The sequence below is a fragment of the Alosa pseudoharengus genome, unplaced genomic scaffold (assembly GCF_046254945.1).
Source record: "Alosa pseudoharengus isolate Yale_2024_CS ecotype anadromous, Long Island Sound unplaced genomic scaffold, YU_APseudo_1.1 YU_APseudo_1.1_scf_15, whole genome shotgun sequence".
Classification (NCBI taxonomy): Eukaryota; Metazoa; Chordata; class Actinopteri; order Clupeiformes; family Clupeidae; genus Alosa; species Alosa pseudoharengus.
In genome coordinates, this window is record NW_027468620.1 from 18,397,664 (window position 1) to 18,469,570 (window position 71,907).

Below are 71,907 nucleotides of genomic sequence, written 5' to 3' on the forward strand. Positions count from 1 at the left end.
ATACTACTAGTGATCCGATCCTACTCACACCCCTAATCAATTTCTCACTGATGATTTAATGGCCATGATTTACCTAAATTTTGTAGCCTATTCGTCTTTACTTTGTCCCTGCCAGTCAGGCTCATGCTTATGAACCACTGGTATGTCATAAAGAACATGTTTGGCCTTATCAATGTAAAAGAAAATGCAGTTAAAACCCATTCTCCCCTAAGCTCAACTTTGCTGGACTCCCTCTTATGAGGTCATCACTGTGTCTGGAATGTTCATAAATTCAGTTATAAAAAGAACTGTAAATATTGTTCTATTGTATTTAAAGTTGATTTTTCAAGAAAAATCCCTACTTACTACTATCTTGCTTCATGTCCCTTAATTTGTCAAAAAATGTTTTTAACCTGACATACGCACTTTAATGGCAACTTCCTGTAGGCAACGTTGTGGCAATGTTGCCACAACGTTGCCAGAAAGTAATGTCGCCATGACCAAATGGCAACTTATAGGCAACGTTGCCATTTGGTCGTGTGTTAGCTGGTATATATATATACCATATATTATATATATATAATGTTACAAACTGAAATGTTTAAAAAAAACAAAATAAATAAACATTTTGGAGCTGAGTTGTATCTTATGATTTGAGAGGAGCCATGCTTTGTTCCCACCATGTGTTCCCACCATGAGTATGTGGTATTGAGAAAGCACAAGGTATCTGTGGTTCCATGTCATGTTTCTTACTACAATTAATATTTCTGATTACTGCGGCACAACTTGTGTTATCTGAAGAAGCTGTGACTTCGCAGTATTCTATCAGCATTGACACTGCAATGTTCATCTCAACATCTCACAGTCAGCACATGCCTCAAGCAGTATAACACAATAATGTTGACGTTTCATGTAAACTTAAACTGTCAAGTTGTGTTTTACACCAGGCCATGAGTGAATTTTGTAAACTGGAGGAAAAATTTTGCATTGATATAACACATTTTGTTACATTTTGTTTATGTGCCACCACATAACACAAGACATGCCATATAGTGGATTAATTTATTAGTGATGTATAATGATTGAGCATTTCATAAATACTTGAGTGCAAGTGCAGAAAAGACCGTTGATTGATCTGTAAAAATTGATTTCACACGGATTACACATCTGACATTATATTATGTAATTTAGAGAAGTAAACAATTACTTAAAGGATAAATAAATTATGTGAGCATTTTAAATTAAAATACACAATTCAGCAATCTAAAAGATAAATGGAAGAAAAAGTAGCATGAATACAAATTAAGTAATACACAATAGAGTTTAAATTAAGCTATTGTTACTGCGCACATGCCCATATAGGTTCATGGTCAATGCAGCATCAGGAGCGATATGAGCAACACACACATCCTCAGGGCCAAGGAGTTCTGGTGAGACACATCTCCTCTATTAGTGGAAGGGTCAACTGGGAACACAAAGCAATACACAATAGCACATTAACAACAACAAAAACAGAAAGTAGAACCAACAGCAACAACAGTGATGTAATGGTGTGTTGCTGCTTGAGAACCAGAGCCTAAAATAAGTGAACTGATGCTGTAATGTTTAAAATAAAATATAATGTTTAAAGTGTATAAATGTATATTGTTCTGAATGGGTCAGTGTGGACAGACCCTGCATTCTGTGTATCTTGATAAAATATGCTAATTTACTCGAATTCCTGTCGTGCTAACTAGCATCTAGAGCAGATTGGAACATATCATAGTATTGTAAAACAACAGTCCAGTTTAGCTGTGCAGATAAGGGAAAGTGGACAGATTGGGAGTCAGAGTTCAAACAGAGTACAAACATCTGAATAAAAATGTGTGAGTAGGAACATAAATGTATGGTCCATTCATTGGATCCTACCTGTTGTGGTGGCGGTGGTGGTGGTGGTGTTGGTGTTACTGGCATCGTTTGTAGCATTGGCCAAAGGTGTGGCAGTAACAGTGGCAACAGAGGCTTTCCCTCCCGTCAAACCAAGACCCAGCTTGTCGAGCTCCGACTGAAGCTGCTCAGTGATCCATGCCTGGATAATGGAGTTGTTCTCAAAGGTCTTCAGGTCGTTAATGTTGATTGAGCCGAGGAGTCCAAGAACTTCGCTCACGCTTAGATTCTGAAAATTTTGAGAGAAAAAAACAAAATAATAAATAATATATCATCAATATCATGTTTCAGGCATATTCTTGAAACAACAACAAAAATCAACTTGAGAATGGAAAAAGCATGTAATAATATTACTTTCTTGTATTAAGTCCTATCATGATTATAGGTTTGAGGCTACAGTAATAATGAATTGGATTGGAAAAAAATCATCTGAGGCTACAATAATAATGACTAATAAAAAATGACAATGCATATTCATGTATATTCATGTTCATTGCTATTCTCTTGACATTTACTGTACAGATAGGTTGTTGAATTTTAGTGGTCTGTGTTCTCCCAGAGATTTGAAACCATGACACATTGCTCAGCCACAGAAGGGTTATTACTGATGTCAATCCAATCGGATACCATAAATCATGCTAATACACAGGCTGGTGGTTACCTTAATGACATCAAGATTGAGGGTAAGGAATGTGGTGATGTCCATGCTAACGTTCTCTGCTGCCAGGCTACGGATGTCAGCCAGGGGAGCACCGCCTGAGGGAGAGTCAATAAGTCTGTCCTTAGTGTCACATAACTATAATAACCATACTATTTATTCATATAGCACATGTAAATCACATACTATATGTGCTTTATATAATACAATGGTAACAAGGTTATGAGTTTGATACAGTGTAGCTTCTTTCTCTACTTTGGAGCCATGAGAGCTGATGAGCCTTGGTGTTGCTAGCACCTGGTTGACACTACACAGGCACACATGCTTACCCAGGTACTGGCTGATGAGTTGGTAATACGAGGTGGAGGCTCTGGTGCTCCTTTGCTGTCTAACTGAGATGAAGGAGACCTTGGCAGTGGTGTAGAGGGCAGTCTTCTGCTGGCCGGAGCAGGAGCTCAGGTCCACAGTCTCTGCGTCCCTGTAAAGGGAGAGAGAGATAGAGAGAGAGAAAGGGCACATTAAGGGCTACTTTGGGGCACTGGGTGGACTAGTGTTAAAATAGGGAGAAAAGCAGCAGGTGGGAGATTAGGGTCAGTGGTGAGGTACTATTTTAGGTGGGTGTTCTAGGAATAAAATGGTGACAGGAAGTGGGGATTCCATGCTTACATGTCACATTGTAACCCCTGAGTAGGAAAATGCAAATGTTTTTTTGGTTTGTAAGAGCTCTGGGTCGTACAAATTCAAAAGGTAGTGTTGGAAATCCCAGTCACTTTCCTGTCACTCTACTGGGAGACATGCCCACTTCCTGAAGCTTCCTCCACCTGAGGATAATTACCAATCAACCTCACTAGTGTGTGTCTCTCTGTGCTGACTGCTTGCTCCTCTGCCTGCTGCATGGGTTTGCTGCGTCTATGACTTTGTACGTTTATTTAATCATTTGTAATTGACATTAATTTGATAACTGTTAAATGTTTCACTTGGTTAAAGATTTCCTTTGTGGTTATGTGAATGTACAGTATTATTATTATAATGATCTGTATCAGTAAAGCTGGCTTTGTTTGATTGTAGATACCAGCAATATGCATCAATTGTAAACCAACATTGAGAAAGCAAACAACAAGGAAAGAAGCAAATGGCAATAAAGATCAATTGTGAAGTAATTCCTGAACTCATTCCTGTGTTCTAATCGACACACCATTCTGGTAGCACTCATCCTGAACCAGCCAAACACCAGATATTTTACAGGTATTAATGTAATTTTAGCAAGGGATATACGGTAGTAAACATCAGTGAGTTAAGTACTTTGCTAGCCTATTCACTCTGCCTTATCAAAAAGACAAATATTCTGGTGGATCTTGCCATTTGTTGCAATTTGTTTGTGTCTTTGCAGTGATCTAATATCCAACAATTGGTGGATATCAGAAATAGTTTGTGGGGCAGCATACATTGGCCTTCAGGGATAATGTGTGCACTCACTTTAAGCTGGCTGATGTAATGTTACTCAGCACACTGGTGTCCAGACCGCAGAGATTGGAGCCAATGGTGTTGATCTCGTTGCTGCCAAGTGTGTTCTTGGCTGTGCTCAGGTACTTCATAATGACTGCTTTACTCTGAAAACCAACACAGGGTAGAGAAATAGTGAGTGTGTGTGAGAATGAGATGGTTGTGGGCCCTTTATGTTGCCTACCAAAAAGATTTGAGGAGAAAAATTCCAAGACAAACCAGCCGTCTCATTCTCATATTCGTGACCTCTCAGACTCTGAGACAAAACAGTTCTTAAGAGGATGTTAGTGATTGATTGTAGTTATGAATACTAAAGATAGCATTGCATAGGCTAATAAAAATAAGCTTCAATGAGTCCAAAATAGGTACTAAAATATCTATAGAAATTATGGTTATAGGAACCACAATTGACCCCACCTTCCCACGCAAAAAAGGTGGAGTTCCTCAAAATGTTCATCTGATGTGAATCGACCATCTCTCCATTATCTTTTCCCTACTTCTTGACAGTCAGTAGGCAGACATCGTTCCATCTCTTCCCAGACTCACCATTGTGGTGTTCCACTCTCCATCGTCTGTGTTCATTAGTGCTGCCAGCGTGTCGATCAGGGTGATGTTCCACTTACTGATGTCATCTGTGGTGGCCACACGGGCTGTGGAACCCAGGAGCTGGAGCTCTGAGTCCTTTAGGCCCTCTGGGTATGCCTGATAGAATGCAGCACAAGACAAATGGAATATAATAATTTGTGACATAGCTCAATGTACATGTAGGACATTAGAATATTAATGTTGGCATGTGTGTAGTCTATGCTTGATTTCATACTGCATATAAACATTTATGCCAGACGTATGTGTGGTGGAAAACCCACGCCAGCCGTCCACTAAAAGACCAATTAGCACTCTGGAGAAAACTCGACCCAAAGAAGACAGTCCGAGACCAGAGCTGCCGTTGACCATGTGCAAAATCTGTAGATGAAGCTGCTGTGCTCCGACTTTTATGCTAGAAGCGGGGTCCAAGGACCTCCTGTTTCCTATACATACTGTAACACGTCCAATCAGGATTTGGGGTTCGTCCCCTCAGCAGGTGACTGACTTTTTGGCAAACCAATTAGGGTTTTTAGAAGGAAACCGATTAATCATATTGCTGGAAAGGTCCGCCATCATTTCCATAAAATAACATATGACATCAGTTTAGCCTTATGTCATATGTGCTGATTGTTCTGAATAAAGCGTCTATCATTTGTGCTGACTGTTCTGTATAAAGCGTCCTTGGGTTTTGGGTTAGGCTTGGGTCTGTGGACATTAGGTGCTGACCTAGGGGATTTTGTACTGGGCAAGTTCCAACAGGTGCTTACCTGAGTCAGGTTAACTAGCAATGGCTTCTGTTGCATAGTTGGTACATAGGCTTTTCTGGATAATTACTACATATGCCAAACATTTCTTGCCAGATTAGAAATTAGAAAGTGATTAGGGTTATTCAACTGGCTGCTACAATGACAGTTTTTGTGAAACAAAGAATAATTGCTCTATTTCCAGAACTGTAAGTGACACTAATGGAGATACCTGGTTTAACTTGGCCAGGACAATGGTCTGGAAGTCTTCATCGTCCACCCTTTCAGTTACTGTGGCCAGGTTGTTCTTGAGGATGTCCAAGTCCAGACAGAGGTCGAACTGCGTTGCATCGTAACCGAATGGGAAGGACGGATCATTGACGGTCGACTCAGTGATGTTCCCAAGCACACATCCTGGAGTAAGAGTTAAAAAGTATTAGTAAAGCTATAGTGATGCTAAAGTAAGCTTCTACAAGTGGTTCCATGTCTTCTTCTTTTTTCATCTCATACTCTTATTCTACATTTATATTTTCACCAATTCTTCAGTCATGGCTGGCATGTAATATGGAATATAAAATATAAATATATTTACATTTTGAATATAGATACACACATAAAGATGTATGTATTCTTGCAGCATATGATGAATTATGTATAAATTATGTGTGGACCAAGAGCCCTAAAATGGGATTTTCAGTATCACTTGGGCTTGACTTTTGACCCAATGACATTGAATACCAGTCCATCTGACCTTCTTAGTGATTAAGTGTTTGATGAAGATCCTTGTGTAAGACAATGTGTAAGATAAGTGAAAAACTCATTTTGAGTTGGAGATCTACTACCTCTTAGGCAATGAAATCACACCATCCGATTCAAAATGAGTTACCAGATCCAACTTGCAGCATTACATTCCAGACATGCATACCTTTCAGAGAAATATACTGAAAATTTGACCCCCTGAAGTGCTAGTGGTGACTTCAGCTCATGCACTAAATGACAGGAGTGTAGAAGGATGTATTGTGTGGTAAGATGATGGAGTATGATTAAGTACTGTGCAGTGTGGGACAGTATGGTGGAGTATGATTAAGCATTGTGCAGTGTGGGACAGTATGGTGGAGTTTGATTAAGTATTGTGCAGTGTGGGACAGTATGGTGGAGTATGATTAAGTATTGTGCAGTGTGGGACAGTATGGTGGAGTATGATTAAGTGTGCAGTGTGTGGGACAGTATGGTGGAGTATGATTAAGTACTGTGCAGTGTGGGACAGTATGGTGGAGTATGATTAAGCATTGTGCAGTGTGGGACAGTATGGTGGAGTATGATTAAGCATTGTGCAGTGTGGGACAGTATGGTGGAGTATGATTAAGTATTGTGCAGTGTGGGACAGTATGGTGGAGTATGATTAAGCATTGTGCAGTGTGGGACAGTATGGTGGAGTATGATTAAGTATGCAGTGTGTGGGACAGTATGGTGGAGTATGATTAAGCATTGTGCAGTGTGGGACAGTATGGTGGAGTATGATTAAGCATTGTGCAGTGTGGGACAGTATGGTGGAGTATGATTAAGTATTGTGCAGTGTGTGGGACAGTATGGTGGAGTATGATTAAGTGTGCAGTGTGGGACAGTATGGTGGAGTATGATTAAGTGTGCAGTGTGGGACAGTATGGTGGAGTATGATTAAGTGTGCAGTGTGGGACAGTATGGTGGAGTATGATTAAGCATTGTGCAGTGTGGGACAGTATGGTGGAGCACAGTGATTGACGCAGCATTGTTTCCCGACCTGCTCCGCGTAAGAACCGGCGTCTGAACTGGCTGTTGCACCGCCTGAAGAGCCTCCGCAGTTTCCTCTTCTGGACCTTCTGGCTCCTCAGTGACGGCAGGAAGGACCTGAGGAAGGCTCTTTTCTCCGACTGTCAGCAGATGAAGACACAATGCCAATGCGGGTTAACATTGGTGGTTTCATTAAGACACACATAGGTGAAGAATAAGGCTGAAAAGGAACGAGGAGGCTGCATAGAGCTTGCATTGCAACCATGTTGGGGAACCTCACCGTGCTGAAATTGTCCCAGAAGGTCTGTGTGAGGTACAGGGGGAGGATGCCCAGATCCTGCAGAGTCTGCTGATTCCATGTGGATGAGTTTCTGAAGAGAATAAACACATAAGAAATGTATCAGATGCATGCTGAATGTTACTACAGAATAACGATTCTAAATCAATGCTGAAACAATGATTAACCTGAATGTTCATTTTAATGCATACTAGAGACTAAACTCATTGTTTAGTTGATGTTAATTTCTGGGACCTTATGAATTAAAAAATAGTTATACATGGTTGACGTACCCATATGTTGTGTTTCTTGTGAATAGGAGGGTCTCTATGGCTGAGACCTGGGCATCTGTGAAGTCTGGGCAGTTCTTTAGTTTCTCCAGAATGGCCGGGTCAGAGTTCTGGATGTAGGTGCCATCCAGGGTGCACATCATGTTGCCCAGGATACCCACGTCCTCAGAGCTGAGGTTGAAACCAGTGATACCCTATGGTGCGCCAGGGACACAGAGAAAACATTCTCAAATTAAATATTTCTTTACTGAACCATAATGAAACAATGGATTGAACTGCTTTGGTTTGGCAAATGTAAAAAAAAAAAACATTGGTTTGGCAAATGTAAAAACTATTTTTGGGGGGACACAGAATGAACAAACAAAAATATGAATAAACCCAATGGTAGTAGTACGCCTTTTTGATAATCTGTAAATGTATGTACAGTAAAGCTAGGCCTACGTCCTGACTGCCAGTGTGGTTTATTATCAGTTTGTAAAGTTTAGGTGAAGAAACGGTAGGAAGAAACGTGTCAGTCATTTTAGTGTCTAGTTTTAAAATGGTAAAGGTATCTTAGTCAAGTCTTAAGCTAAAGGTATCTTAGTCAAGTTTTAGTCAAAACATTTTGACTTTTTTTTTACGTAATAACAAATTATTTCTGATTACCATTTCAGTCAAATAGTGTTTCACACATCTCAAAATATTGTGTGTCTACAGGGCTACTTATCTGTTATAATTACTCATTCTGATTTTTTGTCAGTATGTTTACATGCACAGGTAATTCGAGTTATAGCTTGGCTTTGATTTGACCACAGTAAAAGACTTGACTGGACCACTGTCATGATCTTCGTAGACCAAGTAGGCTATTAATGTTTTACAGATTTTATCTTAGTTTTTATTTTATGCAAAACATTTTAGTCTCGTCTTTTTTCGTCAACAATAATGCATCTTAAGGTAGTCCCCAACCTTTTATGTACATTGGACCGGTTTGATTCCTATTTTTTTTTCACTGACGGGCGGGGGGGGGTTCGGGGGTTCCATGTTCCATATGTGTTGTGCATGCATTACTTGAAAAGAACTAGCTCCAGTTATGTATGAACAGTGAAGGTAACGAACTCTTGTGAAAAACGTGAACTTGAAGAAGTGAAAATTGAACAATATGAACTATGAATATTGAACAACTTGAAGCTACATCTATAAGTGTGAACATGCTTAACAAAATATGAACAAAACATGGGAACTAAACGTGCATTACGAATATAATCAGTGGGAGCCCTGCTTGTTTCCCTGCAACAAGAAGCTTCCATCTGGGGGTGATGGAAGACAGTGACACCCTCAGTGTGTTTGAAATGTCCAGTCGATTGCGCAATTTGGTCTTAGTTGCAGTCATTGCCAAAAACCCGGCCTCGCTAGATACGTGGTGGGAAACGTTTTCAGCGCTTTTACGGCTATCTCGGGATATTCTGCTTTGGTTTTGATCCAAAAACCCGCCAGAGAGGTTTCCTTATAGCCTACACACTCTTAAAACCATCGTCATTTGCAATTTCGATCAACTGCTCTTCCTCCTGCGCTGACAAGTAAGGACTATTCGGGATATTGACAAATGGGTTGCGGATCCACTCATTGGTTTGCCGTGGATCTTGGAGGATGGGAAGTAAGCTAACGCTCAAACTCATTTGAAAGTGCAACAAGGTGATCGCGCACCAGCTGCGAGAGAAAGGGCCCTGCCTCAGTCTCTCCCAAAAACCCCACTACTGTTTGGAACATATAAAATAGGCCTACACCCCGGTCCACTCGTCGTCCCCACAAATCAAGCTTGGCTTTAAATGTAGCGACTTTATCTGCCAGTTTAAAGACAGTCGTCGTTCTCCCCTGGAGTGACAGGTTGAGGTCATTAAGCAACCCGAATATGTCACACAGGTAAGCGAGTTTTGACACCCAGTCCTCATCACTAAAATGTGCAGCTAACGGTGACTTTTTTTCTGTAAGAAATCTCTGCAGCGGCTCTCGCAACCAGGCACGTGCAGAGAAGGGGGGCAACAGGGGCTCTAGCACCTGCCCTTTTGCCCCTTTGATGTCCAACTGCCCTTTTGACAAGATCCGTTTTTTACTTTTTAAAATTTGTAATACTTCCGCTAGTTCCAACGTGAATATTCGCTAAAATGTCTCATTAATAGTTTGTGAAATTAGAAATTTACAAAAATAAAAATGTTCTGTGTTGAAATTGAAATGCCTTGCGGCCACCAATCCGTGACGTCATACATTCAGTGAACTCTCAAAAGGTGCACGCAGGCACAGTGCTGCAGGAGACGGAGCACGGTACTTGGCATTTAGCCTATCTGAACATGCAATAGTATTCAGCTTAGAGATAGAGAATAAAATGTTTTAAGTTGTTTCATGTTTAATGAAGTAGGCTATCAAACCCGTTTTAACCATGTCATGGTCCATCCATTTCAGTAACCTGGCAGCTTTGAAAATCTAACATATTCTGTTTAGGTTACTATGTTATAGTAGCTTAGGTTAGTAGACCTAGTTCATAAAACAGAGTAGGCAAACCTTTTCTAAATCGTCATAAGCCGACGACATAGGCTACTGTAGTTGTTTAACTAACCTAACTCCACACGTCGTTCTCTGTTTACAGTAGGCTACATTAGGCCTACGCGTAATTTCACTCAGTGGCCACACGCACAGCACGTGAATCTGCAAGACACCAGCTTGCTAATAGTGGTAGTTAACTGTGATAAACATTAAAATTATAGCCTGACAAGCCAGACTAGGCAATAACATATTTGCTGCCGCTAGGGTGCGTCTGATTCTAGGCTATTAAAATTAGCTTTGAATTTAATCAATAAGATGTAGCCTTATAGCCTCTCTGTGTAGACAATAGCCTAATGAAAACTGAAAAGACCTATCTATCTGTGCCCTGGCTACAGTAGGCCTACAGTACATGCACTCCTATTGAATTTTCAGAACCAAGGAGAGAAATTAGAAAAATGTGTTACAGCTCTGTCATGTAGCCTATGTATTCTCTATTGGGTTGTAATCAAAGTTAAGTTTTAAATAAAGTTAACACGTTTTCTGAAAATTTTGTTCCATGTGCCCTTTTTTTTTAATTTGAGCCCCTGCCCCTTCAAAGGTCTCTGCACGCCCCTGCTCGCAACTCAAACACTCTGGCCAGTGACCTGCTAAAGATGCTTGTTTTTTGTTGCTCATTCTAACAGTTTAGCTAACTTCGTGTGACACTACCGTTCGCCAAGAACTGATCAAGTGAAGTGAGCTGACCTGAGGCTGCGCAGCGCTGAAGGCAATATGTAAAAGTGTTGAAGGCGGGACAGACAGACGTAAGAAAATAGACCTTGCAAAATGCAAACATGAGGCAATCAAACAACTGCATATAGGCCTATGCCATGTAAAAACGTGACATTATTGCGAATTAAATTTAGTTTAGTTTGCATGCATTTTTTTTAAACTCATGTCGTAGGCTACCGCCCGGTTAGGAATGTCCTGCGGCCCGGTGGTTGGGGACCGCTGGTCTAGGCAGCCTCATCATCGTCTCGTCTTAGTCATGGAAAAAAAGGTCGTTGACGAACATATTTCCTCTCATCTCCTCTGACGAAATCTAAATGCTAGGAATCCCTGATCAATGTGATTGGTTTGGCTGGACCCGTTTGACCCATTTCAATGTTAGGGACTGTTATTTATTGAAGGGGCCACCGGAGGGATTTTAAAGCAACACCAAAGAACTTTTCCTCTGTCGCACGCAAGCTATTTGTTTATCCAGCAACGGCTTTGCAAATAACAATGTCCATAGACAAGGTAGAATATGTTGCATGATTTTATATGAAAGTGGGCAATTCCATGCAAAGGTCATCCTTACCATGGAAAAAAAAAAGTTGTGCATACGCAAACAGAACTGTTGTTAAAATCTTCATTTAGGTCTATATTTTATTGTTTGTAACTGATCTGATTGAATTTGATGGAGAATTACACTCTTTTTACATCATAAATATGGTGTGCAACCATACAGAAACAATATTTTTCACATGGTAATATTATACATATTTAAAAAGTGGATAAATGGACCCAAGATTCAAACAAATTGTGTCATTTGACAAATTCCAGATTGACAAAGGAATGGTAGAGCAATGTCTATGCTCAGCTTGCCTTTAAGAGCACAACTCCTTACATTTGTAAGGCTTTTGTCAGCAAGTTCCATGGCCATGTCACATCCATAACGTTTTATAGGAAAAGTTTATGCTACACATACTGTACAGTGTTGATGCGACAATGTCCATAGTGTCTGTGCAAAGCTGATTTATATCAATGTAAAGTATGATTACCAAATTGTGCCTCTTTCTTACTTTTAAAACCTTTAATGGTGCGTTATGGATGTGACGTTATGGATGTTACATAATGTGAATTTTCAAGACTGAAGACTTTATTATAACTCAAAGCCGATAAAACGCCTGTTCAATGGGGTATACTACGAAGCACGTTAGACATATCTAGGCTATGTAGACATATCGAGGGGCTTGACAAAGCCTTGACTCAGGGGTATACGTTAAGTGATACTACGATAGCAGTTATGTGATATATTTGTCAAACTAGGCTTTCAGCTCAGATCTGTGCGCGTTCTCGGTGTTGGGATGACGTTGGCCAATCGTGAAACGTGGAGACACACAAGACCGCCTCTATTTAAAAACAATTACTTCCGCATTCATGAGCGATAGCTTAATCTACACTGCGGTAATTTTTTGTGTCTAACCTATAACATCAAATAAATCAATTGTCATCAGTTGTTGTATGGTATGCACGTCCACAGTGGGATATTTGCACGCACAGCACTATTAAAGCGCATTCGAGATCCAAAATGTTAGTAGAGGCGGAGCTCCACCTGTAAGATATATTACAGAATTCTACACAAGAATCCTATAAGTGATCAGATTCCAAACATAATTCCGTGGAAAAGCATGGATTCCAGTTTCTTAGCAGCAACTGGAATCCATGCATTTCCACAGAATTATTTTTGGAATCTGATCCCTTATCATACATGTTCATTCATACTCGTCGCTGGACTTATCGACTTATCGTGACTAAATTTAAGATGGCTGCAAACGCTAAACTCTGTGAAGATACTGTCTGTATAAATCGTCTTGTAAGTAAACTACCAGTCAGGCCCGGGGTGGGTAATCGGGAGAATCGGGAGAATTCCCGGTGGGCCGCTTCACTTTTGGGCCGGTCGAGGAAAAAAATATTGACATTTGTCACGTTAGTCTAACTTCTCTTAAAGTAGGCTACACGTTCCTCATTCTGTGCATGGCACCGTTGCCTCTGCATGGGTTGTAGCCTACCGTGTGAGGGAGTTCTCCCCTCCCAAAAAGAGTTGGTTGGGTCCATTTAGCCCGTCTTTTCCAAAAAAGTTTTCTCAGATACGGATAGCCGGGCCGGCCCTACAGTACAGTAGCCATAAGCGTCAGGGATGGTAGAAAGAGGCCAGGAGGGACTGAAACGGCCAGGTAGATGCTGCTAAATGTGCCAAGCTTCTAGATTAGGCCTACAGACAAAAGGTAAAGAGAGATAGCTATAGGCAATGATTATTAGCAGTTATTGGGCTAATATTGGACGTTTGTAACGTTGTCAAGCTATTTGCAAGCAACATATTACATTTCTTAAAATATTAGCCTTTTGTATCCGATTCATAGACTTTGCAGTATGCAAATATTAATAACAAAACTGAAGTTTGATCTGTGTAGGCCTATGCGGTAAAAATTGTAGCCTCTGAGCAGCAGATCAACCAGTCGACCACTGAAAATGATGAGCCCGAAATTAGTGATAAGGAGGCCATGACTACAGGGACAAGTAGAGAGGATAAATTAAATTTATTTAATGTAAGAAAGAGCCAAATATGTATGCTACATGATGAACCTATATGCCTTGTTTGCTTAAAAGAGGGTGTAGTAAAGGAGTAGGCTAAATCACCAAACAACAGTATAGCCTACCCATGCAAAAAACATGTAGCCTAAACATTAGTTCAATATGCGTCTTTGTGGAAGCGTGGGATAGGCTACATTTCAAAGGCTTTCTTTCTTTCTGTCTTTCTTTCTGTTTTTGTTAACTTGTGGAATAGTGGAATATTTTTTTTAACTTCTCAGTTGAAGTGAATTAATATAACCTTTACACATTTGTTGAACCATGGTACTAATAAAAACTACAGGATAAGAGCTGAAATGTTGCTTCATTTATCCAATTTCCACCACTATGGAAAACGTGGGCCGGTCTTGGGCCTGAAACTCCCGGGCTGAAAAGTGGCCCCACTCCGGCCCTGCTACCAGTGCTTTTTCAAAGTTCTCAATGTCTCGTTTTAAATGTCAAGGCCCTCGGAAGTCTACCAATGAAGTATGGAGCTACTTTGAGCCTCGTAAATGGTGTAAAACAGTGATTTATTTGCATGGCTAGGCCGATGCCCGAGGCACCCCCATCGAAAAACTGTTTGTAGCATCGGCTAACTAGTGCCAGATTTCTGAGTGCAGGGGACAAGCCGAGATGAGCTATTAGACATACGTTCACACTCGGTATCATGTTTCAACACACTTTAGGTCAATATCACACCGGAATTCTCCTTTAAGAACGTTATCACAGTGTGTCTTCATGGCGCAAAGCAGCGCGGGCGGAAGACAGCGACAATTGGCAGGAGAGGGTCATGTCTTTTTTGACAATTCTGTCGGAGGGTTATTGAAATTTTTCAGGCAAGGGAGGGTCATGCAACTTTTGACTGAAGCACTTAAATCAATCTCTCCCGGGAGCTTGCATGCTGCAGTCCTTCCTTTTCAAATGTGTTGCACCTGTTTGCACAATTTCACAAATAATCATATGTGATTAATAATGTGACAAATAATCCCTGTTCACAGGGACCGAAACATGCATGCCAACTTTTTCCATGTTTATCACGTAGTTTAACTTTCCCCCGCTGTCTTGCCGTTTTAATATTTTCCCGTAGAATATCCCATATTGTAATACAGTAGCCTACTCTCATAACATTAGCCCTGCCATCGGGCCTGTCTCTGTGTTGCCCTGTTGCTACCCCCTTGCCCTTCCAACGAAACAGATGTCTTAAAATAATCGTTTTCCTTGCTTGAAGGCGAACTTAGAGTGATGTTAACCTATTTCAGTTTAACGGCGTGATTGTCGTGAGAGCACTATTCATTTGGCGCTTGCATAGTGTTCGGCTGTATGTCTACGTGCGCACCTGCCTACCATCAGGCTACTCAGCTACTAGAGAAAGAATTTCCCCTGTTTGTATGTTCACTCCAAGTTGGCCCACCATAACTTACCAACTCTGTACTGTAGACCATAAACTGGCTATTTATATTTTTCGGTGAAATAACCAAATGTATTTGTTCAACTTTATGAAGCAGAATTACGCATTAGGCTACTTGGAACGTAACACATTTTTGTTTGCGCAGGAGAGAATGACAGCGATTAACAAATTGCACTTGTTGCTGGTTACCAATAAATACTATATATTTTTGCAAACAACAAAAACAGAAAGGATGGAGACAGCAAAGCTAGAGATTGGGCAGGAACAAGGTCAATTGGTAGATATGCTTGTCAAAACGTTAGGAGCTGGATGTGGATGAATGAAGCACAAGTCTGCTTTACTAATGTTAAGCATGCACGCTGTTTAACGTTACACGGTATACTATAAGTAAGCCAAAGGTAAATGTAGCCTTTTTAGGGCTGTGTAAAGTTGACCAAATTACTTTACAGTTTTTTCTGAATGCTTAAACACAACCGTGATTCTTATAACACAATTTCTAAAACTATTCATTCTTATAGCAAAACCACTCACTGAGTTCGCAAAACTAAAAGCACAAACACTGCTTTGCACTCAGTTTGCAATTGTGTAACACACACTTTGCACAACTGGAGGCACAATCCACTGCACAGCACTCTTTTTGCGGAACTGTAAACACAACTCACTGCTTTACACTCAATTTCCAAATGATCAACACACTCCTAGCAAATCTATACACATTATTTACACTATTTACACTATTTTGCCAACTCTCTGGCACACTCTCTGGAAGAGTGGGAAGAGTAAGAATTAGAGGGGGCCGAAGAATAGGACGTGGAGGTGAAGAAGTAGGAGGACGAAGAGGAGGAAAAGGACGCAGAGGTGAAGAAGTGAGAGGGAGAGGATGACAAGGACAAGGAGGTGAAGTTAGACGAAGAGGACAAGAAGGGGCAAGAGGAGGACAAGGAGGGGGAAGAGGAAGGGTAAGAAGAGAAAGAAATAGCCCTTTTACAGGCAAAAAAATCAGTCTACATGTGGGGTTATTGTCATGTCAGGCCTGGATACGGCATTCCAGAATATATTTTCCCTGGTGCCTTGGACTAGGACATTGCATGTGATGTAGACAAAATTTTGAGAGAGACGACACAATGTAGACTGATTTTTTTTGTCTCAGTGAAATTGCTATTTTGTGTTTTGACTTGGAAAAACACACTTCTGTTTGTTTTGATGTGTGTAAACAAACACCAATACTTGAAGTTTGGATCCCTGTATGTTTACAGAACTATGACAAAAGTATGACCTCAAACTGACATAGTCTACCTTGTGCACAGAGAAAGGAAAAGCCAGATGTGTTTTTTATTCATACCATTAGTGTGTAGTTGGCACATTGTGTGCTTATTATTTTGACGGCCTGTGTTTACTGTTTGATACGAAAACACCATTTTTATGAAGGTGTGAAGAGTTAAGCAAGGTGTGTTGACTTTTGCAAGAGAACTGGAATGTTTTGCTGATTGGGTGAAAGGTTTTACTATTTGTGTGTAGAGTTTTGCAAAAAAAGCCATAGTTACAAAAAATGTGCTTAAGCAATCAGAAAAAACGGTAATATAGGCTGTTAGGCGTGAATAAAGTAGGCTACTTTGTTGCTACAACTGCAACCCTTCCGACGTTAATGGGGAAGAATGTTGACATTTCCCTGTATTTTGGGTGAGAAACCCGGGGCCTCTCCCTTATTTTCAATGTTCAATGTTGACAGCTATGGAACGAAAGAGAACGTAATATAGCGCCAGAAATCACATTCCCTCTAGAACCTTTGCTAGTGCCTAGATTTCCCTCAGTCTCCATTGAGTCTCTACGAAAGCCACAGCGCGAGGCCTTTATCTTGCTACTCTGCAAGAAAGAAGGAAATGAGGGGTAAACGTGGTGTGCAGAGAGGGGTGCCTGAAGTGTGAAGACTGATACTGAGAGCTACATGGAAAAATATGCACCAAACAGGCCACTTTGAAATGTTGCTGTTTTCATGAATACAAAAGTTGGGTGACCCCCCCTCCTAGACTAAAAAAAGTTGGGTGACCCTCCCCTCAACAAAGAATAAAAAGACATGACCCTCCCCTATTTTCCTCCGGTGGTCCATTCCATAAATACCGAACGGTCCCTTAGCGCAAAGTCTGGGCTCATTACGATGCTAGAGTTGTGTTTCTCAATCATGAGAGACTCACAAAATGAAACAAAGTACTGGTATTACCAAGCTAGGTGTTTCCACCGTTCACAAATCTCTTCACAAATGAATGTTGCACTATCATTTAAAACTCACCAAACAGCTCTTGGCATTGTTCCACAGTGTTGTTTTAATGCTTAGACCACTGGAAATGACAGAGAAGTCTGCAGAACTGAGGGCTTGGAAGTAGGACTTGCAGTTGGCCTTGTCTACCTGGTCATAACTAAAACACAAGCAACATTGCAGAAATAAGAAAAAGATACAAATAAATGGACAGACACATTATTCCACAATGATATCAGGCGTCTTCTACATTATGTCTACTTTCTTATTTTCTTCTTGTTGTCATCTAAAACATTTTCCTTGAGCAAGGACTTATATTCAATTTTGTTAATACCTGTTAATGGCCTTGTGGTCAGTCTACTTACCTGAAGTACAGCAGCATATCTGTGGGGTACTCTGTGAAGTTCTGTGAGGCTATACTTTTCTCATAGTTGTACATGCAAGTCAGCTGTGAAGTATAACATGTGAGACATCTTTATTTTTCATTTTCTTCTCTCAAAACACAGCCTCTGTTATTATATCTAACAATCCAGTCTATCCAGAGAAACATCTGCACAGAAAAAGAAAGAAGTACAGACTAAGAGGCACAGGCCAAGTTTGCCCCTTTGAATTAAACCCAGGGTTAGTTCTGGTTGTTCAGCTCACCTGAGACTCTCCCAGTACCACCTTAGGGCGACCAAGACGTGGCCTGCAGGCCCGGATGAGGCGTTGCACTTTCATCTTCGATATTGTCTGCACTGAGCTACAGGAAAACCCTTGTAACACAGATTGGGACAGCCTGCACAGAACAATACAGAATAGTTTGAGCTGTCATGGAGGACAACAACAAAATTGAGTTATGTGGAACAATAGAGAACACAGTTTGAGTCATGTGGAATAATTGGCACGCGTGAGAGTGGCGCTGGTAAAAGACATCACCACAGCTTTGCATTTAAGAAGAATTTTCTGTACACAGTGTTTCTAGTGATGACATTAATGAGACAAACTGCTTTATAGCGGATCACAAAAGTAATGTTGATTGTCAGGTGTAATTCAGTGTATTGTCATCTCCGTGTCATCTCATTGTCACATTCACACTACAGTGTATGTGTAACTTACTCTTCTGTTTCATCTACAGCAGATGCGACCGTGTCAAAGAACATCACAGCCTGCACAAGAGAAAGACCATTGAATTAGTCTTTTGAATTCAATTCATTTTTTAGACTTTCAATTAGATTTAAATATTTGCACACCTATGAAATTGTTCCAACTTTTTATCATACTTTCAATTGACCATGACCAAGAATCTCACAAATGCATGGAACAATAGTCTGTGGGGTTTTTGTGTCTGGCCAGAGCCTACTTTAATTTTACAAAAGTTGCCTCAAATCTCAGTCTGCTAGCTGCTAGCTCGCAATAACACATACGGAACTAACATCCTAGCTTTTGACCGGCAGGAATGCATTGAAAATTCATTCAGGTTAATCATTAGTTCAGCATTGATTTAGAATCGTTATTGTGCTTTTGCCAAAAGAAAAGAAGCAGTTGTGTAAATAGGGATGAAAAATGTGTGACAGCCATGGATAATAGTAGAATAGAAAACAATGCACTTGTAATCAAAGCATTACCAACTCACCATGCATTATTTTCTGCTAACCGAATGCTGTAACATCCATTATCCCTTACTTGAACATACATATGTAAATGTATAGGTCACATACTGATACTTATTCTATTTACTGTATACTGTATGCATTATACAGCTAGACTGAGCAATTGATCTCTTTCCTAAATCCAAATCATGAACAAAATGCAACATTACCACACAAAGCAATTGAGGGTACCTGTTGTGGCTTCCATGTCTTCTGGTTGAGCTGTGATACGATGGTCAAGTTGGAAGAGGTCAGCAGAACTCGGGGAATGAAGCCAGCCAGTGCATTAGGCACATTTACCATCAGCTGCGTTATGCTTTGATCTATGGAGATTATCTGGTGAAGAATGGAAACCACACATACACACAGACAGAGAGAGAGGAGGGGGGGGCAAGAAACACAGAGAAAGAGAGAGGAGAAAGAGAGAAACAGAAAGATCGGAGATTAGTTACAATATTGATCTCATTGACTAAAAACATGCTTCTTAAAGACAGAATAACATTCAGTCAGTAACTGCAAATGTAAACTAGAAAAGCATTTCCTGAAGGAAATACAGTGCATGAAAATGCAAAAATATGATGTAAAATATCATACAGAGTAAAAACAAACTATATTGGTTGCTAGGTAGATGAGGTTTAATATAGTTGGAATGAATGAACAGTTAAATAGGTGGATAGTTTAAATGGTTAAATTATTTAGGTAGATAATTGACGATAACTGACAGTTGGAATGGCTCTAATGTTTGCTAGCAGTTATGCTAACTATGTTATCAAAGATAATAATGTTAACCAAGTTACTTAACTTAGTTAACTTAGCTAATGTTTTCATTTTTAGTAGTTATGCTAACTAGCATGTTAGCAATGCTAACATTGTAACTATGCTAACCATGTTACTTAGCTAACCTAGCTAATCCTTTTCAGTAGCTATGCTAGCTATGCTAACTAGCATGCTAACAATGTTAATATGCTAACTATGTTAGCTAATCATTTTTAACAGTTTTGTTAAAAATGCTAACTAGCATGTTAACATGCTAGCATGCTAACTATGCTAACCATGTTACTTAGCTAACTTAGCTAATCATTTTTAGCAGTTTTGTAAAAAAATGCTAACTAGCATGCTAACATGCTAGCATGCTAACTATGCTAACCATGTTACTTAGCTACCTTAGCTAATCATTTTTAGCAGTTTTGCTAAAAATGCTAATAATGTTAGCAATGCTAACTATGCTAACCATGCTAACTAGCTACAGTGGGTAGGAGTCATAGTTGATGACAAGTAACAGTTACAATGGCTGAACAGTTAAAAAGTTCAGTAGTTTAAAGGGTTAAATTGTTTAACAGTAAAATATTGTAGTGAGGACTTTTATTTTGAAACAGTTTTTGGCAGAGGAAGCAGTTGAACAGGATGTGTAGTCTTAATAGGGCCAGTTTGTATGCTTAAAGCCTGAGACTGGCAGTTGATCCAGGTGGCCTGAACACCTGCCATAGGATTCTAATTGCTATGATGTCATAATGGGCAATGTTAAGTCAATGGGGAAATTTTGATAGTTTTTAATTAATAGTTTAAAAAGTATAAAAGTTACAAAGATTAAAAATTGCCCAGATGTCCTAAATAAGACCTACGTAACATAGTTTGAATGAAGTTTCTACGTTAAACGGTTGAAGCTGCATTAATTGCGTTAGAAGAAGAATAATCAGAAGAAAAAGCCTTGGAAGAACAGTACAGTACATTTTCATGCACTGTAATAAGAAGCCTAGGAAGAACAGTATAGTGCATTTTCATGCACTATAATAATCAGAAGAAAAAGCCTTGGAAGAACAGTACAGTGCATTTTCATGCACTGTAATTCATTGGCAACCTTCTTGATGTAGGTCTGCTGCACAGTGGTGGGTGCGGTTAGCATGTTGTTGATGAACACAGTGTTAGAGATTGTGGTCAGAAGCTGCGTAGAGGTGATGCTGGATATCGTCGTTGTGGGAACACCCTGGATGAGGGTTCCCAGAGAGACTAAGGTGGCTGCCGTGGTAATCTAGGAATCAAAGAAATGGCCAGAAACATGAATTACCTTCAAGACACTGCATAGCACCAGTATCATGGATGAGAATGGATGAATAATTAGCATGGATGGATGATTTGTCATTTTTGAAGTCACTAAGGTCATTTGAAAGGACAACATGAAAGCTTTATTGCCTAATTGCCATCGCTTAGCACCTCATAAACATTGATCAACTACCTGCATGGTTTGTGTGATGGACTGGATGATGGCGTTGACCTGTCCCTGGTTCCAACCACTGACCACACTGAGCGTGCTCAGTGAGGAAACAAGCACACTAGATGAGGTCTGGCTGATCTGGCCCACTGTCAAGCTGGTGCTCTCATTGCCTAGAGACTTGATGGTATCGGCAGAGAGCTGGGGCAGATTGGCCACCAGGGCGGCAGAAATCTGAACATGACAAATGAGAGATGGGAATGAAAGGGACAAGGGTGTCATTTCAGAAATGCATGATTCCCATTAACCGGCTATACTCAAAATGATAGAATGCTACCTCAGGTTCAGTCCCATTGCAGATCAGCTTCAGGCTGTCCAGCATGGTGAGGCTGTCATTCTTGCCCAAGTCCTCGTAGGCAGACACGGGTGCAAGACACAGCAAGTTACCTGGGAGACTAAAGAATAGAAAAGAACAGAATGGAAGTGGGAAGAGAATACCACAGTTGCTCTGCCATATCAGATTTGCAAAGTTTTCAGAAAAGGCTGTCTGATAACTATCTTGAAGCAGCCTAACATTTCCTTTCTCCAAATTGAATATTGTACCACAGAAAAGTAGCTTAAAGATCAAAGAGCTCTTTGAGAATCAAGCTTTTTCTATGGACTGACACTCAAGGCATCAAGCGTGAAGCTAACATACTATTTTGTTTGTCATGTCATTCACAGTAAACACTAGAATTTAAATAATAATAAGATTGGCCAATTTTGGGAGTGCATTAGGTTACATTTAGCCTGTGGTAGAAAGGGGGAACACCCAGAAGCAAACAAAGACAGGCACTCACCTGACTGGGCTGAAAGTGGGATTGAGGGTGTAGAGTTGTGTTATGAAGTAGGAAGCGACAGTGGAGGAGACGGTGGAGTTGCCAAAGAGCTGAAGGTTTGCAGGATTCTCCAGGAAGACACCCAGCTAGAGAGAGAGAGAGAGAGGGGGGGGGCAGTTTAAATGATGCATTATTATGTGCAATGACAGTAAAGCACTTGAATTTGAATGACTGGTTTAGATATATCACCTGGCTGGAAGAGCAGAAGGACTGAAGGTCACTGACTGAGGCGTAACTGATGAATGGGCCAATGTAGTCCACAAACCAGGCTGTGGAGTTCAGCTCTGAGACGGTGGCATTGTAGCAGCGAGGTGTGCCATCTTTTAAGATACATCACAAGATCAACCAGCAGCCATCAAACAAAAATCCTGCATTCTTTTCATATGCTCAATAATAGATCATTAAATCAAGGTTTCAGGATGAAAATATGAGTGCACTGATTTTTAACACATTGACAGTTTATAATGATAAAAACAAAGTGAGATACTATGTATAATAATAACTACTATCAGAAGATGCTATTTCATTTACTGTGTGTCTCTCATAGTCATTAGTACACAATATGTATCCAGTAGGAATCCACTCAAAGACTGTTGCACAAAACATACCCTGGGTAAGGTAGGCCTTGATGGAGGCGTAAACATCAGACTGTGTGAAATTAGCGGTGCTGTAGTTGAAGCTGCTGCCCATGATGGAGACTCTGAACAAATATGAAAAAATTACAAAGAAGCAAAACAGTAAGGCTCTTTGTGACATTCGGAATACCGTCAGAAGAGTAATATGAACAAGAAGGGAAGACAAATGAAGCTGAAATTGTCAATCATGATGACCGTGATGATTACAATAAGTAGGAGAAACATAATGAGATAGCAAAATAAACCCCAGAAGAGAGGAGAAGAAAATGACACCACTGCCATCACCAGTCACAACAAACAGCTTACAGTTTTCTGTGGGACAGGCAGGAGGCCTTTTGGATAAAAGACACACTGATGAGGTCCTTTGTGAGGAAGTTCAGATAGTTCTTCAGGGCAACATCAAACCAACGCTCGGCCTCATCAGGTGTTGCGGCACTCAACGCCAGAGACCACACACAGGGAAGGATCTGCTGCTGCAACTGAGGATCCGTTACCTGCACAGAGTGTCCAGGAACATTAAAGAACATCAGCAGCAGAGGTGATGACGTAAGAACAGAAAACCATGGAGGAGAACATCTGAGAACATTGGGGAAGTAACTATCAGTGAAAGTTGAGAACATTCTAAATAGAGCTCCAAATATTTGCCAGCTGCTCACCAGTTCCAGGTAATCAAGGGTTTTATTGTAGTTGCTAAGGACGATGCAGAGGTCTGAAGAGTTGGTGATGACGGATGGCTGACTGAGGTAAGCATTCAGTTCAGATGGCTTGATGGAGTTCAGTATCTGGAGAGCCCACACAATTATGAGTTACCACTTATCATGCTGACCAATTTTCCATTCAATTCAATGTTAATTTGTTTGTTGGTGTGTATGAAGAATAATTTTGACCCGAGCACCATAGGTGCGAAGCCCTATTGTTTCTGTAGCCATTATTAGGCCTCAAGCACTGGAGAACACTGGGCCTGTACTTGAGTGGAGTGCGCTGGGCCCGTTTTTGCCTAAGAATATATTTCAGAGCAATACTAGAGTAGCAATACAAGTAAAATAAGTACTTATTTCTACCTCAATAGGCATAACACAACTGTATGTATGTGTTTGTGATATGTGTGCTGATTTTCACCTCAGGTTGGCGGTCGGAGGGTATCAGAGAGAGGAAGTTTGACAAATCAGGGAATCCGAAGTTAAGGAAGGTACTTTTCAGGAAGATGTAGAAGCTTCCACCACTATAGCAGCGGACTGGGGTTGGCCCTGTAAAATTCCAACATATTTTTTTAATGATGATAATGAATAAGTATCACATTTGTAAGATCAATAATTTGAGAGTGAAAAAGTGTTTTTTCAGTGTCACAGTACATTTTTTGTATTTTGTAATGACCTATGGTGTTTTTGCATTTTTTCAGATGTCAAGGTAAAGCTAAATGTACTCAACCTAATAATAATTATCGAACATAACACTATATTATGGTTACTTGATTGTGAAACTACCACTTAGCCTTGGTTATAAAACTGCCCTAACACATTTATTTGCCATATGAGAAGAATCATACCTTTCAATAGTAGCTGGATGTTGTGTTCGATCTCCTTCTGAATCTCACTTGTCAGCGAAGAATGACTGGAATCTAGTGCGTTAATACTACCAGGGAACAAAGAGAAAGAACAACATGTCCTAAGATGAGATATTGGGTGGGTTAGTACAATTATTTACACAGTAAATACAACAAAATGAAAGTGATCATTTGGGCACTGATCTGAGAAGAATGAGAAGATCTCATCTTTGACCTTAAAGATTTAACAGGAACCATGATTTGAGCCTTGCAATGTGTTCTTGCTGTGTTCATCTGATCAAAGTGGAGGTAAACAGTACAATAGATAGATAGATAGATAGATACTTTATTGATCCCCAGGGGAAATTCAAGAATAATCAGTCTAGAGCTGAATCTCACCCCTCTTGACTGATGTTGCAGGATCGGTCTTTGATGATACTGAAGTATGGAGCAACTTGGGCTATGGACAAACTGTTTAGGAGGGGACGTAGGAGAACATTCACCCAGATTACAATCTCTAAGTCTGGGACCGATGGCGATGAAAGGTTTCCTCGGTCAAAGATTGCCTGAAGAAACACAGCTTTCACCTCCACAGTGTAGTTGTCCTGAAGTTTCTGAGATGGAATAGTTAAGCAAATGTGATGGAGACATTACATAATGTCATTACTTGACAAGGCCCAGGGGTTGGAAAATTAATGTCAACAAAGCTTGACATTTAGGTGTACATAGAGAGCATGAACAAATAGAAAAATAAAAATACAAAATGACAAAAGGAATGAATGAGAAAATGAATGAATAAGTGGACACCTGCATATGAAAACAACATTTCCTTTGCTTTAAAGTCAGACTCATATGCTGTGTAATACCTCAATGGCAGGAGATACAACGTTGAAGAATGCTGCAAAGTTGGTTGGTGTGATTTCTGCCATGACCTTTTGCACATCTTCCGGGCTCTTCAGCTGGCCTGGGATGGAAGCCAGCTCAGACAGCTGGGTCTCTGTGAGGACCTCCCTAGCCTCCACCTGTGAGTTAAAAGCACCAGTAAAATGTTTTGATCTTCCTGTGAAATGTTTTCTGGCATGTTTGAAGGATTTCTAAGGCCACGACCACACGAAACCAGCGGCTATATTTTTTCACACCTTTAATGACACAGGTAAAAAAAAGAGACACACAGGTGACACCGACTGAAAGCGCTGTAATGCATTTGCCAGGCTAGTCGATGACGCTGTTACGGTGAGGCTTCACATTATAGCACAAATAAAAGACGATAACTATCCAAAACAACTTGCGTGAAATAAGCAGACTACAGAAAATTCAGTTTTTCAATTAAACTGTTAAACTAATAAAGTTCATTTTCAAGGTATGTAACTGCTATATATGTGGAAATGCTTTTACAATTTGCATTAGGTCTGGTATAGAGCAAGTTTTACTGGAGAAATTACCATGCGTTAGTCATAGGTTGTAGTAAGCTAATGTTTAACTAAGTTAAGCTAACGGTGTGCTTCTAACTTAGCCACAAAAGGCTGATATTGCGTGCACAGAAATCATGATGGGGAAAAGAAAAACATTTTAATTATAACAAACAAATGATTTGGTTTGGTTTGTTCTTATAAGTAGAGTGTCAGGTCGAGTGCGGTGGCTGAGTTGAGGTGTGGGGCTATGTCGTCATCGTTTTGTTGTCCACATGGCAAAAGTTAACCGGCGGATTAAAAATCTTCTCTGGAACCCGATATAAAAAAAGATCGGTTATGGCCTCCTAAAATGCCGGGGTCGTGTGGATGCAAGGCCTAACCGATAAAAAATGGTTTAAAAAAAAAAATGTGTTGTGTGGATGGGGCCTTTAAATGTCTTTTCAAATTTAAGTTTCAAACTTAAACATGCTGTAGCTGAAATACTTCAGGTATATTTAGTGTTACAAATAATTATTCATTTACCCCATTAAAATCGCTCTTCAGCAACAATAAGTCTGTATATGGGGCAAAAATACTGAACTGCCCAAAGTTTTTAAGGATCCAATCCTTGTCACTGCCAACAGACTGGACACAGGACAGACCTGTGGACACATTAAAAGAGAATTACATATATGGACAGGCTTGTTTTATTCATACCATAACACACTCACTCACACACACAAACACACGCACACACACACACACACACACACACACACACACACACACACACACAAACACACACACACACACACACACACGCACACACACACACACACAATATGACAGCAGTCACCTGTTGATTGGCCCATCATGTATTGTTTGTTGAAGCTGAAGATGTTTTCTGACTGTACAACTGACAGCTGAGCAAAAACACTGTTAAATCCTTTCACTCTGCAAAGCAATCAAAAGATGTGTGAGCTTACAACACAGCTCCAGCCCTCTCATACAGTATACATTGTATTTATACTTACCACACACATATATGCACATACATCCTATATGTTAAACTTGCAGAGGAAACAATTAAACTCAAAAGACATCCTTTCCACTTATGCTATTCCTTAAAGAGAAACTTGGCAAGATTTCCCCCTCTGCTGGAGAAATTGTGCATTATGCTATTTCAAACTGTGGAAAAGGGTAACGATAAAGCACATGGATTTGTTTACAAGCTAGCAAAACGGTCTCTTTCCGGGACGGTAGTGTCAATGTTGCAAGGTTGGTTTTCCGCCTGGGGACGCTAGGGGCAGTTGGAAAAGTCACCATTTTCACCGGAACAGGTCATTTAACCATCCAAATGATTTTTAAACGGGTTTATTACGTTGAAAAAGTTGCCCTTTCCTTAAAGCAACGCTATGCAGCAATTACACTTTGCAACCACTTTTTGCGGTCATGCAACACGTTTTGATATCATCTTCAAATTCATTTTGATATATGGTCATGAGAAAGACATGCCTTTCCCACCAGCCATCCAGGACATTCAAAATATATTTCACAGAAGAACACTGATGACTATATTGCCAAAAGACACGCGTTAGTATGTTAGAACGTTTCTAGCAGTGGCAACAAATCTGGTGGTGTTTGCAAGATTTTTCAACACTTTGTAGTGTTGCTTTAATATCTATGCTAATTGTGATGGATGTTTCAGTTGGGGTTTAAACATTTACATTATACAGAACATTCATTGTAATGTCCATCACAGAGTAAATATTACAGTAATAGAGAGGCAGGCTCACATTTCACGGTAGGAGTCACAGCTGATGTTTGTTGGAATTACGGCAAGGCCCGTAGGATCGATGCTGGGTAGGAAAAGAACAAGATAGTTCTGGAACCACAGAGCGAAATTCTCTGGACTGAAGTAGTGGAACTTGGGAGCAAGTCCAGTCAGGGTCAGGTTTAAAACAATGTCCCGCACACCTGTAGGGATGGCTGTCAAGTTTTTCTGAAAACACAAAATTAGGAATGAGGGGTTAATAGATACAGGTTTGAGTAAAATAGTTTTCACCAAATAATGTTGATGTAGAAAATGGACAAATTAGAAAAAAGCAATGTATACGGTAGAATATAGGATGCCTTTTGGTAGAATGTGTAAAGCACAAACAAAGCCACATGAATGCTTCCACCAGGGCTCACCTCAACTGCAATGTTATTGACTGAAGTGAAAAAACCTGTGAGTTGACTCTCATCATTAGACTCTAGCAGGCTAGTAACAATATTCCCAACGAGAGATTCATCCTGGGTTGCACCATTGCTGGAGTCCAGTATGAACTCTGCTTTCTGCCCTGCGGTGAAAGATGAGATCACTGATGCCTGAAGAAAAAAAAGAAAAAAAGATTGCACCACAAAAAAGATTGCACAACAATTTCTCATCTGACTGTTAAAAAACTGAGACTCACACATACCTAAAACTTGTGAGAAGAAAGGAGGATGAGAATTTGAAAGTACAAATAAGGTGTCTCTTACTCCTGTAATGTTCAGCTCCTTCAAAGCAGAGTAGTCTACTTCTTTGGCGAAAGGACCCAGGTTGACCTCTAGCCATTGGGCATCATTCTGGATGTCAAGTCTGCAGGCTACAAAATAAACCAAACCTTGGTCAAAGCCTGAGGTAAGTGCTACCATTTCTGGAATTTTGAGCAAGACTAAGAAAATGGCAAGCTCCAACAAGGCTCGGGAAACCTTTCGTCAAAACCCAGGTTAAGTACGATAGTGTGGTCAAATACCTATCTCGCTGAACGTGGCGGAAAATTGCTTGAGGTGTTGGACGAGGACGTTGGCGATTCCTTTTCTTCTGGTCAGCGGCATCTTTTCGAAGACGATGCCCATTCCTTTCACACTACGAGAGAAGAATTGTTCACATATCAAAAGTTAGGAAGCTTGCTAGCCCACATCAGGCATTTCTACTGCCGTGGCAACTGGCATCATTCAGGTCTGGTGATGTAGAGCCATCAGAGAGATTGCACCGTGCTTACATGACTTGGTAGTTGGTGCAGTTTGCCTGTGCAGTTGTTTGAGTGAGCATCACTGTAGTGAAACTGGGGAGGATAGGAATGAGTTTCACTTGGAACCAGGAGATCCAGGCTGATACATCAAAGTGCAAGAAATTGACACTGATGACTTGGAAGGTGCTGTTCATGACAAAGTCTCTCACGGGAGGGGCAATATCTGGAATCTGTGGAAACAGGACATACAGTACATCAGCGCTCATATCCCTTATGAAGCGCACCAGTGTGGTGTGCTGGAAATCTTTGTCGTCTTAACTTGATGGTGTGAATTACCTCAGGAGCCGCGCTCAGCGTCGTCAGAAACGCGTCAACATTTTCGAGAGCATCTCCCACCAACAGGACTTGAAAGATGGCCGTGATTTTGGTGGTGTCATTCAGTGCTCCGGACGTCAGAGTCAGCTGCGCTGCCTGGGATGGTGTCAGCAGTTCCAGAGACTCAAACTGCAATGGGCAACGCAAAAGCAGTTAGAGCCCTGCTGGGCCGGGAAGCTAACAGGATATTTTGTGTGCACAATCAGGAAAAAGTACAAGCCACTTACGCTGGAGAAGTTGACATTGAGTTTTTGTAGATCTTCCAGAGGCGCATACACCGAAAATTGGCCAAAGTTCGTCTGAAGCCAGTCTTTGCTGCCCATGGTGCCAGTAATGCAGCCAGGATCTGAAACAAATGCAGCAAAGAAAGACTATAGCCACGCAGGTTCTCTGACTGTTGAGAGACATTACCATGTCAAGTATGAACCTTTTGTCAAAGCCTAGAAGTCTTTTCCCAAGCACAAACCTGATGAGTCTCCTCTTGATAGGAACGGATACAGGAAGCGAGTGAAGATGGCTTTCTTTTGCTCCTCATTCATGGCTGTTGACCGGTTGCTGAGAGCTGCCACCCTGAATGGAGAAAGACAGAAGAATACATAAGATCACCTTGCTCGTGAGGAACATTGAAGCGGCGTTAAGTATTGAGTGTCTGTAGAGTGTCTGTACGTACACAGCCTGGAAGGTCTCACAACTGAAACTCTGGTTGGTTAGGCATGTCAGGAACTTTGGGGTCACAGATGGTAAAAATGGCCCCAGCCTGATGTTAAACCACTGGCTGATGAATGCTTTGTCTTTCAACTGTGCTTCAGTTAAGTTGTTGAGTTTGACTTCTCGTATCACTTCGAGGACCGTGGGCACGGACAGAGTGAGGTTTTGGACCTGTAAAGGGGGGGGGGGGGGGGACATTGTTCATGTCTACGTCCGCTTATGATGCTGAAGAGTTGGGTAAGACTGGAGAACCACACCTACCTTGCCAGAATATTGGAGAAGGGCTTCATCAAGGATGCCGGCCACTTTGACAAAGAAGGCCTTCCAGGTTTCTTTGGGATAACTGTTGCTGTTGGGAAGCTTGCACTCCAGCAGTGTGGCCAAGCCGTCCGCAGATAGAGATTCCAGCTTAAGGAAGACAAGAAAAGTGTGATTAATGACAACGGGACCAAGCCTAACTTTAGCTGTTGGATGCCAAAACACCAAATGATGCCTGCCAGCACTTCCGAAAGCATTTGCCGGCAATGTCCGTGTACGCCTACCGAGGAGCATGCGAGGTCTCCCATGCTGAAATTGCAAAGCGTCCCAGTGGAGTTCACAGAGGCCAGGAGATCCTGCTCTGAGATGCTGTGTGTCACAATGGAAAACAAGTTACTGACATGTCTGACACAGACTACTTCAAAACTTGACTATGCCTCTAATGGTTCACTCACCTGCTGGCGTTAGCACAAAGACTCTCCTCTGTAGAAGACAAGATTCACATAAAGAAAGATTTTAGGGACCAAACCAATTTTAAGACAAATACATGTTTCTTTGAAAAGACAAATACTAGGCACCCTGGAGAGGGACTTACCATCCACCACGGTCTCTGCGCACTGGAGGAGAGAAAAACATAACTCAGCTGAATCATTGAAATAACAAGGTACTTGGAAATACATTAAGTCAATGTGAGGGCATGTTTTGCAGTGTGATTTTGCTTTAGAGGCTACTTACCACGTCCACTGGAGGTGGTGGTGGTGTACAGCCTGTATGAGGAGACAAAAAGGGCAACGCTTAGAGGAGAGCAGGCCACAGTCATACCAAGAAGGAATCACATACTCTACACATAAGCATCACATCACCAGTTGTGCATCTCGTACCTGGAGGCAACCTCTGTTCCAGGTAGTCTCTGCTTGACTGGAGGTCTGCTGAGACACCCGGTGGGAGCGTTTTCAAAGATTCGTCAAAAGCCCCGATTCTAAGTCAAAGGAAATGTCATATGCATCAGCTCGAGATTGCAAATTTTGTCATTTGCCTAATTTAAACTTTACCCTGGTGTTAGGACCTCTGCTGAAATTGAAAAAAAAAGAGGTATGAGTGTCTCACATGGCTTTGAGAGAGTCGCAGCTGATGTTCATGGGGATGACGTTCAGACTCGCAGGACGGATGCTGACCAGCAGAACAGCCAGATTGACTTGGAACCACAAGGTGAAGTCGCTGGGTTGGAAGGTGGGGAATCTGGGAGCCAGGGCCGTCAGTGTCAGGTTGAGCATGGTGTCTCTCACAGCAGTGTTTGTAATGTAGGTGATGTTTTGCTAAAAGGCAAAAAGACAAATGAGTTAGGCATGAGGCCAGACACAGACCTATATTGGTTGCCACTGTGGATCCAGGTGCGTTTTGGGCAGTGGTCGAGTTTGACCTTTATTGCTACACCCTCACCTGTATTGTGAAAATGACAAAAGTCTGGAAGAAGTCGTCGAGTTGCTCAACTTCTGGAGATGCTGTTACGCTGACAAAGACTTCCTTCAAGACAGTCACATTCTCCAGAGCACCGGTGCTGGGATCCAGAACCAGCTCAGCTTTCTGCTCTGGTGAAAGCAAATCCAAAGTTGCCAGCTGTGGAAGCAAAATAGTTATTGGTGAAAAAAAGTTCATGCAAGTGCCCGCAGCTAAATCTTGAAATGGCAAAAAGCACTTTCTTTAATGGTGCGGCGTGCGCTGTGGACAGGAAAGTTGTAGAGTACAAATAAGGTGTTTCTTACTCCTGTAATGTTCAGCTCCTTCAAAGCAGAGTAGTCTACTTCTTTGGCGAAAGGACCCAGGTTGACCTCTAGCCATTGGGCATCATTCTGGATGTCAAGTCTGCAGGCTACAAAATAAACCAAACCTTGGTCAAAGCCTGAGGTAAGTGTTACCATTTCTGGAATTTTGAGCAAGACTAAGAAAATGGCAAGCTCTAACAAGGCTCGGGAAACCTTTCGTCAAAACCCAGGTTAAGTACGATAGTGTGGTCAAATACCTATCTCGCTGAACGTGGCGGAAAATTGCTTGAGGTGTTGGACGAGGACGTTGGCGATTCCTTTTCTTCTGGTCAGCGGCATCTTTTCGAAGACGATGCCCATTCCTCTCACACTACGAGAGAAGAATTGTTCACATATCAAAAGTTAGGAAGCTTGCTAGCCCACATCAGGCATTTCTACTGCCGTGGCAACTGGCATCATTCAGGTCTGGTGATGTAGAGCCATCAGAGAGATTGCACCGTGCTTACATGACATGGTAGTTGGTGCAGTTTGCCTGTGCAGTTGTTTGAGTGAGCATCACTGTAGTGAAACTGGGGAGGATAGGAATGAGTTTCACTTGGAACCAGGAGATCCAGGCTGATACATCAAAGTGCAAGAAATTGACACTGATGACTTGGAAGGTGCTGTTCATGACAAAGTCTCTCACGGGAGGGGCAATATCTGGAATCTGTGGAAACAGGACATACAGTACATCAGCGCTCATATCCCTTATGAAGCGCACCAGTGTGGTGTGCTGGAAATCTTTGTCGTCTTAACTTGATGGTGTGAATTACCTCAGGAGCCGCGCTCAGCGTCGTCAGAAACGCGTCAACATTTTCGAGAGCATCTCCCACCAACAGGACTTGAAAGATGGCCGTGATTTTGGTGGTGTCATTCAGTGCTCCGGACGTCAGGGTCAGCTGCGCTGCCTGGGATGGTGTCAGCAGTTCCAGAGACTCAAACTGCAATGGGCAACGCAAAAGCAGTTAGAGGCCTGCTGGGCCGGGAAGCTAACAGGATATTTTGTGTGCACAATCAGGAAAAAGTACAAGCCACTTACGCTGGAGAAGTTGACATTGAGTTTTTGTAGATCTTCCAGAGGCGCATACACCGAAAATTGGCCAAAGTTCGTCTGAAGCCAGTCTTTGCTGCCATTGGTGCCAGTAATGCAGCCAGGATCTGAAACAAATGCAGCAAAGAAAGACTATAGCCACGCAGATTGTCTGACTGTTGAGAGACATTACCATGTCAAGTATGAACCTTTTGTCAAAGCCTAGAAGTCTTTTCCCAAGCACAAACCTGATGAGTCTCCTCTTGATAGGAACGGATACAGGAAGCGAGTGAAAATGGCTTTCTTTTGCTCCTCATTCATGGCTGTTGACCGGTTGCTGAGAGCTGCCACCCTGAATGGAGAAAGACAGAAGAATACATAAGATCACCTTGCTCGTGAGGAACATTGAAGCGGCGTTAAGTATTGAGTGTCTGTAGAGTGTCTGTACGTACACAGCCTGGAAGGTCTCACAACTGAAACTCTGGTTGGTTAGGCATGTCAGGAACTTTGGGGTCACAGATGGTAAAAATGGCCCCAGTCTGATGTTAAACCACTGGCTGATGAATGCTTTGTCTTTCAGCTGCGCTTCAGTTAAGTTGTTGAGTTTGACTTCTCGTATCACTTCGAGGACCGTGGGCACGGACAGAGTGAGGTTTTGGACCTGTAAAGGGGGGGGGGGGGACATTGTTCATGTCTACGTCCGCTTATGATGCTGAAGAGTTGGGTAAGACTGGAGAACCACACCTACCTTGCCAGAATATTGGAGAAGGGCTTTATCAAGGATGCCGGCCACTTTGACAAAGAAGGCCTTCCAGGTTTCTTTGGGATAACTGTTGCTGTTGGGAAGCTTGCACTCCAGCAGTGTGGCCAAGCCGTCCGCAGATAGAGATTCCAGCTTAAGGAAGACAAGAAAAGTGTGATTAATGACAACGGGCCCAAGCCTAACTTTAGCTTTTGGATGCCAAAACACCAAATGATGCCTGCCAGCACTTCCGAAAGCATTTGCCGGCAAGGTCCGTGTACGCCTACCGAGGAGCATGCGAGGTCTCCCATGCTGAAATTGCAAAGCGTCCCAGTGGAATTCACAGAGGCCAGGAGATCCTGCTCTGAGATGCTGTGTGTCACAATGGAAAACACGTTACTGACATGTCTGACACAGACTACTTCAAAACTTGACTATGCCTCTAATGGTTTACTCACCTGCTGGCGTTAGCACAAAGACTCTCCTCTGTAGAAGACAAGATTCACATGAAGAAAGATTTTAGGGACCAAACCAATTTTAAGACAAATACATGTTTCTTTGAAAAGACAAATACTAGGCACCCTGGAGAGGGACTTACCATCCACCACGGTCTCTGCGCACTGGAGGAGAGAAAAACATAACTCAGCTGAATCATTGAAATAACAAGGTACTTGGAAATACATTAAGTCAATGTGAGGGCATGTTTTGCAGTGTGATTTTGCTTTAGAGGCTACTTACCACGTCCACTGGAGGTGGTGGTGGTGTACAGCCTGTATGAGGAGACAAAAAGGGCAAAGCTTAGAGGAGAGCAGGCCACAGTCATACCAAGAAGGAATCACATACTCTACACATAAGCATCACATCACCAGTTGTGCATCTCGTACCTGGAGGCAACCTCTGTTCCAGGTAGTCTCTGCTTGACTGGAGGTCTGCTGAGACACCCGGTGGGAGCGTTTTCAAAGATTCGTCAAAAGCCCCGATTCTAAGTCAAAGGAAATGTCATATGCATCAGCTCGAGATTGCAAATTTTGTCATTTGCCTAATTTAAACTTTACCCTGGTGATAGGACCTCTGCTGAAATTGAAAAAAAAGAGGTATGAGTGTCTCACATGGCTTTGAGAGAGTCGCAGCTGATGTTCATGGGGATGACGTTCAGACTCGCAGGACGGATGCTGACCAGCAGAACAGCCAGATTGACTTGGAACCACAAGGTGAAGTCGCTGGGTTGGAAGGTGGGGAATCTGGGAGCCAGGGCCGTCAGTGTCAGGTTGAGCATGGTGTCTCTCACAGCAGTGTTTGTAATGTAGGTGATGTTTTGCTAAAAGGCAAAAAGACAAATGAGTTAGGCATGAGGCCAGACACAGACCTATATTGGTTGCCACTGTGGATCCAGGTGCGTTTTGGGCAGTGGTCGAGTTTGACCTTTATTGCTACACCCTCACCTGTATTGTGAAAATGACAAAAGTCTGGAAGAAGTCGTCGAGTTGCTCAACTTCTGGAGATGCTGTTACGCTGACAAAGACTTCCTTCAAGACAGTCACATTCTCCAGAGCACCGGTGCTGGGATCCAGAACCAGCTCAGCTTTCTGCTCTGGTGAAAGCAAATCCAAAGTTGCCAGCTGTGGAAGCAAAATAATTATTGGTGAAAAAAAGTTCATGCAAGTGCCCGCAGCTAAATCTTGAAATGGCAAAAAGCACTTTCTTTAATGGTGCGGCATGCGCTGTGGACAGGAAAGTTGTAGAATACAAATAAGGTGTTTCTTACTCCTGTAATGTTCAGCTCCTTCAAAGCAGAGTAGTCTACTTCTTTGGCGAAAGGACCCAGGTTGACCTCTAGCCATTGGGCATCATTCTGGATGTCAAGTCTGCAGGCTACAAAATAAACCAAACCTTGGTCAAAGCCTGAGGTAAGTGTTACCATTTCTGGAATTTTGAGCAAGACTAAGAAAATGGCAAGCTCTAACAAGGCTCGGGAAACCTTTCGTCAAAACCCAGGTTAAGTACGATAGTGTGGTCAAATACCTATCTCGCTGAACGTGGCGGAAAATTGCTTGAGGTGTTGGACGAGGACGTTGGCGATTCCTTTTCTTCTGGTCAGCGGCATCTTTTCGAAGACGATGCCCATTCCTCTCACACTACGAGAGAAGAATTGTTCACATATCAAAAGTTAGGAAGCTTGCTAGCCCACATCAGGCATTTCTACTGCCGTGGCAACTGGCATCATTCAGGTCTGGTGATGTAGAGCCATCAGAGAGATTGCACCGTGCTTACATGACATGGTAGTTGGTGCAGTTTGCCTGTGCAGTTGTTTGAGTGAGCATCACTGTAGTGAAACTGGGGAGGATAGGAATGAGTTTCACTTGGAACCAGGAGATCCAGGCTGATACATCAAAGTGCAAGAAATTGACACTGATGACTTGGAAGGTGCTGTTCATGACAAAGTCTCTCACGGGAGGGGCAATATCTGGAATCTGTGGAAACAGGACATACAGTACATCAGCGCTCATATCCCTTATGAAGCGCACCAGTGTGGTGTGCTGGAAATCTTTGTCGTCTTAACTTGATGGTGTGAATTACCTCAGGAGCCGCGCTCAGCGTCGTCAGAAACGCGTCAACATTTTCGAGAGCATCTCCCACCAACAGGACTTGAAAGATGGCCGTGATTTTGGTGGTGTCATTCAGTGCTCCGGACGTCAGGGTCAGCTGCGCTGCCTGGGATGGTGTCAGCAGTTCCAGAGACTCAAACTGCAATGGGCAACGCAAAAGCAGTTAGAGGCCTGCTGGGCCGGGAAGCTAACAGGATATTTTGTGTGCACAATCAGGAAAAAGTACAAGCCACTTACGCTGGAGAAGTTGACATTGAGTTTTTGTAGATCTTCCAGAGGCGCATACACCGAAAATTGGCCAAAGTTCGTCTGAAGCCAGTCTTTGCTGCCATTGGTGCCAGTAATGCAGCCAGGATCTGAAACAAATGCAGCAAAGAAAGACTATAGCCACGCAGATTGTCTGACTGTTGAGAGACATTACCATGTCAAGTATGAACCTTTTGTCAAAGCCTAGAAGTCTTTTCCCAAGCACAAACCTGATGAGTCTCCTCTTGATAGGAACGGATACAGGAAGCGAGTGAAAATGGCTTTCTTTTGCTCCTCATTCATGGCTGTTGACCGGTTGCTGAGAGCTGCCACCCTGAATGGAGAAAGACAGAAGAATACATAAGATCACCTTGCTCGTGAGGAACATTGAAGCGGCGTTAAGTATTGAGTGTCTGTAGAGTGTCTGTACGTACACAGCCTGGAAGGTCTCACAACTGAAACTCTGGTTGGTTAGGCATGTCAGGAACTTTGGGGTCACAGATGGTAAAAATGGCCCCAGTCTGATGTTAAACCACTGGCTGATGAATGCTTTGTCTTTCAGCTGCGCTTCAGTTAAGTTGTTGAGTTTGACTTCTCGTATCACTTCGAGGACCGTGGGCACGGACAGAGTGAGGTTTTGGACCTGTAAAGGGGGGGGGGGGGGACATTGTTCATGTCTACGTCCGCTTATGATGCTGAAGAGTTGGGTAAGACTGGAGAACCACACCTACCTTGCCAGAATATTGGAGAAGGGCTTTATCAAGGATGCCGGCCACTTTGACAAAGAAGGCCTTCCAGGTTTCTTTGGGATAACTGTTGCTGTTGGGAAGCTTGCACTCCAGCAGTGTGGCCAAGCCGTCCGCAGATAGAGATTCCAGCTTAAGGAAGACAAGAAAAGTGTGATTAATGACAACGGGCCCAAGCCTAACTTTAGCTGTTGGATGCCAAAACACCAAATGATGCCTGCCAGCACTTCCGAAAGCATTTGCCGGCAAGGTCCGTGTACGCCTACCGAGGAGCATGCGAGGTCTCCCATGCTGAAATTGCAAAGCGTCCCAGTGGAATTCACAGAGGCCAGGAGATCCTGCTCTGAGATGCTGTGTGTCACAATGGAAAACACGTTACTGACATGTCTGACACAGACTACTTCAAAACTTGACTATGCCTCTAATGGTTTACTCACCTGCTGGCGTTAGCACAAAGACTCTCCTCTGTAGAAGACAAGATTCACATGAAGAAAGATTTTAGGGACCAAACCAATTTTAAGACAAATACATGTTTCTTTGAAAAGACAAATACTAGGCACCCTGGAGAGGGACTTACCATCCACCACGGTCTCTGCGCACTGGAGGAGAGAAAAACATAACTCAGCTGAATCATTGAAATAACAAGGTACTTGGAAATACATTAAGTCAATGTGAGGGCATGTTTTGCAGTGTGATTTTGCTTTAGAGGCTACTTACCACGTCCACTGGAGGTGGTGGTGGTGTACAGCCTGTATGAGGAGACAAAAAGGGCAAAGCTTAGAGGAGAGCAGGCCACAGTCATACCAAGAAGGAATCACATACTCTACACATAAGCATCACATCACCAGTTGTGCATCTCGTACCTGGAGGCAACCTCTGTTCCAGGTAGTCTCTGCTTGACTGGAGGTCTGCTGAGACACCCGGTGGGAGCGTTTTCAAAGATTCGTCAAAAGCCCCGATTCTAAGTCAAAGGAAATGTCATATGCATCAGCTCGAGATTGCAAATTTTGTCATTTGCCTAATTTAAACTTTACCCTGGTGATAGGACCTCTGCTGAAATTGAAAAAAAAGAGGTATGAGTGTCTCACATGGCTTTGAGAGAGTCGCAGCTGATGTTCATGGGGATGACGTTCAGACTCGCAGGACGGATGCTGACCAGCAGAACAGCCAGATTGACTTGGAACCACAAGGTGAAGTCGCTGGGTTGGAAGGTGGGGAATCTGGGAGCCAGGGCCGTCAGTGTCAGGTTGAGCATGGTGTCTCTCACAGCAGTGTTTGTAATGTAGGTGATGTTTTGCTAAAAGGCAAAAAGACAAATGAGTTAGGCATGAGGCCAGACACAGACCTATATTGGTTGCCACTGTGGATCCAGGTGCGTTTTGGGCAGTGGTCGAGTTTGACCTTTATTGCTACACCCTCACCTGTATTGTGAAAATGACAAAAGTCTGGAAGAAGTCGTCGAGTTGCTCAACTTCTGGAGATGCTGTTACGCTGACAAAGACTTCCTTCAAGACAGTCACATTCTCCAGAGCACCGGTGCTGGGATCCAGAACCAGCTCAGCTTTCTGCTCTGGTGAAAGCAAATCCAAAGTTGCCAGCTGTGGAAGCAAAATAATTATTGGTGAAAAAAAGTTCATGCAAGTGCCCGCAGCTAAATCTTGAAATGGCAAAAAGCACTTTCTTTAATGGTGCGGCATGCGCTGTGGACAGGAAAGTTGTAGAATACAAATAAGGTGTTTCTTACTCCTGTAATGTTCAGCTCCTTCAAAGCAGAGTAGTCTACTTCTTTGGCGAAAGGACCCAGGTTGACCTCTAGCCATTGGGCATCATTCTGGATGTCAAGTCTGCAGGCTACAAAATAAACCAAACCTTGGTCAAAGCCTGAGGTAAGTGTTACCATTTCTGGAATTTTGAGCAAGACTAAGAAAATGGCAAGCTCTAACAAGGCTCGGGAAACCTTTCGTCAAAACCCAGGTTAAGTACGATAGTGTGGTCAAATACCTATCTCGCTGAACGTGGTGGAAAATTGCTTGAGGTGTTGGACGAGGACGTTGGCGATTCCTTTTCTTCTGGTCAGCGGCATCTTTTCGAAGACGATGCCCATTCCTCTCACACTACGAGAGAAGAATTGTTCACATATCAAAAGTTAGGAAGCTTGCTAGCCCACATCAGGCATTTCTACTGCCGTGGCAACTGGCATCATTCAGGTCTGGTGATGTAGAGCCATCAGAGAGATTGCACCGTGCTTACATGACATGGTAGTTGGTGCAGTTTGCCTGTGCAGTTGTTTGAGTGAGCATCACTGTAGTGAAACTGGGGAGGATAGGAATGAGTTTCACTTGGAACCAGGAGATCCAGGCTGATACATCAAAGTGCAAGAAATTGACACTGATGACTTGGAAGGTGCTGTTCATGACAAAGTCTCTCACGGGAGGGGCAATATCTGGAATCTGTGGAAACAGGACATACAGTACATCAGCGCTCATATCCCTTATGAAGCGCACCAGTGTGGTGTGCTGGAAATCTTTGTCGTCTTAACTTGATGGTGTGAATTACCTCAGGAGCCGCGCTCAGCGTCGTCAGAAACGCGTCAACATTTTCGAGAGCATCTCCCACCAACAGGACTTGAAAGATGGCCGTGATTTTGGTGGTGTCATTCAGTGCTCCGGACGTCAGGGTCAGCTGCGCTGCCTGGGATGGTGTCAGCAGTTCCAGAGACTCAAACTGCAATGGGCAACGCAAAAGCAGTTAGAGGCCTGCTGGGCCGGGAAGCTAACAGGATATTTTGTGTGCACAATCAGGAAAAAGTACAAGCCACTTACGCTGGAGAAGTTGACATTGAGTTTTTGTAGATCTTCCAGAGGCGCATACACCGAAAATTGGCCAAAGTTCGTCTGAAGCCAGTCTTTGCTGCCATTGGTGCCAGTAATGCAGCCAGGATCTGAAACAAATGCAGCAAAGAAAGACTATAGCCACGCAGATTGTCTGACTGTTGAGAGACATTACCATGTCAAGTATGAACCTTTTGTCAAAGCCTAGAAGTCTTTTCCCAAGCACAAACCTGATGAGTCTCCTCTTGATAGGAACGGATACAGGAAGCGAGTGAAAATGGCTTTCTTTTGCTCCTCATTCATGGCTGTTGACCGGTTGCTGAGAGCTGCCACCCTGAATGGAGAAAGACAGAAGAATACATAAGATCACCTTGCTCGTGAGGAACATTGAAGCGGCGTTAAGTATTGAGTGTCTGTAGAGTGTCTGTACGTACACAGCCTGGAAGGTCTCACAACTGAAACTCTGGTTGGTTAGGCATGTCAGGAACTTTGGGGTCACAGATGGTAAAAATGGCCCCAGTCTGATGTTAAACCACTGGCTGATGAATGCTTTGTCTTTCAGCTGCGCTTCAGTTAAGTTGTTGAGTTTGACTTCTCGTATCACTTCGAGGACCGTGGGCACGGACAGAGTGAGGTTTTGGACCTGTAAAGGGGGGGGGGGGGACATTGTTCATGTCTACGTCCGCTTATGATGCTGAAGAGTTGGGTAAGACTGGAGAACCACACCTACCTTGCCAGAATATTGGAGAAGGGCTTTATCAAGGATGCCGGCCACTTTGACAAAGAAGGCCTTCCAGGTTTCTTTGGGATAACTGTTGCTGTTGGGAAGCTTGCACTCCAGCAGTGTGGCCAAGCCGTCCGCAGATAGAGATTCCAGCTTAAGGAAGACAAGAAAAGTGTGATTAATGACAACGGGCCCAAGCCTAACTTTAGCTTTTGGATGCCAAAACACCAAATGATGCCTGCCAGCACTTCCGAAAGCATTTGCCGGCAAGGTCCGTGTACGCCTACCGAGGAGCATGCGAGGTCTCCCATGCTGAAATTGCAAAGCGTCCCAGTGGAATTCACAGAGGCCAGGAGATCCTGCTCTGAGATGCTGTGTGTCACAATGGAAAACACGTTACTGACATGTCTGACACAGACTACTTCAAAACTTGACTATGCCTCTAATGGTTTACTCACCTGCTGGCGTTAGCACAAAGACTCTCCTCTGTAGAAGACAAGATTCACATGAAGAAAGATTTTAGGGACCAAACCAATTTTAAGACAAATACATGTTTCTTTGAAAAGACAAATACTAGGCACCCTGGAGAGGGACTTACCATCCACCACGGTCTCTGCGCACTGGAGGAGAGAAAAACATAACTCAGCTGAATCATTGAAATAACAAGGTACTTGGAAATACATTAAGTCAATGTGAGGGCATGTTTTGCAGTGTGATTTTGCTTTAGAGGCTACTTACCACGTCCACTGGAGGTGGTGGTGGTGTACAGCCTGTATGAGGAGACAAAAAGGGCAAAGCTTAGAGGAGAGCAGGCCACAGTCATACCAAGAAGGAATCACATACTCTACACATAAGCATCACATCACCAGTTGTGCATCTCGTACCTGGAGGCAACCTCTGTTCCAGGTAGTCTCTGCTTGACTGGAGGTCTGCTGAGACACCCGGTGGGAGCGTTTTCAAAGATTCGTCAAAAGCCCCGATTCTAAGTCAAAGGAAATGTCATATGCATCAGCTCGAGATTGCAAATTTTGTCATTTGCCTAATTTAAACTTTACCCTGGTGATAGGACCTCTGCTGAAATTGAAAAAAAAGAGGTATGAGTGTCTCACATGGCTTTGAGAGAGTCGCAGCTGATGTTCATGGGGATGACGTTCAGACTCGCAGGACGGATGCTGACCAGCAGAACAGCCAGATTGACTTGGAACCACAAGGTGAAGTCGCTGGGTTGGAAGGTGGGGAATCTGGGAGCCAGGGCCGTCAGTGTCAGGTTGAGCATGGTGTCTCTCACAGCAGTGTTTGTAATGTAGGTGATGTTTTGCTAAAAGGCAAAAAGACAAATGAGTTAGGCATGAGGCCAGACACAGACCTATATTGGTTGCCACTGTGGATCCAGGTGCGTTTTGGGCAGTGGTCGAGTTTGACCTTTATTGCTACACCCTCACCTGTATTGTGAAAATGACAAAAGTCTGGAAGAAGTCGTCGAGTTGCTCAACTTCTGGAGATGCTGTTACGCTGACAAAGACTTCCTTCAAGACAGTCACATTCTCCAGAGCACCGGTGCTGGGATCCAGAACCAGCTCAGCTTTCTGCTCTGGTGAAAGCAAATCCAAAGTTGCCAGCTGTGGAAGCAAAATAATTATTGGTGAAAAAAAGTTCATGCAAGTGCCCGCAGCTAAATCTTGAAATGGCAAAAAGCACTTTCTTTAATGGTGCGGCATGCGCTGTGGACAGGAAAGTTGTAGAATACAAATAAGGTGTTTCTTACTCCTGTAATGTTCAGCTCCTTCAAAGCAGAGTAGTCTACTTCTTTGGCGAAAGGACCCAGGTTGACCTCTAGCCATTGGGCATCATTCTGGATGTCAAGTCTGCAGGCTACAAAATAAACCAAACCTTGGTCAAAGCCTGAGGTAAGTGTTACCATTTCTGGAATTTTGAGCAAGACTAAGAAAATGGCAAGCTCTAACAAGGCTCGGGAAACCTTTCGTCAAAACCCAGGTTAAGTACGATAGTGTGGTCAAATACCTATCTCGCTGAACGTGGCGGAAAATTGCTTGAGGTGTTGGACGAGGACGTTGGCGATTCCTTTTCTTCTGGTCAGCGGCATCTTTTCGAAGACGATGCCCATTCCTCTCACACTACGAGAGAAGAATTGTTCACATATCAAAAGTTAGGAAGCTTGCTAGCCCACATCAGGCATTTCTACTGCCGTGGCAACTGGCATCATTCAGGTCTGGTGATGTAGAGCCATCAGAGAGATTGCACCGTGCTTACATGACATGGTAGTTGGTGCAGTTTGCCTGTGCAGTTGTTTGAGTGAGCATCACTGTAGTGAAACTGGGGAGGATAGGAATGAGTTTCACTTGGAACCAGGAGATCCAGGCTGATACATCAAAGTGCAAGAAATTGACACTGATGACTTGGAAGGTGCTGTTCATGACAAAGTCTCTCACGGGAGGGGCAATATCTGGAATCTGTGGAAACAGGACATACAGTACATCAGCGCTCATATCCCTTATGAAGCGCACCAGTGTGGTGTGCTGGAAATCTTTGTCGTCTTAACTTGATGGTGTGAATTACCTCAGGAGCCGCGCTCAGCGTCGTCAGAAACGCGTCAACATTTTCGAGAGCATCTCCCACCAACAGGACTTGAAAGATGGCCGTGATTTTGGTGGTGTCATTCAGTGCTCCGGACGTCAGGGTCAGCTGCGCTGCCTGGGATGGTGTCAGCAGTTCCAGAGACTCAAACTGCAATGGGCAACGCAAAAGCAGTTAGAGGCCTGCTGGGCCGGGAAGCTAACAGGATATTTTGTGTGCACAATCAGGAAAAAGTACAAGCCACTTACGCTGGAGAAGTTGACATTGAGTTTTTGTAGATCTTCCAGAGGCGCATACACCGAAAATTGGCCAAAGTTCGTCTGAAGCCAGTCTTTGCTGCCATTGGTGCCAGTAATGCAGCCAGGATCTGAAACAAATGCAGCAAAGAAAGACTATAGCCACGCAGATTGTCTGACTGTTGAGAGACATTACCATGTCAAGTATGAACCTTTTGTCAAAGCCTAGAAGTCTTTTCCCAAGCACAAACCTGATGAGTCTCCTCTTGATAGGAACGGATACAGGAAGCGAGTGAAAATGGCTTTCTTTTGCTCCTCATTCATGGCTGTTGACCGGTTGCTGAGAGCTGCCACCCTGAATGGAGAAAGACAGAAGAATACATAAGATCACCTTGCTCGTGAGGAACATTGAAGCGGCGTTAAGTATTGAGTGTCTGTAGAGTGTCTGTACGTACACAGCCTGGAAGGTCTCACAACTGAAACTCTGGTTGGTTAGGCATGTCAGGAACTTTGGGGTCACAGATGGTAAAAATGGCCCCAGTCTGATGTTAAACCACTGGCTGATGAATGCTTTGTCTTTCAGCTGCGCTTCAGTTAAGTTGTTGAGTTTGACTTCTCGTATCACTTCGAGGACCGTGGGCACGGACAGAGTGAGGTTTTGGACCTGTAAAGGGGGGGGGGGGGACATTGTTCATGTCTACGTCCGCTTATGATGCTGAAGAGTTGGGTAAGACTGGAGAACCACACCTACCTTGCCAGAATATTGGAGAAGGGCTTTATCAAGGATGCCGGCCACTTTGACAAAGAAGGCCTTCCAGGTTTCTTTGGGATAACTGTTGCTGTTGGGAAGCTTGCACTCCAGCAGTGTGGCCAAGCCGTCCGCAGATAGAGATTCCAGCTTAAGGAAGACAAGAAAAGTGTGATTAATGACAACGGGCCCAAGCCTAACTTTAGCTTTTGGATGCCAAAACACCAAATGATGCCTGCCAGCACTTCCGAAAGCATTTGCCGGCAAGGTCCGTGTACGCCTACCGAGGAGCATGCGAGGTCTCCCATGCTGAAATTGCAAAGCGTCCCAGTGGAGTTCACAGAGGCCAGGAGATCCTGCTCTGAGATGCTGTGTGTCACAATGGAAAACACGTTACTGACATGTCTGACACAGACTACTTCAAAACTTGACTATGCCTCTAATGGTTTACTCACCTGCTGGCGTTAGCACAAAGACTCTCCTCTGTAGAAGACAAGATTCACATGAAGAAAGATTTTAGGGACCAAACCAATTTTAAGACAAATACATGTTTCTTTGAAAAGACAAATACTAGGCACCCTGGAGAGGGACTTACCATCCACCACGGTCTCTGCGCACTGGAGGAGAGAAAAACATAACTCAGCTGAATCATTGAAATAACAAGGTACTTGGAAATACATTAAGTCAATGTGAGGGCATGTTTTGCAGTGTGATTTTGCTTTAGAGGCTACTTACCACGTCCACTGGAGGTGGTGGTGGTGTACAGCCTGTATGAGGAGACAAAAAGGGCAAAGCTTAGAGGAGAGCAGGCCACAGTCATACCAAGAAGGAATCACATACTCTACACATAAGCATCACATCACCAGTTGTGCATCTCGTACCTGGAGGCAACCTCTGTTCCAGGTAGTCTCTGCTTGACTGGAGGTCTGCTGAGACACCCGGTGGGAGCGTTTTCAAAGATTCGTCAAAAGCCCCGATTCTAAGTCAAAGGAAATGTCATATGCATCAGCTCGAGATTGCAAATTTTGTCATTTGCCTAATTTAAACTTTACCCTGGTGATAGGACCTCTGCTGAAATTGAAAAAAAAGAGGTATGAGTGTCTCACATGGCTTTGAGAGAGTCGCAGCTGATGTTCATGGGGATGACGTTCAGACTCGCAGGACGGATGCTGACCAGCAGAACAGCCAGATTGACTTGGAACCACAAGGTGAAGTCGCTGGGTTGGAAGGTGGGGAATCTGGGAGCCAGGGCCGTCAGTGTCAGGTTGAGCATGGTGTCTCTCACAGCAGTGTTTGTAATGTAGGTGATGTTTTGCTAAAAGGCAAAAAGACAAATGAGTTAGGCATGAGGCCAGACACAGACCTATATTGGTTGCCACTGTGGATCCAGGTGCGTTTTGGGCAGTGGTCGAGTTTGACCTTTATTGCTACACCCTCACCTGTATTGTGAAAATGACAAAAGTCTGGAAGAAGTCGTCGAGTTGCTCAACTTCTGGAGATGCTGTTACGCTGACAAAGACTTCCTTCAAGACAGTCACATTCTCCAGAGCACCGGTGCTGGGATCCAGAACCAGCTCAGCTTTCTGCTCTGGTGAAAGCAAATCCAAAGTTGCCAGCTGTGGAAGCAAAATAATTATTGGTGAAAAAAAGTTCATGCAAGTGCCCGCAGCTAAATCTTGAAATGGCAAAAAGCACTTTCTTTAATGGTGCGGCATGCGCTGTGGACAGGAAAGTTGTAGAATACAAATAAGGTGTTTCTTACTCCTGTAATGTTCAGCTCCTTCAAAGCAGAGTAGTCTACTTCTTTGGCGAAAGGACCCAGGTTGACCTCTAGCCATTGGGCATCATTCTGGATGTCAAGTCTGCAGGCTACAAAATAAACCAAACCTTGGTCAAAGCCTGAGGTAAGTGTTACCATTTCTGGAATTTTGAGCAAGACTAAGAAAATGGCAAGCTCTAACAAGGCTCGGGAAACCTTTCGTCAAAACCCAGGTTAAGTACGATAGTGTGGTCAAATACCTATCTCGCTGAACGTGGTGGAAAATTGCTTGAGGTGTTGGACGAGGACGTTGGCGATTCCTTTTCTTCTGGTCAGCGGCATCTTTTCGAAGACGATGCCCATTCCTCTCACACTACGAGAGAAGAATTGTTCACATATCAAAAGTTAGGAAGCTTGCTAGCCCACATCAGGCATTTCTACTGCCGTGGCAACTGGCATCATTCAGGTCTGGTGATGTAGAGCCATCAGAGAGATTGCACCGTGCTTACATGACATGGTAGTTGGTGCAGTTTGCCTGTGCAGTTGTTTGAGTGAGCATCACTGTAGTGAAACTGGGGAGGATAGGAATGAGTTTCACTTGGAACCAGGAGATCCAGGCTGATACATCAAAGTGCAAGAAATTGACACTGATGACTTGGAAGGTGCTGTTCATGACAAAGTCTCTCACGGGAGGGGCAATATCTGGAATCTGTGGAAACAGGACATACAGTACATCAGCGCTCATATCCCTTATGAAGCGCACCAGTGTGGTGTGCTGGAAATCTTTGTCGTCTTAACTTGATGGTGTGAATTACCTCAGGAGCCGCGCTCAGCGTCGTCAGAAACGCGTCAACATTTTCGAGAGCATCTCCCACCAACAGGACTTGAAAGATGGCCGTGATTTTGGTGGTGTCATTCAGTGCTCCGGACGTCAGGGTCAGCTGCGCTGCCTGGGATGGTGTCAGCAGTTCCAGAGACTCAAACTGCAATGGGCAACGCAAAAGCAGTTAGAGGCCTGCTGGGCCGGGAAGCTAACAGGATATTTTGTGTGCACAATCAGGAAAAAGTACAAGCCACTTACGCTGGAGAAGTTGACATTGAGTTTTTGTAGATCTTCCAGAGGCGCATACACCGAAAATTGGCCAAAGTTCGTCTGAAGCCAGTCTTTGCTGCCATTGGTGCCAGTAATGCAGCCAGGATCTGAAACAAATGCAGCAAAGAAAGACTATAGCCACGCAGATTGTCTGACTGTTGAGAGACATTACCATGTCAAGTATGAACCTTTTGTCAAAGCCTAGAAGTCTTTTCCCAAGCACAAACCTGATGAGTCTCCTCTTGATAGGAACGGATACAGGAAGCGAGTGAAAATGGCTTTCTTTTGCTCCTCATTCATGGCTGTTGACCGGTTGCTGAGAGCTGCCACCCTGAATGGAGAAAGACAGAAGAATACATAAGATCGATCACCTTGCTCGTGAGGAACATTGAAGCGGCGTTAAGTATTGAGTGTCTGTAGAGTGTCTGTACGTACACAGCCTGGAAGGTCTCACAACTGAAACTCTGGTTGGTTAGGCATGTCAGGAACTTTGGGGTCACAGATGGTAAAAATGGCCCCAGTCTGATGTTAAACCACTGGCTGATGAATGCTTTGTCTTTCAACTGCGCTTCAGTTAAGTTGTTGAGTTTGACTTCTCGTATCACTTCGAGGACCGTGGGCACGGACAGAGTGAGGTTTTGGACCTGTAAAGGGGGGGGGGGGACATTGTTCATGTCTACGTCCGCTTATGATGCTGAAGAGTTGGGTAAGACTGGAGAACCACACCTACCTTGCCAGAATATTGGAGAAGGGCTTTATCAAGGATGCCGGCCACTTTGACAAAGAAGGCCTTCCAGGTTTCTTTGGGATAACTGTTGCTGTTGGGAAGCTTGCACTCCAGCAGTGTGGCCAAGCCGTCCGCAGATAGAGATTCCAGCTTAAGGAAGACAAGAAAAGTGTGATTAATGACAACGGGCCCAAGCCTAACTTTAGCTGTTGGATGCCAAAACACCAAATGATGCCTGCCAGCACTTCCGAAAGCATTTGCCGGCAAGGTCCGTGTACGCCTACCGAGGAGCATGCGAGGTCTCCCATGCTGAAATTGCAAAGCGTCCCAGTGGAGTTCACAGAGGCCAGGAGATCCTGCTCTGAGATGCTGTGTGTCACAATGGAAAACACGTTACTGACATGTCTGACACAGACTACTTCAAAACTTGACTATGCCTCTAATGGTTTACTCACCTGCTGGCGTTAGCACAAAGACTCTCCTCTGTAGAAGACAAGATTCACATGAAGAAAGATTTTAGGGACCAAACCAATTTTAAGACAAATACATGTTTCTTTGAAAAGACAAATACTAGGCACCCTGGAGAGGGACTTACCATCCACCACGGTCTCTGCGCACTGGAGGAGAGAAAAACATAACTCAGCTGAATCATTGAAATAACAAGGTACTTGGAAATACATTAAGTCAATGTGAGGGCATGTTTTGCAGTGTGATTTTGCTTTAGAGGCTACTTACCACGTCCACTGGAGGTGGTGGTGGTGTACAGCCTGTATGAGGAGACAAAAAGGGCAAAGCTTAGAGGAGAGCAGGCCACAGTCATACCAAGAAGGAATCACATACTCTACACATAAGCATCACATCACCAGTTGTGCATCTCGTACCTGGAGGCAACCTCTGTTCCAGGTAGTCTCTGCTTGACTGGAGGTCTGCTGAGACACCCGGTGGGAGCGTTTTCAAAGATTCGTCAAAAGCCCCGATTCTAAGTCAAAGGAAATGTCATATGCATCAGCTCGAGATTGCAAATTTTGTCATTTGCCTAATTTAAACTTTACCCTGGTGTTAGGACCTCTGCTGAAATTGAAAAAAAAGAGGTATGAGTGTCTCACATGGCTTTGAGAGAGTCGCAGCTGATGTTCATGGGGATGACGTTCAGACTCGCAGGACGGATGCTGACCAGCAGAACAGCCAGATTGACTTGGAACCACAAGGTGAAGTCGCTGGGTTGGAAGGTGGGGAATCTGGGAGCCAGGGCCGTCAGTGTCAGGTTGAGCATGGTGTCTCTCACAGCAGTGTTTGTAATGTAGGTGATGTTTTGCTAAAAGGCAAAAAGACAAATGAGTTAGGCATGAGGCCAGACACAGACCTATATTGGTTGCCACTGTGGATCCAGGTGCGTTTTGGGCAGTGGTCGAGTTTGACCTTTATTGCTACACCCTCACCTGTATTGTGAAAATGACAAAAGTCTGGAAGAAGTCGTCGAGTTGCTCAACTTCTGGAGAGGCTGTTACGCTGACAAAGACTTCCTTCAAGACAGTCACATTCTCCAGAGCACCGGTGCTGGGATCCAGAACCAGCTCAGCTTTCTGCTCTGGTGAAAGCAAATCCAAAGTTGCCAGCTGTGGAAGCAAAATAATTATTGGTGAAAAAAAGTTCATGCAAGTGCCCGCAGCTAAATCTTGAAATGGCAAAAAGCACTTTCTTTAATGGTGCGGCATGCGCTGTGGACAGGAAAGTTGTAGAATACAAATAAGGTGTTTCTTACTCCTGTAATGTTCAGCTCCTTCAAAGCAGAGTAGTCTACTTCTTTGGCGAAAGGACCCAGGTTGACCTCTAGCCATTGGGCATCATTCTGGATGTCAAGTCTGCAGGCTACAAAATAAACCAAACCTTGGTCAAAGCCTGAGGTAAGTGTTACCATTTCTGGAATTTTGAGCAAGACTAAGAAAATGGCAAGCTCTAACAAGGCTCGGGAAACCTTTCGTCAAAACCCAGGTTAAGTACGATAGTGTGGTCAAATACCTATCTCGCTGAACGTGGCGGAAAATTGCTTGAGGTGTTGGACGAGGACGTTGGCGATTCCTTTTCTTCTGGTCAGCGGCATCTTTTCGAAGACGATGCCCATTCCTCTCACACTACGAGAGAAGAATTGTTCACATATCAAAAGTTAGGAAGCTTGCTAGCCCACATCAGGCATTTCTACTGCCGTGGCAACTGGCATCATTCAGGTCTGGTGATGTAGAGCCATCAGAGAGATTGCACCGTGCTTACATGACATGGTAGTTGGTGCAGTTTGCCTGTGCAGTTGTTTGAGTGAGCATCACTGTAGTGAAACTGGGGAGGATAGGAATGAGTTTCACTTGGAACCAGGAGATCCAGGCTGATACATCAAAGTGCAAGAAATTGACACTGATGACTTGGAAGGTGCTGTTCATGACAAAGTCTCTCACGGGAGGGGCAATATCTGGAATCTGTGGAAACAGGACATACAGTACATCAGCGCTCATATCCCTTATGAAGCGCACCAGTGTGGTGTGCTGGAAATCTTTGTCGTCTTAACTTGATGGTGTGAATTACCTCAGGAGCCGCGCTCAGCGTCGTCAGAAACGCGTCAACATTTTCGAGAGCATCTCCCACCAACAGGACTTGAAAGATGGCCGTGATTTTGGTGGTGTCATTCAGTGCTCCGGACGTCAGGGTCAGCTGCGCTGCCTGGGATGGTGTCAGCAGTTCCAGAGACTCAAACTGCAATGGGCAACGCAAAAGCAGTTAGAGGCCTGCTGGGCCGGGAAGCTAACAGGATATTTTGTGTGCACAATCAGGAAAAAGTACAAGCCACTTACGCTGGAGAAGTTGACATTGAGTTTTTGTAGATCTTCCAGAGGCGCATACACCGAAAATTGGCCAAAGTTCGTCTGAAGCCAGTCTTTGCTGCCATTGATGCCAGTAATGCAGCCAGGATCTGAAACAAATGCAGCAAAGAAAGACTATAGCCACGCAGATTGTCTGACTGTTGAGAGACAGTACCATGTCAAGTATGAACCTTTTGTCAAAGCCTAGAAGTCTTTTCCCAAGCACAAACCTGATGAGTCTCCTCTTGATAGGAACGGATACAGGAAGCGAGTGAAAATGGCTTTCTTTTGCTCCTCATTCATGGCTGTTGACCGGTTGCTGAGAGCTGCCACCCTGAATGGAGAAAGACAGAAGAATACATAAGATCACCTTGCTCGTGAGGAACATTGAAGCGGCGTTAAGTATTGAGTGTCTGTAGAGTGTCTGTACGTACACAGCCTGGAAGGTCTCACAACTGAAACTCTGGTTGGTTAGGCATGTCAGGAACTTTGGGGTCACAGATGGTAAAAATGGCCCCAGTCTGATGTTAAACCACTGGCTGATGAATGCTTTGTCTTTCAACTGCGCTTCAGTTAAGTTGTTGAGTTTGACTTCTCGTATCACTTCGAGGACCGTGGGCACGGACAGAGTGAGGTTTTGGACCTGTAAAGGGGGGGGGGGGGGGGACATTGTTCATGTCTACGTCCGCTTATGATGCTGAAGAGTTGGGTAAGACTGGAGAACCACACCTACCTTGCCAGAATATTGGAGAAGGGCTTTATCAAGGATGCCGGCCACTTTGACAAAGAAGGCCTTCCAGGTTTCTTTGGGATAACTGTTGCTGTTGGGAAGCTTGCACTCCAGCAGTGTGGCCAAGCCGTCCGCAGATAGAGATTCCAGCTTAAGGAAGACAAGAAAAGTGTGATTAATGACAACGGGCCCAAGCCTAACTTTAGCTGTTGGATGCCAAAACACCAAATGATGCCTGCCAGCACTTCCGAAAGCATTTGCCGGCAAGGTCCGTGTACGCCTACCGAGGAGCATGCGAGGTCTCCCATGCTGAAATTGCAAAGCGTCCCAGTGGAGTTCACAGAGGCCAGGAGATCCTGCTCTGAGATGCTGTGTGTCACAATGGAAAACACGTTACTGACATGTCTGACACAGACTACTTCAAAACTTGACTATGCCTCTAATGGTTTACTCACCTGCTGGCGTTAGCACAAAGACTCTCCTCTGTAGAAGACAAGATTCACATGAAGAAAGATTTTAGGGACCAAACCAATTTTAAGACAAATACATGTTTCTTTGAAAAGACAAATACTAGGCACCCTGGAGAGGGACTTACCATCCACCACGGTCTCTGCGCACTGGAGGAGAGAAAAACATAACTCAGCTGAATCATTGAAATAACAAGGTACTTGGAAATACATTAAGTCAATGTGAGGGCATGTTTTGCAGTGTGATTTTGCTTTAGAGGCTACTTACCACGTCCACTGGAGGTGGTGGTGGTGTACAGCCTGTATGAGGAGACAAAAAGGGCAAAGCTTAGAGGAGAGCAGGCCACAGTCATACCAAGAAGGAATCACATACTCTACACATAAGCATCACATCACCAGTTGTGCATCTCGTACCTGGAGGCAACCTCTGTTCCAGGTAGTCTCTGCTTGACTGGAGGTCTGCTGAGACACCCGGTGGGAGCGTTTTCAAAGATTCGTCAAAAGCCCCGATTCTAAGTCAAAGGAAATGTCATATGCATCAGCTCGAGATTGCAAATTTTGTCATTTGCCTAATTTAAACTTTACCCTGGTGTTAGGACCTCTGCTGAAATTGAAAAAAAAGAGGTATGAGTGTCTCACATGGCTTTGAGAGAGTCGCAGCTGATGTTCATGGGGATGACGTTCAGACTCGCAGGACGGATGCTGACCAGCAGAACAGCCAGATTGACTTGGAACCACAAGGTGAAGTCGCTGGGTTGGAAGGTGGGGAATCTGGGAGCCAGGGCCGTCAGTGTCAGGTTGAGCATGGTGTCTCTCACAGCAGTGTTTGTAATGTAGGTGATGTTTTGCTAAAAGGCAAAAAGACAAATGAGTTAGGCATGAGGCCAGACACAGACCTATATTGGTTGCCACTGTGGATCCAGGTGCGTTTTGGGCAGTGGTCGAGTTTGACCTTTATTGCTACACCCTCACCTGTATTGTGAAAATGACAAAAGTCTGGAAGAAGTCGTCGAGTTGCTCAACTTCTGGAGAGGCTGTTACGCTGACAAAGACTTCCTTCAAGACAGTCACATTCTCCAGAGCACCGGTGCTGGGATCCAGAACCAGCTCAGCTTTCTGCTCTGGTGAAAGCAAATCCAAAGTTGCCAGCTGTGGAAGCAAAATAATTATTGGTGAAAAAAAGTTCATGCAAGTGCCCGCAGCTAAATCTTGAAATGGCAAAAAGCACTTTCTTTAATGGTGCGGCATGCGCTGTGGACAGGAAAGTTGTAGAATACAAATAAGGTGTTTCTTACTCCTGTAATGTTCAGCTCCTTCAAAGCAGAGTAGTCTACTTCTTTGGCGAAAGGACCCAGGTTGACCTCTAGCCATTGGGCATCATTCTGGATGTCAAGTCTGCAGGCTACAAAATAAACCAAACCTTGGTCAAAGCCTGAGGTAAGTGTTACCATTTCTGGAATTTTGAGCAAGACTAAGAAAATGGCAAGCTCTAACAAGGCTCGGGAAACCTTTCGTCAAAACCCAGGTTAAGTACGATAGTGTGGTCAAATACCTATCTCGCTGAACGTGGCGGAAAATTGCTTGAGGTGTTGGACGAGGACGTTGGCGATTCCTTTTCTTCTGGTCAGCGGCATCTTTTCGAAGACGATGCCCATTCCTCTCACACTACGAGAGAAGAATTGTTCACATATCAAAAGTTAGGAAGCTTGCTAGCCCACATCAGGCATTTCTACTGCCGTGGCAACTGGCATCATTCAGGTCTGGTGATGTAGAGCCATCAGAGAGATTGCACCGTGCTTACATGACATGGTAGTTGGTGCAGTTTGCCTGTGCAGTTGTTTGAGTGAGCATCACTGTAGTGAAACTGGGGAGGATAGGAATGAGTTTCACTTGGAACCAGGAGATCCAGGCTGATACATCAAAGTGCAAGAAATTGACACTGATGACTTGGAAGGTGCTGTTCATGACAAAGTCTCTCACGGGAGGGGCAATATCTGGAATCTGTGGAAACAGGACATACAGTACATCAGCGCTCATATCCCTTATGAAGCGCACCAGTGTGGTGTGCTGGAAATCTTTGTCGTCTTAACTTGATGGTGTGAATTACCTCAGGAGCCGCGCTCAGCGTCGTCAGAAACGCGTCAACATTTTCGAGAGCATCTCCCACCAACAGGACTTGAAAGATGGCCGTGATTTTGGTGGTGTCATTCAGTGCTCCGGACGTCAGGGTCAGCTGCGCTGCCTGGGATGGTGTCAGCAGTTCCAGAGACTCAAACTGCAATGGGCAACGCAAAAGCAGTTAGAGGCCTGCTGGGCCGGGAAGCTAACAGGATATTTTGTGTGCACAATCAGGAAAAAGTACAAGCCACTTACGCTGGAGAAGTTGACATTGAGTTTTTGTAGATCTTCCAGAGGCGCATACACCGAAAATTGGCCAAAGTTCGTCTGAAGCCAGTCTTTGCTGCCATTGGTGCCAGTAATGCAGCCAGGATCTGAAACAAATGCAGCAAAGAAAGACTATAGCCACGCAGATTGTCTGACTGTTGAGAGACAGTACCATGTCAAGTATGAACCTTTTGTCAAAGCCTAGAAGTCTTTTCCCAAGCACAAACCTGATGAGTCTCCTCTTGATAGGAACGGATACAGGAAGCGAGTGAAAATGGCTTTCTTTTGCTCCTCATTCATGGCTGTTGACCGGTTGCTGAGAGCTGCCACCCTGAATGGAGAAAGACAGAAGAATACATAAGATCACCTTGCTCGTGAGGAACATTGAAGCGGCGTTAAGTATTGAGTGTCTGTAGAGTGTCTGTACGTACACAGCCTGGAAGGTCTCACAACTGAAACTCTGGTTGGTTAGGCATGTCAGGAACTTTGGGGTCACAGATGGTAAAAATGGCCCCAGTCTGATGTTAAACCACTGGCTGATGAATGCTTTGTCTTTCAACTGCGCTTCAGTTAAGTTGTTGAGTTTGACTTCTCGTATCACTTCGAGGACCGTGGGCACAGACAGAGTGAGGTTTTGGACCTGTAAAGGGGGGGGGGGGGACATTGTTCATGTCTACGTCCGCTTATGATGCTGAAGAGTTGGGTAAGACTGGAGAACCACACCTACCTTGCCAGAATATTGGAGAAGGGCTTTATCAAGGATGCCGGCCACTTTGACAAAGAAGGCCTTCCAGGTTTCTTTGGGATAACTGTTGCTGTTGGGAAGCTTGCACTCCAGCAGTGTGGCCAAGCCGTCCGCAGATAGAGATTCCAGCTTAAGGAAGACAAGAAAAGTGTGATTAATGACAACGGGCCCAAGCCTAACTTTAGCTGTTGGATGCCAAAACACCAAATGATGCCTGCCAGCACTTCCGAAAGCATTTGCCGGCAAGGTCCGTGTACGCCTACCGAGGAGCATGCGAGGTCTCCCATGCTGAAATTGCAAAGCGTCCCAGTGGAGTTCACAGAGGCCAGGAGATCCTGCTCTGAGATGCTGTGTGTCACAATGGAAAACACGTTACTGACATGTCTGACACAGACTACTTCAAAACTTGACTATGCCTCTAATGGTTTACTCACCTGCTGGCGTTAGCACAAAGACTCTCCTCTGTAGAAGACAAGATTCACATGAAGAAAGATTTTAGGGACCAAACCAATTTTAAGACAAATACATGTTTCTTTGAAAAGACAAATACTAGGCACCCTGGAGAGGGACTTACCATCCACCACGGTCTCTGCGCACTGGAGGAGAGAAAAACATAACTCAGCTGAATCATTGAAATAACAAGGTACTTGGAAATACATTAAGTCAATGTGAGGGCATGTTTTGCAGTGTGATTTTGCTTTAGAGGCTACTTACCACGTCCACTGGAGGTGGTGGTGGTGTACAGCCTGTATGAGGAGACAAAAAGGGCAAAGCTTAGAGGAGAGCAGGCCACAGTCATACCAAGAAGGAATCACATACTCTACACATAAGCATCACATCACCAGTTGTGCATCTCGTACCTGGAGGCAACCTCTGTTCCAGGTAGTCTCTGCTTGACTGGAGGTCTGCTGAGACACCCGGTGGGAGCGTTTTCAAAGATTCGTCAAAAGCCCCGATTCTAAGTCAAAGGAAATGTCATATGCATCAGCTCGAGATTGCAAATTTTGTCATTTGCCTAATTTAAACTTTACCCTGGTGTTAGGACCTCTGCTGAAATTGAAAAAAAAGAGGTATGAGTGTCTCACATGGCTTTGAGAGAGTCGCAGCTGATGTTCATGGGGATGACGTTCAGACTCGCAGGACGGATGCTGACCAGCAGAACAGCCAGATTGACTTGGAACCACAAGGTGAAGTCGCTGGGTTGGAAGGTGGGGAATCTGGGAGCCAGGGCCGTCAGTGTCAGGTTGAGCATGGTGTCTCTCACAGCAGTGTTTGTAATGTAGGTGATGTTTTGCTAAAAGGCAAAAAGACAAATGAGTTAGGCATGAGGCCAGACACAGACCTATATTGGTTGCCACTGTGGATCCAGGTGCGTTTTGGGCAGTGGTCGAGTTTGACCTTTATTGCTACACCCTCACCTGTATTGTGAAAATGACAAAAGTCTGGAAGAAGTCGTCGAGTTGCTCAACTTCTGGAGAGGCTGTTACGCTGACAAAGACTTCCTTCAAGACAGTCACATTCTCCAGAGCACCGGTGCTGGGATCCAGAACCAGCTCAGCTTTCTGCTCTGGTGAAAGCAAATCCAAAGTTGCCAGCTGTGGAAGCAAAATAATTATTGGTGAAAAAAAGTTCATGCAAGTGCCCGCAGCTAAATCTTGAAATGGCAAAAAGCACTTTCTTTAATGGTGCGGCATGCGCTGTGGACAGGAAAGTTGTAGAATACAAATAAGGTGTTTCTTACTCCTGTAATGTTCAGCTCCTTCAAAGCAGAGTAGTCTACTTCTTTGGCGAAAGGACCCAGGTTGACCTCTAGCCATTGGGCATCATTCTGGATGTCAAGTCTGCAGGCTACAAAATAAACCAAACCTTGGTCAAAGCCTGAGGTAAGTGTTACCATTTCTGGAATTTTGAGCAAGACTAAGAAAATGGCAAGCTCTAACAAGGCTCGGGAAACCTTTCGTCAAAACCCAGGTTAAGTACGATAGTGTGGTCAAATACCTATCTCGCTGAACGTGGCGGAAAATTGCTTGAGGTGTTGGACGAGGACGTTGGCGATTCCTTTTCTTCTGGTCAGCGGCATCTTTTCGAAGACGATGCCCATTCCTCTCACACTACGAGAGAAGAATTGTTCACATATCAAAAGTTAGGAAGCTTGCTAGCCCACATCAGGCATTTCTACTGCCGTGGCAACTGGCATCATTCAGGTCTGGTGATGTAGAGCCATCAGAGAGATTGCACCGTGCTTACATGACATGGTAGTTGGTGCAGTTTGCCTGTGCAGTTGTTTGAGTGAGCATCACTGTAGTGAAACTGGGGAGGATAGGAATGAGTTTCACTTGGAACCAGGAGATCCAGGCTGATACATCAAAGTGCAAGAAATTGACACTGATGACTTGGAAGGTGCTGTTCATGACAAAGTCTCTCACGGGAGGGGCAATATCTGGAATCTGTGGAAACAGGACATACAGTACATCAGCGCTCATATCCCTTATGAAGCGCACCAGTGTGGTGTGCTGGAAATCTTTGTCGTCTTAACTTGATGGTGTGAATTACCTCAGGAGCCGCGCTCAGCGTCGTCAGAAACGCGTCAACATTTTCGAGAGCATCTCCCACCAACAGGACTTGAAAGATGGCCGTGATTTTGGTGGTGTCATTCAGTGCTCCGGACGTCAGGGTCAGCTGCGCTGCCTGGGATGGTGTCAGCAGTTCCAGAGACTCAAACTGCAATGGGCAACGCAAAAGCAGTTAGAGGCCTGCTGGGCCGGGAAGCTAACAGGATATTTTGTGTGCACAATCAGGAAAAAGTACAAGCCACTTACGCTGGAGAAGTTGACATTGAGTTTTTGTAGATCTTCCAGAGGCGCATACACCGAAAATTGGCCAAAGTTCGTCTGAAGCCAGTCTTTGCTGCCATTGGTGCCAGTAATGCAGCCAGGATCTGAAACAAATGCAGCAAAGAAAGACTATAGCCACGCAGATTGTCTGACTGTTGAGAGACAGTACCATGTCAAGTATGAACCTTTTGTCAAAGCCTAGAAGTCTTTTCCCAAGCACAAACCTGATGAGTCTCCTCTTGATAGGAACGGATACAGGAAGCGAGTGAAAATGGCTTTCTTTTGCTCCTCATTCATGGCTGTTGACCGGTTGCTGAGAGCTGCCACCCTGAATGGAGAAAGACAGAAGAATACATAAGATCACCTTGCTCGTGAGGAACATTGAAGCGGCGTTAAGTATTGAGTGTCTGTAGAGTGTCTGTACGTACACAGCCTGGAAGGTCTCACAACTGAAACTCTGGTTGGTTAGGCATGTCAGGAACTTTGGGGTCACAGATGGTAAAAATGGCCCCAGTCTGATGTTAAACCACTGGCTGATGAATGCTTTGTCTTTCAACTGCGCTTCAGTTAAGTTGTTGAGTTTGACTTCTCGTATCACTTCGAGGACCGTGGGCACGGACAGAGTGAGGTTTTGGACCTGTAAAGGGGGGGGGGGGGGACATTGTTCATGTCTACGTCCGCTTATGATGCTGAAGAGTTGGGTAAGACTGGAGAACCACACCTACCTTGCCAGAATATTGGAGAAGGGCTTTATCAAGGATGCCGGCCACTTTGACAAAGAAGGCCTTCCAGGTTTCTTTGGGATAACTGTTGCTGTTGGGAAGCTTGCACTCCAGCAGTGTGGCCAAGCCGTCCGCAGATAGAGATTCCAGCTTAAGGAAGACAAGAAAAGTGTGATTAATGACAACGGGCCCAAGCCTAACTTTAGCTGTTGGATGCCAAAACACCAAATGATGCCTGCCAGCACTTCCGAAAGCATTTGCCGGCAAGGTCCGTGTACGCCTACCGAGGAGCATGCGAGGTCTCCCATGCTGAAATTGCAAAGCGTCCCAGTGGAGTTCACAGAGGCCAGGAGATCCTGCTCTGAGATGCTGTGTGTCACAATGGAAAACACGTTACTGACATGTCTGACACAGACTACTTCAAAACTTGACTATGCCTCTAATGGTTTACTCACCTGCTGGCGTTAGCACAAAGACTCTCCTCTGTAGAAGACAAGATTCACATGAAGAAAGATTTTAGGGACCAAACCAATTTTAAGACAAATACATGTTTCTTTGAAAAGACAAATACTAGGCACCCTGGAGAGGGACTTACCATCCACCACGGTCTCTGCGCACTGGAGGAGAGAAAAACATAACTCAGCTGAATCATTGAAATAACAAGGTACTTGGAAATACATTAAGTCAATGTGAGGGCATGTTTTGCAGTGTGATTTTGCTTTAGAGGCTACTTACCACGTCCACTGGAGGTGGTGGTGGTGTACAGCCTGTATGAGGAGACAAAAAGGGCAAAGCTTAGAGGAGAGCAGGCCACAGTCATACCAAGAAGGAATCACATACTCTACACATAAGCATCACATCACCAGTTGTGCATCTCGTACCTGGAGGCAACCTCTGTTCCAGGTAGTCTCTGCTTGACTGGAGGTCTGCTGAGACACCCGGTGGGAGCGTTTTCAAAGATTCGTCAAAAGCCCCGATTCTAAGTCAAAGGAAATGTCATATGCATCAGCTCGAGATTGCAAATTTTGTCATTTGCCTAATTTAAACTTTACCCTGGTGTTAGGACCTCTGCTGAAATTGAAAAAAAAGAGGTATGAGTGTCTCACATGGCTTTGAGAGAGTCGCAGCTGATGTTCATGGGGATGACGTTCAGACTCGCAGGACGGATGCTGACCAGCAGAACAGCCAGATTGACTTGGAACCACAAGGTGAAGTCGCTGGGTTGGAAGGTGGGGAATCTGGGAGCCAGGGCCGTCAGTGTCAGGTTGAGCATGGTGTCTCTCACAGCAGTGTTTGTAATGTAGGTGATGTTTTGCTAAAAGGCAAAAAGACAAATGAGTTAGGCATGAGGCCAGACACAGACCTATATTGGTTGCCACTGTGGATCCAGGTGCGTTTTGGGCAGTGGTCGAGTTTGACCTTTATTGCTACACCCTCACCTGTATTGTGAAAATGACAAAAGTCTGGAAGAAGTCGTCGAGTTGCTCAACTTCTGGAGAGGCTGTTACGCTGACAAAGACTTCCTTCAAGACAGTCACATTCTCCAGAGCACCGGTGCTGGGATCCAGAACCAGCTCAGCTTTCTGCTCTGGTGAAAGCAAATCCAAAGTTGCCAGCTGTGGAAGCAAAATAATTATTGGTGAAAAAAAGTTCATGCAAGTGCCCGCAGCTAAATCTTGAAATGGCAAAAAGCACTTTCTTTAATGGTGCGGCATGCGCTGTGGACAGGAAAGTTGTAGAATACAAATAAGGTGTTTCTTACTCCTGTAATGTTCAGCTCCTTCAAAGCAGAGTAGTCTACTTCTTTGGCGAAAGGACCCAGGTTGACCTCTAGCCATTGGGCATCATTCTGGATGTCAAGTCTGCAGGCTACAAAATAAACCAAACCTTGGTCAAAGCCTGAGGTAAGTGTTACCATTTCTGGAATTTTGAGCAAGACTAAGAAAATGGCAAGCTCTAACAAGGCTCGGGAAACCTTTCGTCAAAACCCAGGTTAAGTACGATAGTGTGGTCAAATACCTATCTCGCTGAACGTGGCGGAAAATTGCTTGAGGTGTTGGACGAGGACGTTGGCGATTCCTTTTCTTCTGGTCAGCGGCATCTTTTCGAAGACGATGCCCATTCCTCTCACACTACGAGAGAAGAATTGTTCACATATCAAAAGTTAGGAAGCTTGCTAGCCCACATCAGGCATTTCTACTGCCGTGGCAACTGGCATCATTCAGGTCTGGTGATGTAGAGCCATCAGAGAGATTGCACCGTGCTTACATGACATGGTAGTTGGTGCAGTTTGCCTGTGCAGTTGTTTGAGTGAGCATCACTGTAGTGAAACTGGGGAGGATAGGAATGAGTTTCACTTGGAACCAGGAGATCCAGGCTGATACATCAAAGTGCAAGAAATTGACACTGATGACTTGGAAGGTGCTGTTCATGACAAAGTCTCTCACGGGAGGGGCAATATCTGGAATCTGTGGAAACAGGACATACAGTACATCAGCGCTCATATCCCTTATGAAGCGCACCAGTGTGGTGTGCTGGAAATCTTTGTCGTCTTAACTTGATGGTGTGAATTACCTCAGGAGCCGCGCTCAGCGTCGTCAGAAACGCGTCAACATTTTCGAGAGCATCTCCCACCAACAGGACTTGAAAGATGGCCGTGATTTTGGTGGTGTCATTCAGTGCTCCGGACGTCAGGGTCAGCTGCGCTGCCTGGGATGGTGTCAGCAGTTCCAGAGACTCAAACTGCAATGGGCAACGCAAAAGCAGTTAGAGGCCTGCTGGGCCGGGAAGCTAACAGGATATTTTGTGTGCACAATCAGGAAAAAGTACAAGCCACTTACGCTGGAGAAGTTGACATTGAGTTTTTGTAGATCTTCCAGAGGCGCATACACCGAAAATTGGCCAAAGTTCGTCTGAAGCCAGTCTTTGCTGCCATTGGTGCCAGTAATGCAGCCAGGATCTGAAACAAATGCAGCAAAGAAAGACTATAGCCACGCAGATTGTCTGACTGTTGAGAGACATTACCATGTCAAGTATGAACCTTTTGTCAAAGCCTAGAAGTCTTTTCCCAAGCACAAACCTGATGAGTCTCCTCTTGATAGGAACGGATACAGGAAGCGAGTGAAAATGGCTTTCTTTTGCTCCTCATTCATGGCTGTTGACCGGTTGCTGAGAGCTGCCACCCTGAATGGAGAAAGACAGAAGAATACATAAGATCACCTTGCTCGTGAGGAACATTGAAGCGGCGTTAAGTATTGAGTGTCTGTAGAGTGTCTGTACGTACACAGCCTGGAAGGTCTCACAACTGAAACTCTGGTTGGTTAGGCATGTCAGGAACTTTGGGGTCACAGATGGTAAAAATGGCCCCAGTCTGATGTTAAACCACTGGCTGATGAATGCTTTGTCTTTCAACTGCGCTTCAGTTAAGTTGTTGAGTTTGACTTCTCGTATCTCTTCGAGGACCGTGGGCACGGACAGAGTGAGGTTTTGGACCTGTAAAGGGGGGGGGGGGGACATTGTTCATGTCTACGTCCGCTTATGATGCTGAAGAGTTGGGTAAGACTGGAGAACCACACCTACCTTGCCAGAATATTGGAGAAGGGCTTTATCAAGGATGCCGGCCACTTTGACAAAGAAGGCCTTCCAGGTTTCTTTGGGATAACTGTTGCTGTTGGGAAGCTTGCACTCCAGCAGTGTGGCCAAGCCGTCCGCAGATAGAGATTCCAGCTTAAGGAAGACAAGAAAAGTGTGATTAATGACAACGGGCCCAAGCCTAACTTTAGCTGTTGGATGCCAAAACACCAAATGATGCCTGCCAGCACTTCCGAAAGCATTTGCCGGCAAGGTCCGTGTACGCCTACCGAGGAGCATGCGAGGTCTCCCATGCTGAAATTGCAAAGCGTCCCAGTGGAATTCACAGAGGCCAGGAGATCCTGCTCTGAGATGCTGTGTGTCACAATGGAAAACACGTTACTGACATGTCTGACACAGACTACTTCAAAACTTGACTATGCCTCTAATGGTTTACTCACCTGCTGGCGTTAGCACAAAGACTCTCCTCTGTAGAAGACAAGATTCACATGAAGAAAGATTTTAGGGACCAAACCAATTTTAAGACAAATACATGTTTCTTTGAAAAGACAAATACTAGGCACCCTGGAGAGGGACTTACCATCCACCACGGTCTCTGCGCACTGGAGGAGAGAAAAACATAACTCAGCTGAATCATTGAAATAACAAGGTACTTGGAAATACATTAAGTCAATGTGAGGGCATGTTTTGCAGTGTGATTTTGCTTTAGAGGCTACTTACCACGTCCACTGGAGGTGGTGGTGGTGTACAGCCTGTATGAGGAGACAAAAAGGGCAAAGCTTAGAGGAGAGCAGGCCACAGTCATACCAAGAAGGAATCACATACTCTACACATAAGCATCACATCACCAGTTGTGCATCTCGTACCTGGAGGCAACCTCTGTTCCAGGTAGTCTCTGCTTGACTGGAGGTCTGCTGAGACACCCGGTGGGAGCGTTTTCAAAGATTCGTCAAAAGCCCCGATTCTAAGTCAAAGGAAATGTCATATGCATCAGCTCGAGATTGCAAATTTTGTCATTTGCCTAATTTAAACTTTACCCTGGTGTTAGGACCTCTGCTGAAATTGAAAAAAAAGAGGTATGAGTGTCTCACATGGCTTTGAGAGAGTCGCAGCTGATGTTCATGGGGATGACGTTCAGACTCGCAGGACGGATGCTGACCAGCAGAACAGCCAGATTGACTTGGAACCACAAGGTGAAGTCGCTGGGTTGGAAGGTGGGGAATCTGGGAGCCAGGGCCGTCAGTGTCAGGTTGAGCATGGTGTCTCTCACAGCAGTGTTTGTAATGTAGGTGATGTTTTGCTAAAAGGCAAAAAGACAAATGAGTTAGGCATGAGGCCAGACACAGACCTATATTGGTTGCCACTGTGGATCCAGGTGCGTTTTGGGCAGTGGTCGAGTTTGACCTTTATTGCTACACCCTCACCTGTATTGTGAAAATGACAAAAGTCTGGAAGAAGTCGTCGAGTTGCTCAACTTCTGGAGAGGCTGTTACGCTGACAAAGACTTCCTTCAAGACAGTCACATTCTCCAGAGCACCGGTGCTGGGATCCAGAACCAGCTCAGCTTTCTGCTCTGGTGAAAGCAAATCCAAAGTTGCCAGCTGTGGAAGCAAAATAATTATTGGTGAAAAAAAGTTCATGCAAGTGCCCGCAGCTAAATCTTGAAATGGCAAAAAGCACTTTCTTTAATGGTGCGGCATGCGCTGTGGACAGGAAAGTTGTAGAATACAAATAAGGTGTTTCTTACTCCTGTAATGTTCAGCTCCTTCAAAGCAGAGTAGTCTACTTCTTTGGCGAAAGGACCCAGGTTGACCTCTAGCCATTGGGCATCATTCTGGATGTCAAGTCTGCAGGCTACAAAATAAACCAAACCTTGGTCAAAGCCTGAGGTAAGTGTTACCATTTCTGGAATTTTGAGCAAGACTAAGAAAATGGCAAGCTCTAACAAGGCTCGGGAAACCTTTCGTCAAAACCCAGGTTAAGTACGATAGTGTGGTCAAATACCTATCTCGCTGAACGTGGCGGAAAATTGCTTGAGGTGTTGGACGAGGACGTTGGCGATTCCTTTTCTTCTGGTCAGCGGCATCTTTTCGAAGACGATGCCCATTCCTCTCACACTACGAGAGAAGAATTGTTCACATATCAAAAGTTAGGAAGCTTGCTAGCCCACATCAGGCATTTCTACTGCCGTGGCAACTGGCATCATTCAGGTCTGGTGATGTAGAGCCATCAGAGAGATTGCACCGTGCTTACATGACATGGTAGTTGGTGCAGTTTGCCTGTGCAGTTGTTTGAGTGAGCATCACTGTAGTGAAACTGGGGAGGATAGGAATGAGTTTCACTTGGAACCAGGAGATCCAGGCTGATACATCAAAGTGCAAGAAATTGACACTGATGACTTGGAAGGTGCTGTTCATGACAAAGTCTCTCACGGGAGGGGCAATATCTGGAATCTGTGGAAACAGGACATACAGTACATCAGCGCTCATATCCCTTATGAAGCGCACCAGTGTGGTGTGCTGGAAATCTTTGTCGTCTTAACTTGATGGTGTGAATTACCTCAGGAGCCGCGCTCAGCGTCGTCAGAAACGCGTCAACATTTTCGAGAGCATCTCCCACCAACAGGACTTGAAAGATGGCCGTGATTTTGGTGGTGTCATTCAGTGCTCCGGACGTCAGGGTCAGCTGCGCTGCCTGGGATGGTGTCAGCAGTTCCAGAGACTCAAACTGCAATGGGCAACGCAAAAGCAGTTAGAGGCCTGCTGGGCCGGGAAGCTAACAGGATATTTTGTGTGCACAATCAGGAAAAAGTACAAGCCACTTACGCTGGAGAAGTTGACATTGAGTTTTTGTAGATCTTCCAGAGGCGCATACACCGAAAATTGGCCAAAGTTCGTCTGAAGCCAGTCTTTGCTGCCATTGGTGCCAGTAATGCAGCCAGGATCTGAAACAAATGCAGCAAAGAAAGACTATAGCCACGCAGATTGTCTGACTGTTGAGAGACATTACCATGTCAAGTATGAACCTTTTGTCAAAGCCTAGAAGTCTTTTCCCAAGCACAAACCTGATGAGTCTCCTCTTGATAGGAACGGATACAGGAAGCGAGTGAAAATGGCTTTCTTTTGCTCCTCATTCATGGCTGTTGACCGGTTGCTGAGAGCTGCCACCCTGAATGGAGAAAGACAGAAGAATACATAAGATCACCTTGCTCGTGAGGAACATTGAAGCGGCGTTAAGTATTGAGTGTCTGTAGAGTGTCTGTACGTACACAGCCTGGAAGGTCTCACAACTGAAACTCTGGTTGGTTAGGCATGTCAGGAACTTTGGGGTCACAGATGGTAAAAATGGCCCCAGTCTGATGTTAAACCACTGGCTGATGAATGCTTTGTCTTTCAACTGCGCTTCAGTTAAGTTGTTGAGTTTGACTTCTCGTATCTCTTCGAGGACCGTGGGCACGGACAGAGTGAGGTTTTGGACCTGTAAAGGGGGGGGGGGGGACATTGTTCATGTCTACGTCCGCTTATGATGCTGAAGAGTTGGGTAAGACTGGAGAACCACACCTACCTTGCCAGAATATTGGAGAAGGGCTTTATCAAGGATGCCGGCCACTTTGACAAAGAAGGCCTTCCAGGTTTCTTTGGGATAACTGTTGCTGTTGGGAAGCTTGCACTCCAGCAGTGTGGCCAAGCCGTCCGCAGATAGAGATTCCAGCTTAAGGAAGACAAGAAAAGTGTGATTAATGACAACGGGCCCAAGCCTAACTTTAGCTGTTGGATGCCAAAACACCAAATGATGCCTGCCAGCACTTCCGAAAGCATTTGCCGGCAAGGTCCGTGTACGCCTACCGAGGAGCATGCGAGGTCTCCCATGCTGAAATTGCAAAGCGTCCCAGTGGAATTCACAGAGGCCAGGAGATCCTGCTCTGAGATGCTGTGTGTCACAATGGAAAACACGTTACTGACATGTCTGACACAGACTACTTCAAAACTTGACTATGCCTCTAATGGTTTACTCACCTGCTGGCGTTAGCACAAAGACTCTCCTCTGTAGAAGACAAGATTCACATGAAGAAAGATTTTAGGGACCAAACCAATTTTAAGACAAATACATGTTTCTTTGAAAAGACAAATACTAGGCACCCTGGAGAGGGACTTACCATCCACCACGGTCTCTGCGCACTGGAGGAGAGAAAAACATAACTCAGCTGAATCATTGAAATAACAAGGTACTTGGAAATACATTAAGTCAATGTGAGGGCATGTTTTGCAGTGTGATTTTGCTTTAGAGGCTACTTACCACGTCCACTGGAGGTGGTGGTGGTGTACAGCCTGTATGAGGAGACAAAAAGGGCAAAGCTTAGAGGAGAGCAGGCCACAGTCATACCAAGAAGGAATCACATACTCTACACATAAGCATCACATCACCAGTTGTGCATCTCGTACCTGGAGGCAACCTCTGTTCCAGGTAGTCTCTGCTTGACTGGAGGTCTGCTGAGACACCCGGTGGGAGCGTTTTCAAAGATTCGTCAAAAGCCCCGATTCTAAGTCAAAGGAAATGTCATATGCATCAGCTCGAGATTGCAAATTTTGTCATTTGCCTAATTTAAACTTTACCCTGGTGTTAGGACCTCTGCTGAAATTGAAAAAAAAGAGGTATGAGTGTCTCACATGGCTTTGAGAGAGTCGCAGCTGATGTTCATGGGGATGACGTTCAGACTCGCAGGACGGATGCTGACCAGCAGAACAGCCAGATTGACTTGGAACCACAAGGTGAAGTCGCTGGGTTGGAAGGTGGGGAATCTGGGAGCCAGGGCCGTCAGTGTCAGGTTGAGCATGGTGTCTCTCACAGCAGTGTTTGTAATGTAGGTGATGTTTTGCTAAAAGGCAAAAAGACAAATGAGTTAGGCATGAGGCCAGACACAGACCTATATTGGTTGCCACTGTGGATCCAGGTGCGTTTTGGGCAGTGGTCGAGTTTGACCTTTATTGCTACACCCTCACCTGTATTGTGAAAATGACAAAAGTCTGGAAGAAGTCGTCGAGTTGCTCAACTTCTGGAGAGGCTGTTACGCTGACAAAGACTTCCTTCAAGACAGTCACATTCTCCAGAGCACCGGTGCTGGGATCCAGAACCAGCTCAGCTTTCTGCTCTGGTGAAAGCAAATCCAAAGTTGCCAGCTGTGGAAGCAAAATAATTATTGGTGAAAAAAAGTTCATGCAAGTGCCCGCAGCTAAATCTTGAAATGGCAAAAAGCACTTTCTTTAATGGTGCGGCATGCGCTGTGGACAGGAAAGTTGTAGAATACAAATAAGGTGTTTCTTACTCCTGTAATGTTCAGCTCCTTCAAAGCAGAGTAGTCTACTTCTTTGGCGAAAGGACCCAGGTTGACCTCTAGCCATTGGGCATCATTCTGGATGTCAAGTCTGCAGGCTACAAAATAAACCAAACCTTGGTCAAAGCCTGAGGTAAGTGTTACCATTTCTGGAATTTTGAGCAAGACTAAGAAAATGGCAAGCTCTAACAAGGCTCGGGAAACCTTTCGTCAAAACCCAGGTTAAGTACGATAGTGTGGTCAAATACCTATCTCGCTGAACGTGGCGGAAAATTGCTTGAGGTGTTGGACGAGGACGTTGGCGATTCCTTTTCTTCTGGTCAGCGGCATCTTTTCGAAGACGATGCCCATTCCTCTCACACTACGAGAGAAGAATTGTTCACATATCAAAAGTTAGGAAGCTTGCTAGCCCACATCAGGCATTTCTACTGCCGTGGCAACTGGCATCATTCAGGTCTGGTGATGTAGAGCCATCAGAGAGATTGCACCGTGCTTACATGACATGGTAGTTGGTGCAGTTTGCCTGTGCAGTTGTTTGAGTGAGCATCACTGTAGTGAAACTGGGGAGGATAGGAATGAGTTTCACTTGGAACCAGGAGATCCAGGCTGATACATCAAAGTGCAAGAAATTGACACTGATGACTTGGAAGGTGCTGTTCATGACAAAGTCTCTCACGGGAGGGGCAATATCTGGAATCTGTGGAAACAGGACATACAGTACATCAGCGCTCATATCCCTTATGAAGCGCACCAGTGTGGTGTGCTGGAAATCTTTGTCGTCTTAACTTGATGGTGTGAATTACCTCAGGAGCCGCGCTCAGCGTCGTCAGAAACGCGTCAACATTTTCGAGAGCATCTCCCACCAACAGGACTTGAAAGATGGCCGTGATTTTGGTGGTGTCATTCAGTGCTCCGGACGTCAGGGTCAGCTGCGCTGCCTGGGATGGTGTCAGCAGTTCCAGAGACTCAAACTGCAATGGGCAACGCAAAAGCAGTTAGAGGCCTGTTGGGCCGGGAAGCTAACAGGATATTTTGTGTGCACAATCAGGAAAAAGTACAAGCCACTTACGCTGGAGAAGTTGACATTGAGTTTTTGTAGATCTTCCAGAGGCGCATACACCGAAAATTGGCCAAAGTTCGTCTGAAGCCAGTCTTTGCTGCCATTGGTGCCAGTAATGCAGCCAGGATCTGAAACAAATGCAGCAAAGAAAGACTATAGCCACGCAGATTGTCTGACTGTTGAGAGACATTACCATGTCAAGTATGAACCTTTTGTCAAAGCCTAGAAGTCTTTTCCCAAGCACAAACCTGATGAGTCTCCTCTTGATAGGAACGGATACAGGAAGCGAGTGAAAATGGCTTTCTTTTGCTCCTCATTCATGGCTGTTGACCGGTTGCTGAGAGCTGCCACCCTGAATGGAGAAAGACAGAAGAATACATAAGATCACCTTGCTCGTGAGGAACATTGAAGCGGCGTTAAGTATTGAGTGTCTGTAGAGTGTCTGTACGTACACAGCCTGGAAGGTCTCACAACTGAAACTCTGGTTGGTTAGGCATGTCAGGAACTTTGGGGTCACAGATGGTAAAAATGGCCCCAGTCTGATGTTAAACCACTGGCTGATGAATGCTTTGTCTTTCAACTGCGCTTCAGTTAAGTTGTTGAGTTTGACTTCTCGTATCACTTCGAGGACCGTGGACACGGACAGAGTGAGGTTTTGGACCTGTAAAGGGGGGGGGGGGACATTGTTCATGTCTACGTCCGCTTATGATGCTGAAGAGTTGGGTAAGACTGGAGAACCACACCTACCTTGCCAGAATATTGGAGAAGGGCTTTATCAAGGATGCCGGCCACTTTGACAAAGAAGGCCTTCCAGGTTTCTTTGGGATAACTGTTGCTGTTGGGAAGCTTGCACTCCAGCAGTGTGGCCAAGCCGTCCGCAGATAGAGATTCCAGCTTAAGGAAGACAAGAAAAGTGTGATTAATGACAACGGGCCCAAGCCTAACTTTAGCTGTTGGATGCCAAAACACCAAATGATGCCTGCCAGCACTTCCGAAAGCATTTGCCGGCAAGGTCCGTGTACGCCTACCGAGGAGCATGCGAGGTCTCCCATGCTGAAATTGCAAAGCGTCCCAGTGGAGTTCACAGAGGCCAGGAGATCGATCCTGCTCTGAGATGCTGTGTGTCACAATGGAAAACACGTTACTGACATGTCTGACACAGACTACTTCAAAACTTGACTATGCCTCTAATGGTTTACTCACCTGCTGGCGTTAGCACAAAGACTCTCCTCTGTAGAAGACAAGATTTACATGAAGAAAGATTTTAGGGACCAAACCAATTTTAAGACAAATACATGTTTCTTTGAAAAGACAAATACTAGGCACCCTGGAGAGGGACTTACCATCCACCACGGTCTCTGCGCACTGGAGGAGAGAAAAACATAACTCAGCTGAATCATTGAAATAACAAGGTACTTGGAAATACATTAAGTCAATGTGAGGGCATGTTTTGCAGTGTGATTTTGCTTTAGAGGCTACTTACCACGTCCACTGAAGGTGGTGGTGGTGTACAGCCTGTATGAGGAGACAAAAAGGGCAAAGCTTAGAGGAGAGCAGGCCACAGTCATACCAAGAAGGAATCACATACTCTACACATAAGCATCACATCACCAGTTGTGCATCTCGTACCTGGAGGCAACCTCTGTTCCAGGTAGTCTCTGCTTGACTGGAGGTCTGCTGAGACACCCGGTGGGAGCGTTTTCAAAGATTCGTCAAAAGCCCCGATTCTAAGTCAAAGGAAATGTCATATGCATCAGCTCGAGATTGCAAATTTTGTCATTTGCCTAATTTAAACTTTACCCTGGTGTTAGGACCTCTGCTGAAATTGAAAAAAAAGAGGTATGAGTGTCTCACATGGCTTTGAGAGAGTCGCAGCTGATGTTCATGGGGATGACGTTCAGACTCGCAGGACGGATGCTGACCAGCAGAACAGCCAGATTGACTTGGAACCACAAGGTGAAGTCGCTGGGTTGGAAGGTGGGGAATCTGGGAGCCAGGGCCGTCAGTGTCAGGTTGAGCATGGTGTCTCTCACAGCAGTGTTTGTAATGTAGGTGATGTTTTGCTAAAAGGCAAAAAGACAAATGAGTTAGGCATGAGGCCAGACACAGACCTATATTGGTTGCCACTGTGGATCCAGGTGCGTTTTGGGCAGTGGTCGAGTTTGACCTTTATTGCTACACCCTCACCTGTATTGTGAAAATGACAAAAGTCTGGAAGAAGTCGTCGAGTTGCTCAACTTCTGGAGAGGCTGTTACGCTGACAAAGACTTCCTTCAAGACAGTCACATTCTCCAGAGCACCGGTGCTGGGATCCAGAACCAGCTCAGCTTTCTGCTCTGGTGAAAGCAAATCCAAAGTTGCCAGCTGTGGAAGCAAAATAATTATTGGTGAAAAAAAGTTCATGCAAGTGCCCGCAGCTAAATCTTGAAATGGCAAAAAGCACTTTCTTTAATGGTGCGGCGTGCGCTGTGGACAGGAAAGTTGTAGAATACAAATAAGGTGTTTCTTACTCCTGTAATGTTCAGCTCCTTCAAAGCAGAGTAGTCTACTTCTTTGGCGAAAGGACCCAGGTTGACCTCTAGCCATTGGGCATCATTCTGGATGTCAAGTCTGCAGGCTACAAAATAAACCAAACCTTGGTCAAAGCCTGAGGTAAGTGTTACCATTTCTGGAATTTTGAGCAAGACTAAGAAAATGGCAAGCTCTAACAAGGCTCGGGAAACCTTTCGTCAAAACCCAGGTTAAGTACGATAGTGTGGTCAAATACCTATCTCGCTGAACGTGGCGGAAAATTGCTTGAGGTGTTGGACGAGGACGTTGGCGATTCCTTTTCTTCTGGTCAGTGGCATCTTTTCGAAGACGATGCCCATTCCTCTCACACTACGAGAGAAGAATTGTTCACATATCAAAAGTTAGGAAGCTTGCTAGCCCACATCAGGCATTTCTACTGCCGTGGCAACTGGCATCATTCAGGTCTGGTGATGTAGAGCCATCAGAGAGATTGCACCGTGCTTACATGACATGGTAGTTGGTGCAGTTTGCCTGTGCAGTTGTTTGAGTGAGCATCACTGTAGTGAAACTGGGGAGGATAGGAATGAGTTTCACTTGGAACCAGGAGATCCAGGCTGATACATCAAAGTGCAAGAAATTGACACTGATGACTTGGAAGGTGCTGTTCATGACAAAGTCTCTCACGGGAGGGGCAATATCTGGAATAATCTGTGGAAACAGGACATACAGTACATCAGCGCTCATATCCCTTATGAAGCGCACCAGTGTGGTGTGCTGGAAATCTTTGTCGTCTTAACTTGATGGTGTGAATTACCTCAGGAGCCGCGCTCAGCGTCGTCAGAAACGCGTCAACATTTTCGAGAGCATCTCCCACCAACAGGACTTGA

The 71,907-nt window shown here is 44.4% G+C and overlaps 1 protein-coding gene across 1 annotated transcript; it reads right to left on the reverse strand.

Moving 5' to 3' along the window:
* Positions 1-989: 989 nt before the first annotated feature.
* LOC143124782 (uncharacterized) lies at positions 990-33,062 on the reverse strand. Its single transcript, XM_076286486.1, has 52 exons — positions 32,990-33,062; positions 32,751-32,869; positions 32,485-32,652; positions 32,179-32,378; positions 31,930-32,042; positions 31,673-31,779; positions 31,350-31,526; positions 31,017-31,225; positions 30,791-30,888; positions 30,645-30,676; positions 30,505-30,526; positions 30,365-30,392; positions 30,194-30,278; positions 29,913-30,059; positions 29,614-29,822; positions 29,410-29,513; positions 29,171-29,289; positions 28,905-29,072; positions 28,599-28,798; positions 28,350-28,462; positions 28,093-28,199; positions 27,763-27,939; positions 27,366-27,571; positions 26,426-26,523; positions 26,113-26,231; positions 25,045-25,200; positions 24,578-24,792; positions 24,182-24,267; positions 23,755-23,882; positions 23,292-23,417; positions 22,942-23,129; positions 22,609-22,700; positions 22,190-22,320; positions 21,962-22,086; positions 21,460-21,577; positions 21,147-21,356; positions 20,772-20,942; positions 19,106-19,249; positions 18,381-18,430; positions 17,928-18,060; positions 17,648-17,730; positions 17,316-17,442; positions 7,735-7,925; positions 7,445-7,535; positions 7,175-7,304; positions 5,627-5,808; positions 4,613-4,768; positions 4,040-4,173; positions 2,893-3,041; positions 2,567-2,661; positions 1,888-2,134; positions 990-1,444 (listed from the first exon to the last, which is right to left on the reverse strand). The coding sequence occupies exons 1-52, from the start codon at positions 33,060-33,062 to the stop codon at positions 1,350-1,352; spliced, it is 6,951 nt and encodes a 2,316-aa protein (XP_076142601.1). The 3' UTR covers positions 990-1,349.
* Positions 33,063-71,907: the final 38,845 nt, after the last annotated feature.

What these genes read in the sequence shown, in the direction of transcription:
- LOC143124782 (XM_076286486.1), bottom strand. Translation starts at nt 33,062, where the DNA reads ATGAATGAGGAGCAAAAGAAAGCCATTTTCACTCGCTTCCTGTATCCG. An exon ending in TGTGACTCCTACCGTGAAAT is followed by an intron (nt 26,524 to 27,365) that starts GTGAGCCTGCCT and finishes ATTGCTTTGCAG; the next exon opens with AGTGAAAGGATTTAACAGTG. An exon ending in TGGTACTGGGAGAGTCTCAG is followed by an intron (nt 17,731 to 17,927) that starts GTGAGCTGAACA and finishes TATACTTCACAG; the next exon opens with CTGACTTGCATGTACAACTA.